General features: G+C 50.5%; 23 protein-coding genes across 23 annotated transcripts in view; 10 read left to right on the top strand and 13 right to left on the bottom strand.

Moving 5' to 3' along the window:
* The window catches only part of BDW70DRAFT_91038 (exocyst subunit EXO84), a 2,462-nt gene extending 310 nt beyond the window's left edge, over positions 1 to 2,152 (bottom strand). The window contains exons 1-3 of the mRNA XM_073745176.1: positions 1,724 to 2,152; positions 362 to 1,649; positions 1 to 302 (exon numbers count right to left, since the gene is read on the bottom strand). The exon at positions 1 to 302 is cut by the window's left edge and continues 310 nt beyond it. Coding sequence (XP_073593487.1) covers positions 1 to 302; positions 362 to 1,649; positions 1,724 to 2,111 — 1,978 coding nt within the window. The 5' untranslated portion in view covers positions 2,112 to 2,152. The remainder of the gene's footprint in view (positions 303 to 361; positions 1,650 to 1,723) is intronic.
* Positions 2,153 to 2,297: 145 nt separating this feature from the next.
* BDW70DRAFT_141219 (TOM complex receptor protein TOM20) lies at positions 2,298 to 3,519 on the top strand. Its single transcript, XM_073737735.1, has 3 exons — positions 2,298 to 2,490; positions 2,557 to 2,802; positions 2,862 to 3,519. The coding sequence occupies exons 1-3, from the start codon at positions 2,433 to 2,435 to the stop codon at positions 3,065 to 3,067; spliced, it is 510 nt and encodes a 169-aa protein (XP_073593486.1). The 5' UTR covers positions 2,298 to 2,432; the 3' UTR covers positions 3,068 to 3,519.
* Positions 3,520 to 3,676: 157 nt separating this feature from the next.
* gel2 (1,3-beta-glucanosyltransferase gel2) lies at positions 3,677 to 5,983 on the top strand. Its single transcript, XM_073737734.1, has 4 exons — positions 3,677 to 4,211; positions 4,273 to 4,403; positions 4,500 to 4,884; positions 4,942 to 5,983. Exons 1-4 carry the CDS (start codon positions 4,203 to 4,205, stop codon positions 5,845 to 5,847), a joined length of 1,431 nt encoding a protein of 476 aa, XP_073593485.1. The 5' UTR covers positions 3,677 to 4,202; the 3' UTR covers positions 5,848 to 5,983.
* A 128-nt stretch (positions 5,984 to 6,111) lies between these two features.
* On the bottom strand, positions 6,112 to 10,062 carry BDW70DRAFT_141216 (F-box and WD domain protein). Its single transcript, XM_073737733.1, has 2 exons — positions 9,543 to 10,062; positions 6,112 to 9,484 (listed from the first exon to the last, which is right to left on the bottom strand). Exons 1-2 carry the CDS (start codon positions 9,847 to 9,849, stop codon positions 6,444 to 6,446), a joined length of 3,348 nt encoding a protein of 1,115 aa, XP_073593484.1. The 5' UTR covers positions 9,850 to 10,062; the 3' UTR covers positions 6,112 to 6,443.
* Positions 10,063 to 10,384: 322 nt separating this feature from the next.
* On the top strand, positions 10,385 to 12,829 carry BDW70DRAFT_162345 (MRX complex nuclease subunit; the record flags this gene model as incomplete). The annotated part of the gene is made up of 2 exons (XM_073741124.1): positions 10,385 to 10,400; positions 10,449 to 12,829. The coding sequence occupies 2 exons, from the start codon at positions 10,385 to 10,387 to the stop codon at positions 12,827 to 12,829; spliced, it is 2,397 nt and encodes a 798-aa protein (XP_073593483.1).
* Positions 12,830 to 13,123: 294 nt separating this feature from the next.
* Positions 13,124 to 16,556, bottom strand: BDW70DRAFT_169967 (uncharacterized protein; the record flags this gene model as incomplete). The annotated part of the gene is made up of 4 exons (XM_073742817.1): positions 13,124 to 14,919; positions 14,969 to 15,321; positions 15,759 to 16,101; positions 16,164 to 16,556. The coding sequence occupies 4 exons, from the start codon at positions 16,554 to 16,556 to the stop codon at positions 13,321 to 13,323; spliced, it is 2,688 nt and encodes an 895-aa protein (XP_073593482.1). The 3' UTR covers positions 13,124 to 13,320.
* Positions 16,557 to 17,941: 1,385 nt separating this feature from the next.
* BDW70DRAFT_141210 (aldehyde dehydrogenase) lies at positions 17,942 to 19,839 on the top strand. The gene is made up of 3 exons (XM_073737732.1): positions 17,942 to 18,163; positions 18,232 to 19,433; positions 19,490 to 19,839. The coding sequence occupies exons 1-3, from the start codon at positions 18,102 to 18,104 to the stop codon at positions 19,717 to 19,719; spliced, it is 1,494 nt and encodes a 497-aa protein (XP_073593481.1). The 5' UTR covers positions 17,942 to 18,101; the 3' UTR covers positions 19,720 to 19,839.
* Positions 19,840 to 22,443: 2,604 nt separating this feature from the next.
* Positions 22,444 to 23,946, bottom strand: BDW70DRAFT_162341 (uncharacterized protein; the record flags this gene model as incomplete). The annotated part of the gene is made up of 2 exons (XM_073741123.1): positions 22,444 to 23,895; positions 23,941 to 23,946. 2 exons carry the CDS (start codon positions 23,944 to 23,946, stop codon positions 22,444 to 22,446), a joined length of 1,458 nt encoding a protein of 485 aa, XP_073593480.1.
* Positions 23,947 to 25,897: 1,951 nt separating this feature from the next.
* On the bottom strand, positions 25,898 to 26,577 carry BDW70DRAFT_162340 (tryptophan dimethylallyltransferase-domain-containing protein; the record flags this gene model as incomplete). The annotated part of the gene is made up of 2 exons (XM_073741122.1): positions 25,898 to 26,250; positions 26,370 to 26,577. 2 exons carry the CDS (start codon positions 26,575 to 26,577, stop codon positions 25,898 to 25,900), a joined length of 561 nt encoding a protein of 186 aa, XP_073593479.1.
* A 970-nt stretch (positions 26,578 to 27,547) lies between these two features.
* Positions 27,548 to 28,234, top strand: BDW70DRAFT_162339 (beta-ketoacyl [acyl carrier protein] synthase domain-containing protein; the record flags this gene model as incomplete). Its single annotated transcript, XM_073741121.1, has 1 exon — positions 27,548 to 28,234. One exon carries the CDS (start codon positions 27,548 to 27,550, stop codon positions 28,232 to 28,234), a length of 687 nt encoding a protein of 228 aa, XP_073593478.1.
* A 150-nt stretch (positions 28,235 to 28,384) lies between these two features.
* Positions 28,385 to 31,918, top strand: BDW70DRAFT_162338 (acyl transferase domain-containing protein; the record flags this gene model as incomplete). The annotated part of the gene is made up of 1 exon (XM_073741120.1): positions 28,385 to 31,918. One exon carries the CDS (start codon positions 28,385 to 28,387, stop codon positions 31,916 to 31,918), a length of 3,534 nt encoding a protein of 1,177 aa, XP_073593477.1.
* A 223-nt stretch (positions 31,919 to 32,141) lies between these two features.
* On the bottom strand, positions 32,142 to 33,394 carry BDW70DRAFT_141208 (uncharacterized protein). The gene has a single exon (XM_073737731.1). It carries the CDS (start codon positions 33,112 to 33,114, stop codon positions 32,830 to 32,832), a length of 285 nt encoding a protein of 94 aa, XP_073593476.1. The 5' UTR covers positions 33,115 to 33,394; the 3' UTR covers positions 32,142 to 32,829.
* BDW70DRAFT_90946 (uncharacterized protein) lies at positions 33,373 to 34,600 on the bottom strand. The gene is made up of 2 exons (XM_073745175.1): positions 34,272 to 34,600; positions 33,373 to 34,090 (listed from the first exon to the last, which is right to left on the bottom strand). The coding sequence occupies exons 1-2, from the start codon at positions 34,496 to 34,498 to the stop codon at positions 33,631 to 33,633; spliced, it is 687 nt and encodes a 228-aa protein (XP_073593475.1). The 5' UTR covers positions 34,499 to 34,600; the 3' UTR covers positions 33,373 to 33,630.
* An 820-nt stretch (positions 34,601 to 35,420) lies between these two features.
* On the bottom strand, positions 35,421 to 37,381 carry BDW70DRAFT_152239 (uncharacterized protein; the record flags this gene model as incomplete). Its single annotated transcript, XM_073739407.1, has 4 exons — positions 35,421 to 35,559; positions 35,613 to 36,196; positions 36,248 to 36,457; positions 36,515 to 37,381. The coding sequence occupies 4 exons, from the start codon at positions 37,379 to 37,381 to the stop codon at positions 35,421 to 35,423; spliced, it is 1,800 nt and encodes a 599-aa protein (XP_073593474.1).
* A 3,588-nt stretch (positions 37,382 to 40,969) lies between these two features.
* Positions 40,970 to 42,640, bottom strand: BDW70DRAFT_90922 (uncharacterized protein). Its single transcript, XM_073745174.1, has 3 exons — positions 42,262 to 42,640; positions 41,699 to 42,206; positions 40,970 to 41,633 (listed from the first exon to the last, which is right to left on the bottom strand). Exons 1-3 carry the CDS (start codon positions 42,426 to 42,428, stop codon positions 41,070 to 41,072), a joined length of 1,239 nt encoding a protein of 412 aa, XP_073593473.1. The 5' UTR covers positions 42,429 to 42,640; the 3' UTR covers positions 40,970 to 41,069.
* Positions 42,641 to 43,438: 798 nt separating this feature from the next.
* Positions 43,439 to 45,918, top strand: BDW70DRAFT_152236 (MFS transporter; the record flags this gene model as incomplete). Its single annotated transcript, XM_073739406.1, has 3 exons — positions 43,439 to 43,679; positions 44,377 to 45,220; positions 45,276 to 45,918. 3 exons carry the CDS (start codon positions 43,439 to 43,441, stop codon positions 45,916 to 45,918), a joined length of 1,728 nt encoding a protein of 575 aa, XP_073593472.1.
* Positions 45,919 to 46,785: 867 nt separating this feature from the next.
* On the bottom strand, positions 46,786 to 47,727 carry BDW70DRAFT_169943 (uncharacterized protein; the record flags this gene model as incomplete). Its single annotated transcript, XM_073742816.1, has 1 exon — positions 46,786 to 47,727. One exon carries the CDS (start codon positions 47,725 to 47,727, stop codon positions 46,786 to 46,788), a length of 942 nt encoding a protein of 313 aa, XP_073593471.1.
* A 436-nt stretch (positions 47,728 to 48,163) lies between these two features.
* Positions 48,164 to 50,871, top strand: BDW70DRAFT_169942 (tetratricopeptide repeat protein; the record flags this gene model as incomplete). The annotated part of the gene is made up of 2 exons (XM_073742815.1): positions 48,164 to 48,168; positions 49,179 to 50,871. The coding sequence occupies 2 exons, from the start codon at positions 48,164 to 48,166 to the stop codon at positions 50,869 to 50,871; spliced, it is 1,698 nt and encodes a 565-aa protein (XP_073593470.1).
* Positions 50,872 to 51,264: 393 nt separating this feature from the next.
* Positions 51,265 to 52,156, bottom strand: BDW70DRAFT_162331 (LysM peptidoglycan-binding domain-containing protein; the record flags this gene model as incomplete). The annotated part of the gene is made up of 2 exons (XM_073741119.1): positions 51,265 to 51,894; positions 51,965 to 52,156. The coding sequence occupies 2 exons, from the start codon at positions 52,154 to 52,156 to the stop codon at positions 51,265 to 51,267; spliced, it is 822 nt and encodes a 273-aa protein (XP_073593469.1).
* Positions 52,157 to 52,563: 407 nt separating this feature from the next.
* On the top strand, positions 52,564 to 54,018 carry BDW70DRAFT_162330 (ankyrin repeat-containing domain protein; the record flags this gene model as incomplete). Its single annotated transcript, XM_073741118.1, has 1 exon — positions 52,564 to 54,018. The coding sequence occupies one exon, from the start codon at positions 52,564 to 52,566 to the stop codon at positions 54,016 to 54,018; it is 1,455 nt and encodes a 484-aa protein (XP_073593468.1).
* A 90-nt stretch (positions 54,019 to 54,108) lies between these two features.
* On the bottom strand, positions 54,109 to 55,424 carry BDW70DRAFT_162329 (uncharacterized protein; the record flags this gene model as incomplete). Its single annotated transcript, XM_073741117.1, has 3 exons — positions 54,109 to 54,281; positions 54,354 to 54,998; positions 55,082 to 55,424. 3 exons carry the CDS (start codon positions 55,422 to 55,424, stop codon positions 54,109 to 54,111), a joined length of 1,161 nt encoding a protein of 386 aa, XP_073593467.1.
* A 513-nt stretch (positions 55,425 to 55,937) lies between these two features.
* BDW70DRAFT_162328 (uncharacterized protein) lies at positions 55,938 to 60,335 on the top strand (the record flags this gene model as incomplete). Its single annotated transcript, XM_073741116.1, has 4 exons — positions 55,938 to 58,908; positions 58,972 to 59,086; positions 59,140 to 59,441; positions 59,518 to 60,335. 4 exons carry the CDS (start codon positions 55,938 to 55,940, stop codon positions 60,333 to 60,335), a joined length of 4,206 nt encoding a protein of 1,401 aa, XP_073593466.1.
* Positions 60,336 to 62,244: 1,909 nt separating this feature from the next.
* Positions 62,245 to 63,015, bottom strand: BDW70DRAFT_162327 (uncharacterized protein; the record flags this gene model as incomplete). Its single annotated transcript, XM_073741115.1, has 1 exon — positions 62,245 to 63,015. The coding sequence occupies one exon, from the start codon at positions 63,013 to 63,015 to the stop codon at positions 62,245 to 62,247; it is 771 nt and encodes a 256-aa protein (XP_073593465.1).
* Positions 63,016 to 64,156: the final 1,141 nt, after the last annotated feature.

Here is a 64,156-nt window from a genome sequence, read left to right as displayed (position 1 = left end):
CCAGCTCCTTCGCGACCAAGTCCGTGAAATCGACGCCAACTTCAGCCAGAATGCCAGCCTGTTCGTGGACGATATTGATGCATTTTTGCCACACAGTTGCACCGCGTTGGACGCTACTTAGTTGGCGCGTCAGGAGGGCGTTGAAAGCGTCGAGGTGATGCTTAGCCCATTTTATGCAGGCGCTTGTCATGACGGAGGGGAAGCATTGTTGGTAGGTGCTGATTGTGTTTTTAATGAGAGTGAAGTAGACGAAGGATATTTGAAATATATAGAGGGGGAGGTCGCCTTCGAATATACATGCGCTGTTTGGAAGTGGTTAGCGATCGCGGGGGTGTGGTTGGCGGAGAGAGTGTTTGCTTACCGGATTCGTTTGGAGATGACATCGGAGCGAGCTTTGAGGTAGGATTCTCGAGCTTGGTCCTCAAAACCGAGCCGGGTGAGCCAGACGACGTTAGTTTTCGTCGCTACTGGGAACCCGTGAGTATCAACCAGAGACCGTGAAAGTATGCCTGCCAGTTTCGCAGCTCGTTCATCGACCTTGGTGTTGATTACATCCTGCGCGACGGCATTTCCTTTGAGGCCACGAGCCATTTTTCGCAGTCGGTCAATGCTTGAGACAGCTTCTTCGAATCTCTGAAGCGCAATATCAATGTCGAGTTCATCCACCTGGCTGTCGACCCAGCGCAAGTTCTGTTGTTTTCCATCAACGTCAATGCGGACTTCAGGCCTGTCGCGGGGATTGTCTGTATTCTCATTCAGGTCCAATTTTGGCGAATATAACAACGAGTTTCTGGAGTTCATAGCGCTCATAAATCCAAGAGACTCGCCGTTCTTCCCAGCTGCCTCGGTTTCTGAGCGTAAAGTCCGCCGCAGGTCCTCTACAGTTTTCCTGAATGTAGCCAAAAGTTCACTCTTGGCGGTGCTATTTCGTTTGTCATGACGATATGTAAAGGGCTTCGAGCCGACGCGAACGCAGACAGCATTCGTAATACCACGATCTTCGGCCTCATCGCGAGCAGATCCAGTCAAGTTGGCGCCCAGGTCAATCATATCAATATCCTGCAGCGGCCAACATTCTTCCGCAACCAGTTTAGTGGGGACTGGACCACGGTGGTTCGGGTTACTCTGGTCGACTCTTTTTCGCTTCTTGGCTGCGACCAAAAGGTGGTCGTTTAGAAGCACGAGATGAACCGGGCGTCTAGGCTTCCAAGTAGCAGAGTCAAGTTCCGCCCAGTTTCCAGTTTCTAGCACAATATGCCGACCAGGAACCATAGGCAGGAACTTCTGTGAGCCTTCAACAGTTTTCCATAACGTCTGGAGCTGAACATTCCACATGCTCTCCAGGTTGGCGACGGAGCTGCGATTGCTGCGCTTTGATGCTCGCTCATCCGAGGTAGGAGACATGGGATTCGGCGAATCCCCAATAGCTGTTTGTCCCAAGGCAGTAGTGAGTTCGGCCATCAAAGAGCGAAGAGTCTTCATCTCCCCTTTGAGCTTGTCCGCCTCCTGACTGATACGGATGAATTGAGTACGGTTTTGATACACATTTTGTTGAAGATCGGTCGACGTCCGGTTCTTGACCTTTTTGAGGGCCTGTTGGTATTCTCTAATATCATCTTCGGAGGCATTTGCGAGCAGGTTGGTCACATCTAGATATCGAAGAACGAAGGGTCAGTTCTGAGGCTGCGGATAATGCTAGGAGCTCTGATTGAGGATAACTCACATCGATCAACTGGTAAACTTGGATCCCGTAGGGCAGTTAGATCAACTTCGGGAGGCCCTGAGGGTTCAGCCGACTGTTTTCTGCTAGGCTGCGGGGGCCCAAGCCCTGCATATGCGGAGGGAACTTGCGGTACACTCGGAACCGGAGGGGCGCCGTCAAAATCAGGAACTTGATTGAAGCGTGTGGAATATCTCCGCTTGACTAGATCCGACGTCGCATGGTTTGACGGCGCATAGTCGCGCGAACCGGAGCCTGAGGAAGCAGTGCCAGAGCCAGAAGCGGCGGGCTGGTGATTCTGGGGTAGCGGGCCCGAGATGGGTTTCGGCGCACTAATCTGGGGACGGGGGCGGCGATTTTTGCTGCGAAGAGTGAGTCCCCGGCCATCCATCGTAGATTATGACGCAAAAGACGAGAAACCGAGGACAAAGCGAGAGACTAAGTAGAGCCCTCGAGTGGGATAGGTGTCGTAGTGCAGCTGAAGGCGGAGAGAAACGCCGATGCGGAACAAAGATGATCCCGAGGCTCAGTCAAGTCAAAATTGTCCCATCGCAGCTTCCGTCAAGGTGCCGACGAGCTTCGAAGTCCGCATCCAACGCAGCGCGATACAAAGGGGTTTTATCTTCAGAAAATTATCGTTTTAATCTACATCTTCAATCCGCCCGTTTCCCTTCAAGCCGCTCCGTTCGGTCGCTACTACATACTTCTTACCATGAAGACCTCAACGTTGGCCGTCGCCTCTGCCGGCACCATCATCACCGGCCTTCTGGGTAAGGATCAAACCGAAATTGCCCATTGAGTTGTATTCTTCTCTAACATCTGCTCTCGTCGCACAGCCTACGCCGTGTATTTTGACCACAAGAGACAGACCGACCCCGAATTTCGAAAAGCATTGAAGCGCAATAACCGACGACTGGCACGCGCTGTCAAGGAGGAGGCCGAAGCTCAAGGAGCCCAGCAACGCGAGAACATCAAGAAGGCTCTGCAGCAGGCGAAGGAAGAGGGATTCCCCACGGATCTTGAGGAGAAGGAGGCGTACTTCATGGGTCAAGTCGCCAAGGGCGAGGGCCTCTGCTCTGATGGTATGTCTATCAGATCTCTGATAATAAGTTGTATCAACAATTAACTTGAAACGATCTAGGCGCAAACAAAATTGATGCTGCATTGGCCTTCTACAAGGCACTCAAGGTCTATCCTCAGCCCAAGGACTTGATCTCCATATATGACAAGACCGTCCCCAAGGAGGTGCTCGAAATTCTGGCCGAAATGGTCGCCATGGATCCTGCCCTGAAGCTCGGCACTTTCACCGGCGAAAGTGGCGGTGCTGACCACCACGGTGTCGAATAGACTCCACGCGTTTGCCCTTGTCCGCCCACATCTACTCGGCAGAAAAATCCTTGGCCCGCCGACGCCTTCCTCAGTATATTGTGTTTTTGACTCACGCTGGGCCGTTTAATGGTCATTTCTATCAATCATGGCCTCTTTGACGTTATAATCATGCCGTATTTCTGGGTATGGACGACCTCTCCACTTATGTTTGTTTCGTTCTCGCTCCTCTGTATAGCTGCATCGCCCTGCCTCCGACGTGGCGAACCGCTTGGTATTTTCTCGGCGCCATGACTTTGTCTCGTCCAATTTCTTTACCCCTTTCTTTGTCGGTTTCGTCCATCTTCGATGGTTTGTGGGTTACTGGAACTGGCAGTCTGTGTTATTTCAATTTTTTCCGGATGCCCCTATGAGGGAGCCGGGCTGTATTCTAGAGACTTTGTAGTTGCAGGGAGAAAATCGCATGATAGATTATGTTTATTTTTGAAAATTGTGCATAAACACTGTTGTTCTCACGTGGTTGCACGACTAAGCGAAAGTCTAGGTTCCATCCGTATCAACAGTTACACTGAGACCTCAGTCCTTCCTTTTTTTGGTGCTCCCATGATCCCAATTGGACTGCGAATATCACTGGATTCTGCTCAGCGCTGGTTTCACAATGGCTATCATGATCCATGAAGGTGATGCCGCCAAGCGCCAATTGACCCGTCTCCTTTCAGGGGTCTTAATAGGAGTGGATCGCTGGACCCTCCTATTCCCCCCCGCCCAGCACCCTAGTTTTGGCCCTCGTTTAATCAATGGCTACGTGCTGACGGCTGAGTTTCCTGCCCAGCGTTTCGGGCTTGTCGCTTTCTTGGTTTGAGTCGACGGCCGATCAGACGCGCTCTATTAATTTGCGGTTGGGTCGTCGTCCGGCGATTCTCTCTTTAACTTCTCCTCATTGCTTCTTCAACGTCTTTTTCTTCTTTCTGACGATCGTTTGTTTACCATCTGTTGATATACCACGCTCGTTCATTTTCGGTCATCAGCACCGCCGTCACTCCTTCCATATTGAAATTCAGGGTCTTCCGGGGGAAAGCCCTATACAGTCTCTTACCGAATCCACGTTGATAATTGTTACGGAAGCGTTGCGTCGAATCGCTCATCTACATACAAAATGATCCCCGTTCGTTCTCTCTACTGACCCTGGTTGGGCGATGTGGAACTTGAACTGACAACAGTGGTAGACATACGGTCGCATCCTCGCCGCAGCCTGCGCGCTCGCAACCACCGCAAGCGCAGTGACTCCTATTGAGGTCAAGGGAAAAGACTTTGTCAACAGCAAGACCGGTGATCGGTTCCAGATTCTCGGTGTTGAGTAAGGAATTACCTACCTAAGATCTCCTCGAGGATATTCGATCTCGTTACCTGGTTGAGAAAGCGGTGGTGCTGATCGTCCTTTGCCATCCAACAGCTACCAGCCCGGTGGTACCAACGCCGTTGACGGCAAATCCGATCCTCTGTCTGATCGCGATGCGTGTCTGCGTGATGCCGCCCTTATGCAGCAACTGGGTGTGAACACCATCCGTATTTACAACTTGTCGCCGAAACTCAACCACGACGAGTGTGTTTCCATCTTCAATGCCGCCGGTATCTACATGATTCTTGATGTCAACTCGCCTCTGTACCCTGGCTACATCGACCGTACGGCTCCCTGGACAACCTACACCAAGGACTACTACACTCAAGTCTTTGGTATCATCGAGGCGTTCAAGGACTATCCCAACACTCTTGCGTTCTTTGCTGGTAACGAGGTTATCAACGAGGACAGTGTTGAGCAGGTCCCTCAGTATATCCGCGTATGTGGCACGACAAGTGCTTCCCGTCCAGACATACTGAAGCTAACTCGACACTAGGCTGTCCAGCGTGACATGAAAGAATACATCTCGAAGCACCTTGACCGCGAAATCCCTGTCGGTTACTCTGCTGCCGATGTCCGTCCCATCCTTGAGGACACCCTGAACTATTTCATGTGCGAGGACGAGGACTACCCCAACTCCTCCTCTGACTTCTTTGGTCTGAACTCCTACTCGTGGTGCGGAGATGCGAGCTACAAGAGCGCTGGCTACGACGTTCTCACAGAGATGATGTCCGATGCCACTATCCCTGTCTTCTTCTCCGAGTACGGCTGCAACGAAGTCCAGCCCCGTAAGTTCACCGAGGTTCAGGCCATCTACGGCGAAGAAATGACCCAGACTTTCTCCGGTGGTCTTGTCTACGAGTACACCCAGGAGGAAAACGACTACGGTCTCGTCAAGATTAATGACAACGACACCGTCACCCTCCTCGTCGACTTCGACAACTTGCAGACTCAGTACGCTAAGCTCGACATGGACCGCATCTCCGCCTCCAACGCCAGCCAGACCAGCGTCAAGCCCATTAAGTGCAGCGCCGACCTCATCAAGAACGGTACCTTCAGCTCCAACTTCACCCTCCCCGCCAAGCCCCCTGGTGTCCAGGACTTGATCGACAACGGCTACACCAAGGTCGACGCCGGTAAGCTCGTTGACATTGAGTCTGAGGAGGTTTCCACTACCATCTACGACCACAACGGCAAGGAAATTACCGGCCTCAAGCTGACTGTTCTTGCCGACGGTGAGTCTAACCAGCCCGGCTCCAGCTCTATCGGCTCCAGCAGCTCCAGCTCCAATTCTAGCAGCGACTCGGACTCCGGCGATGATGACAACGCCGCCGGCATTGTCGCTGTTCCCGTCGGCCTGGCTACCGTTGCCGCTACCCTTTTTGGTTTGGTCATGCTGTAGATAACCAACTTACCTCAATTTCGTACATAAGACTTCTTCAGGTTCTTCTCCGTTCCTCTCCATCACCTCTTTGACCTGTATCTATTTCATTCTTAGATAACGTCTCGCTTGACTTATATTATATTTCTCAAATGTATTCTTCTCTTCATGAATAGGCAAACCTATCTCCCACTTTTCGGGAGAGCTTTTTAAACCCTATATTTGCAGAGACCAGTACTGTACTAGGATCGGAACTGTACTTCTAAGGTAGGAAGGTGCAAGCTAGGGTTAAGTTACCTAATTGGGTATTCAGTAACTTGAAGCAAGAGCGACCGTACGACAAACAGTGCTGGATACAGGAGTAACATGTGGTTACTTGCCTGAGCCATCGGTCTTGTTCTCGTTTCGATATCACAACATGTTCGAGGAAGGTATGGCTTATGTAAGATAATCTACTCCGTGTGACCTCTTTACTTACCAACTTGAATATATTCATGGCTGTACTGGAAGCCCTTAAGTCCTGACCTTATATTGCAACTAAAGTGAATCAATATATGTAGAATCAATTAAAAGCAAACAAGCCTGCAAAGAATCCATTATTAGAGGTCAAAGGGTGATCACCACACCATCCGAGACTTGCCCTTACTTTTCGAAGAAGCTGGGAATGGCCCTGCAGGAAGCGAAGGGAACTCTTCATCTTGATGGGTGGTGAGCTCATCATGTTCACTATTGCCGTGAGTCTCCATGAGACTCAGCTGGATAGCCAAATCGAGATCATCAATTTCCTGTTGTCGGCTGCTTTCTGCAATCGAGGGCTTGGAAGGAGATGATGCGCTCTTACCCGATGGGGAGCCAATCGAGTACTTGACGGAGAAGGGCGAGGGTGACTCGAACGGCCCATGACTGGAGGATTCTTCGAGACTTAGACGGATCGCTTCCGCGATTTCTGGGTCCAAATCATCTTCAACAGGATCATCACATGGTGAAGAGGCGGATGAAAGCTCATCGAAAGCAAAGGAACTGTCGTTCGGCCCCACGGTGTCACTAGAAGATGTACTTGTGACAGAATCTCCCACCGAGTCACCGCGTTTCATCGCTTCACTGCTGTAAGCTTCCTGACTCAGTAACTGTGCGTAGGCGAGAAGTTCCTCCTCGCTGACATCCGGCCCTAGGAGATCGATGCCAAAGCGGTTGCTCAGATGGGCTCTCTCTTTTTCGTCAGCCCGCGCCTGTCGCTCCATTTCCCGTTTCTCATCCTCGATGTAATCGTTGATGGCTCCACGTCCGCTGTTATTGAATCGCTGGCCGCCAGCGGCTGCATTGCCGCCCCGTTGGCCATAGCGAAGCCGGCGTTTGTTACTCTTATACTGATCGGCCGCGGTGGAGCTGTAGGACCAATAACGAAGGTGCGTGCCCAGAGCCACCATGCCTCTTAGACGAGTGGGATCAGGATCGAGACATATAGCGCCAGTTGCATAAAAGTTGTTCCCAACGCCATGAAGGGAGGCTTCGGCTTGGATTAAGCGTCGACGTGCGCGTGTAGAAAACCGCGAGTTGATGGTTCGAATGGGACGGGTAGTAGAAGCGAGAGGATCCCAGGCCTGCACTAGTCCGTCGTTTCCACCATGAACCAGATACAACGATGTTAGCGCGACACAAGACACTCGTGGAGACTCCGTGAATATAACCCGAATCGGAGCAATAGAATTAATGATCTCGGAATTCCTCGAAGTGGGAGATCGAATATCCCATACAAAAACGGATCCAGTAGCAGTACCAACAGCCATGTATCGCCCACGCTGCCCCGGAATCCCCGAATCGGACGGTCGTTGCATATGCGGCAGCGGGGATGACACGGCCGAGGATGCACCAGAGTCGCCTGACATTAAGAGATCCTCATCAGGGGTTAACACGGCGTAGGTTGAAAGGTCCAATGCGCTTGTCGTGACTTGCACAGATTTACGATCCTCGAAGTGGAAGTCTGTGATGTACCATTCCGTATTTGAGGGAGAGCAAACAGGTTCATCAATTTGGCCAGACGCCCGAGATGATGGAAAACTGCTTGTGGCTGATGAAACTTCCGGAGAGACAACAGGCCCTCCGAAGATGGAGGGTGAAGCAGCGCGCGGTGCAGGAGTATCAGGCTGAGAGAGGGATGTTGATAAATGAAGTGGCCGAAGCTTGCGAGTATACCTGCGAATGGAGGCTTTCTGATTTTCACCGTCACCACGTTGGATCACGATGAAGGATTCACCGGCACCACGGCCGTCGCCTCCGGCGAAATCAACTCGGAGATCACGCCTCATGTCCCAACCTTCGCACACCTTTCGGAAGTGTTTCGGTTTGAACGACATGAATTGTTCAATTTCCTTCGTTTCCGCTGCTATCTGTTCCTCGCTGAGCTTCATTGAGTCTGAAGACGATCGTGGACTGTAGCTGCCGTCGACGAGCTCCCGGTTGAACGGATCAGGTCGAGCATTGCGTCTGCTGATTTCCACCAATTCCCAGCGGACTGTCCGACCAGTCTTCCAAGCCATTTGATCAGCAACTTCAGGCGTTATGTTGGCAGACATGGGTTCGGATTGCTGAGGTATATCAGAAAGATAGAACACCTCGCCCAGAGCATTAAGCACAGCTATCCAAACACGTCCACGCTGGCGACGTTTCGGAGAATAATTATCGTCAACAGATATCCCGACGATAGGAACACCAGGGCTAAGAACCCATCGAGCTGTGACCTGGCCTCGTTCAAACCGCTTCTGGTAGGTCGGATGAGGTCCCAGAGCATAAGCTGTCAATATTCCCGAGGAAGAGCCAGATAACATGCCGATCAAACCACCAGTCATTTTCAATATCTCGGCTGACTTCGCGATCCATACTGCCGTGATGGCAGTTGTGATGCGGTTGATGGCTGGAATTCCAAGCTTGGGAAGTGAGCTTCCATCGCTGATGTCTAAAAATCTTCCCCTTTGCTCAGCCGTGGACAGATAGTAAGTACGTCCTTGCGGGCATCCTTCGCCATAGATCATCCCGAAGGGCTGACTGACATCCATAGAGTTCGGCACTCCGACGATATTACCGGACCCAAGCCCATATTCGGATTCTCCAGGAAATAAATCCGCAAAGTGACGGGAAAAATTGTGGTCAGCCAATCCCCAAGTCCCAACTTTGACAGTCGACGGGTCGCTCGCAGTCACGGCGCACTGTTCCGAGGCTCCATGGATAAAAAGAGGCTCTTTCTTGGCAGAGTCACGGCCGAAAGTTCCATTCAGATGGCTGACAGGATACAAGAGCTGGGAAGTATACGTCGCGATCGCGCTTCCATTGCGGACCGATGCGGCTCGAACTGTGCCATTCTTTTTCGACACCTCGAGCTGCCCAGGTTTGCCTCGCGAGAGCGAGCGCAGTAGACGAGTGCGCAGAATATATTCACTCCTCCAAGACGCGAGTGCAGTGAGCCTCGAGAAATATCGTTTGTCTGACGTCAGTCGATCGGAGGCTTCCGGATTTTCCAGAACTGAGGGGCCGGGAAAGTAGCGGGAGAAGGCTATTCTCCAAGCGTGAGGGGTAGTGACGAGGCCGTGGAATCGACGAGAGACTAGCGCAATAGATGACAAAGACGGTGGAGGCAAGTGGGATAAAATATGGGTTAAAACCTCTGGATTCATATGTTAGGCACATGACTTCTTTAGCACTTGTGATTGGACGACACGCACCATTCGGAAATGTATCAAGAGACAAGCTCGATTGCTTCGTCGAGGGTATCACTATGAATCCACAGTCCGACTGACTCCTTGAACTGTGCGCGTACTCATTTACTCCATCAGCCGCTGGTGAGGCCTTGGTGCTTAGGAACGGGGTTTCGCCTGGCGATGAGTCAAAGCCTCCGGCGTCTTCATAACGACGGCCGGAGCCTTGGGAGTCGCCGAAAGAACCATGTCCATGCTGGATAGACTGAAAGTTTTCTGGAGGCGAATTTATTGTATATGGACGGTTTAAAACGTCAGAAGGCCCTGATTGCATATAAGGTGTTCGTGGGGTAAGAGATAAAAGCGATGACGACTGAGCCAGGTACTAGGTCTGGTTCAGTCGGATGGGCGAGGGCGGAAGAAAGAGGTGAGCGTGGTGAGCGTGCGGGCGATCAGTAATGTCGGGACGAACGTGAGATGTTCAGAAAAAGGGATAGAAGGGAGAGAAGTGAAAGGGAGAGATTGAAAAAGACTAGGTGAAGTTCGGGGATTGACGGATCTCGCCTCCATTCAAGTTTCGCGTTCCATCACGTGATATCGCGCCGTGGCGGGATAAGCGTGTCGCAGCAAAGCTGCCTTTGATTGTGATTTCCACCAAATTGGTCTGCTTCCTCTATTGACATTGAGTGAGCAGGATTCTCAGAGTCCGAATTTTAGGCATAAATATTGTCTATTATAAAAAGGTCAGATCAGGCAGCAGCATCTGCTGAAACCAATGGTTGGCTACCTACCGCCGTTGCAGACTATATTGAGAACCTTTGGATCGGATCTCCATTGTTTCTTTTGCTGCCTAATCAAAAGGCGCTAGCATGTCCAGTCTTGGAGGTAAATGTTCTTACTACAGTTCTCAAAGCTCAAGCTTATGCCACCCAGACCCAGAAACGATCCGCATCCTTGTCTCAACAGACAACCATGTCGGCTACAATGAGCGAGACCCTATCAGGGGCGATGATAGCTGGAAAAGCTTCCACGAAGTGATGTGCCTGGCGAAGCAACATGATGTGGATATGGTGCTTCTGGCGGGTGATCTTTTCCATGAGAACAAGCCTTCCCGGAAATCCATGTACCAAGTGATGCGCTCAATCCGAATGAACTGTCTTGGTGATAAGCCTTGTGAGCTACAACTGCTTAGTGATGCAAGCGAAAATTTCCAAGGTGCCTTCAACCATGTTAACTATGAAGACCTGGACATCAACGTCGGTATTCCCATATTCTCTATTCACGGGAACCATGACGATCCGTCCGGTGAGGGCCACCTTGCGGCTTTGGATATCCTACAGGTCTCTGGCCTATTAAATTACTATGGACGAACGCCGGAGTCGGATAACATCCAGCTAAAACCAGTGCTATTACAAAAGGGTCGAACCAAGCTGGCGCTCTATGGAATGAGCAATGTGCGAGATGAGCGATTATTCCGGACTTTTCGAGATGGGAAAGTCAAATTCTTCAGACCCTCTGTCCAGAAGGAGGACTGGTATAACTTGATATGCGTTCATCAAAACCACCATGCGTATACGGAGACCGGGTATCTACCTGAAAACTTCCTCCCAGAATTTCTTGACCTTGTCATCTGGGGTCATGAACATGAATGTTTGATCAACCCTCGTATTAACCCAGAAATGAAGTTTCGCGTGATGCAACCGGGCTCTTCCGTCGCGACCTCCCTAGTTCCCGGTGAGGCAGTACCGAAACATGTTGCCATATTGAGCATCAAGGGCAAAGAGATGAAATGTGAGCCAATCAGACTCAAGTCAGTACGTCCATTTGCGATGCGGGAGATAGTGCTTTCTGAAGAGAAAGGAGCCCAGAAATTGGCTCGCAAAGAGAACAACCGCACAGAAGTAACCCGCTTCCTCATGACGATCGTAGAGGAACTGATCGAAGAGGCCAAAGCGGAGTGGCTGGAGCTACACCGTCCCCTGAGAAGAGAGGGCGAAGAGGACGAAGAAGACGACGAAGAGCTGAAGGTTCCCCTGCCGCTCGTAAGACTCCGTGTGGAGACCTCCACCCCCGAGGGTGGCAGCTATGACTGCGAAAATCCCCAGCGGTTCTCGAACCGATTTGTCGGCAAAGTCGCAAACGTGAACGATGTCGTGCAGTTCTACCGGAAGAAGAAAACCGCTACATCACGGAAGAAAGAAAATGAGCTCGATGAAGAAGCACTTTCGCGCCTCTCCACCCTAGACACAGTGCAAGTCGAACAACTCGTGCGTGAGTTCCTCTCTCAGCAATCCCTCTCCATCCTTCCGCAAAACTCTTTCGGCGACGCCGTTTCCCAGTTCATAGACAAGGATGACAAACACGCCATGGAGATGTTTGTGAATGAGTCTCTTGAGGGCCAAATAAAGCACCTTCTCTCGCTTGACCGCGACAGTGACGCTGAAGATGATGATACTGAAAGTTCTTTGCAAAAGGCTATGGAGAGATACCGCACCCAGATGGAAGAAATGTTCTCAAAGGGCGTTAAGAAGCGCACCCGTGGCAGGCGACGGTTTAAGCCGAAGCCAGACGGCTGGGTCACAGAGATCGACGGCGTCTGGGAAGATCAGCCCGGTGCGCTGATCCATTCTGATAACGAGGGTGGCGACCCCAACGAAGAAGAAGCCGGCGAGGATGGCACTGAGCCACCAGTGGGACGAATATCTACGCGTGGCCGTGGCAAGGGAGGCAGAGCCGCAGCGTCCACCACGACCCGCAAAACAGCAACTACAAAAGTGGCCGCAGCCAGGAAACCCGCGAAATCGAAAATAACTACTTCTCGAGCGCGCGGCCCCCGCGCCGTATCTGAAGATGAAAACAAAGACGAAGACAACGATCAAGACGATGTCATAATGCTCAATGACGACGACGACGAGCCCCAAACCCTAAAGCCAGGAGAAGAGGACGAAGACTCCGACTCTCAAGCCCTATTCGTCAAACAGCCAGCCTCCAAATCCCGCAAAGCAACTACGACAAGCACAACGCAGCGCTCGCGCCAAACAAAGCGTACCGCTCCTTCCCCCGCTCCATCTTCGAACACCATCAGTCAAACCACTACAACCGCACGTCGCAGAAGAGAAGGCAAGCAAACACAGCTAACGCTGGACTTTGTTGGTTCGCAGTCGAGTCAGCATGCTAGGGGGTCAGTGGCGAGTAGCAACACAAGGTCCATGAGACCGAATCGTACCACGAGGGAAGTCAGTATTCTTAGTGAAGATATCGATGATAGTGACGGGTTTGAGCCGATGCCTAGTAGTAATCGGCGGAGGAGGTAGGGTTGTGTACTTTTCACTTATTTGTTGATGTGCAGAGGTATGTGCGTGTGACGTTGCAATCATAATACCCCCCTCAAATTGAAGTAGGTCAAGTGTATTATATCTTACCTCGTTCAGCCAATCTCTTTATCAATGAAGGGTCCAAAGACGACCTACTGCTAGAATGACAATATGTGCCAAGATCACTTGATATACCATATAATGAATGATTGATGACCTACCACCTTCCCCATTAACATGGCTTCGCTAGTAAATACATACTAATATTACCTCAATCCTACCTATCTTTCTACCCACCTATTACCTGCTCGCGTCTACGCGGTCTACGACTCTAAACCAAAGCATAGCCCATACCATCCACTTAGAGGAGCAGGAGGTAGACTACAAACAGAGCCTCTAGAGCTTTAGCCTTGCCAAACTCCCTAAAAAGATTTACACTAGACTGAACCCTGGTATAGGAAAAAGCACCCCCAGTCACAGCCCATTTGTCATCACAACCTCCCCCTGTTCAAAAACCTCACAGGGAGATCCACCCACCTAGCCCTGAGATACTCCGCAACGTTCTTCCCCAAAAAGTCCACCGTTGTCGTACTCGAGACCCCGCGATCCAATAAATTGCGGAAGAGAAAGTGCACTGCGCGGAGATTTTCCAGCTGAAAGCGCTCGATGGACAAGTTTCGGCTGGGGTCCAGTTTTGCGAACTCGTCGCCGAGGAGATCGACGATGTTTTCGAGAGAGAGCAGCCCGCAGAGCCACGTGTATTCGTCGTTGTGCCGCACCCAGAAACCGCAATTTGCATCGGGCCCTTTGTCGCCCGAGCGGGCGTGGACAAGGCAGCCGAGTGGGCCGCGGATGGTGGGGCCAAATGCCTCATTTTTCACAGGTTGACGGGATTGACCGCTGTCAACGCCGATAACGGGTGAGGAGAGGCGGGACAAAGAAAGGGGCGGGATGGATCTGGTTGTTGGGATTACGGATTCGCATGGTTGGCGGTCCGGGTAGGCTTTTGTTTCAGGCGGAGGCGGGATGGTGAGGACCTTGTTGTCATTGAAAGGAAGGTGGACGCGGTGGTCAATGTCTTCTTGAGGGAGGAGGGTGACGTAGTACTCAAAAATGGGTTTTGGGAAGCCCTGACGGAGATCGAGGTGGAAGGTTGCGCCTGGGTAGCCCTGCATGATGTTGTCGGTGATATGCCGGAGGAAGGCGTTGGGGGCTATGTCTTCGGCATTGCGTGCTTGTGCTATGACCCGGAAGGTGACGGTGGCGCTGTCTTGGTTTTTTGGGTTATCGGGAGAGGAGCCGAGGGTGGAGAATTTGAGAGATGTGTATTTAAAGCTGTAGGGTAGCAGGAGGCGTCTGATCTGGGCTTCTAGCATGCGGGCTTTGGCGTCGATGTCAAGACCGACGAGGAACCAGGACGCCTCTGCTTGGAAGCCTCCGCGAGCAGTGATGCCGACTTTGGTGGTTGGAGGAGGTGGAGCGGAGCGGACGCCGTGAAAGGTCACGCGGTTGGTGCCGATTTGTTCGAAGTGGATATCTGTTAGGATAGCTGTAACGTCGGAATTGAAATACCACGGGCCCTGAATCTCGTATAGGAGCTGAGACGTGCAGGTGTCTACCGTAACAGCGCCTCCGGTGGCAGATGACTGCATCGTAATGACGACCTTTCCTTCTGCTGATATCTCGGCAATAGGGTAGCCGATGTTCGACCAGCCGTCCTTGCCGACGTGCTCTAGATCCTTGAAACCCGTGAAATTGCCCCCACAAACATAGTTGCTGCATTCGATGAGATGGCCAGCAACGAAGGCATTTGCGAGCTGATCAAGGTCGTGTCTCTGCCATTTGTGCCACCAATAAGCCGCTCCAATAACCGGAGATGCATCAGACACTCGGCCACAAAGCACGATGTCGGCTCCTTCAGTAAGGGCAGCCGCGATTCCCAAACCCCCCAGGTAGCATTGCGCAAAGATGGGCTCGAATGACCAGTCTGACAGCACCTCGTTGGTGTAGATGTTCTTGAAGGACGATTTTCCGGATGCCAGTGCTGTTTTTAATGTGGATATGACTTCGTCACCGGACACCCAAGCCACCTATTATCAAATAAGGGTTATATACAAAAGAACAGGAGAGCTGGCCAACCTTTAGATCCAGCTCTTTGGCGCGAATCATATCAGTTACCACCTCGTAGAGCCCCTGGGTGTCCGCATTACCCGCATTAACCGCCAGCTTGATACCGTGCTTTGCCAGATCTTCCAAGGCCGGCTGCAGCGCTAAAAGGAAGGACGATTCGTACCCTGGCGGGTTATCATAGCCATCTCCTGATGCATCGAACCTGCCGGTAGCTTTGTCCAGATCGACTCGGCGTCCAGCCGCGACTACCATGTTGGCTTCACTCATGAAATCGGCGATTATAACGTCCACAGGGTCCAGGGGGTAGTTGCGGCCAAATTCTGCGATGGCATGGCGACGGTCTGATGCGGAGCCGGAGGCACCTGGAGACAGTCATTAAAGATGGATTGTTTAGCTGGATAATTGACATACCTGCGATTCGAACCGGGCGAGAGCTCATGGTGATGATAGATAGGTATCTAGGACGAGCATGCGATGGCAGGCTTCTGAGATAGAATGGTCAGCGGCGGAATCGTAGAATTGCTGTGAACATAAACACCGTCCATGCTCAATAAAGAGATGCGCAAGGGAAATCTGGAATGATTAAAGAAACACTGGATGGTTGTCAGAATACGAAGCGCCTCGGCTCTCGGTGTGAGAGTAATGCGGGGTCGAAAGTTGTTCTCAAGGACGGAAGACTCATGGCTGAGAGGACTAACAGATAGAAGCCTAGACAAATCGAATTTTGAGAGGAACTCTGGGATGCTCATAAAGCTCGTAAATGATAGAGAGTCAGGATGCTAATGGGTCGAATAAAAACTAACATATCCAGCCCACTGGAGAATAGCCATTGCAACAAACAGCAGCAGAGCAGATGTTTTCACCAATTCAATCTCATCCCGATAATAGCGAGTCCAATTGCTCAACTTGGCTAGATGCATACTCTGGCCCTTGTCCTGCAACGCTGTTCGCAGGCCAGGCAGTCCGTCCAAACTGTGGCTGTTCCATTCTTTCTGATAGGCACGCAATTCATCACCTTCCACTTTCTTTCTTGCCCAGTTGCCCAAAGTATCTCGATCTTTGAAATATGGCTTTGGCTCTTTTGTTTCCTCATCGAAAGCTAATGATAGCTGGGGAACACCATATCCACATGAGGTTTGTACCTGTTTTGAATCCCGGTGTTAATGGTCTCTCATCTCTAGAAATGGACTTAAATGAAGACAACCTTGAAAACGTCCAGTCGAATGATGGCACGCGCTCCCACCAACTTCTTCCCTCCCATACGCTCAAGATATGGCCCAAAGTCAGAATCGCTCCATTCAATCACAGAGCCAGTACAGAAGAAGCGCAAAATGCGGGGAGCTGCATCGAAAGAGCAGAAGAGGATTGTGATCCGACCATTTTCGCGGACGTGACTGATAGTCTCACTACCAGAGCCCGTGGCATCCACGTATGCCGCCTCGTTCGGTCCCAGTATGGCAAATGATGCGTCCGGTAGGCCTTTGGGTGAGATGTTGATATGGCGGCCACGGAGAGGAGCAGATGCCGTGAAGAACACCTTCTGGCTCAAGGCCCAGTCGCGAAGTTCTGGTGAGATCGATGGGTAGAATTTGGGCATTCTGAATGCATTGGGAGAATAGGGAAGAATGAAAAACATAAGATGAGGTACGACGGAAGTTCCCTCGTATCACAGCAGAAGCGGAGGCGGTCGCCGACTCCGGTGAGCTGAGATGAGTCTAGGAAACGGTCTGCAGGTGATTTCATGAGTCACCGTGCCGCCCAAGTCCGAAGCCATGTCGCTATACATTATCATAGGGAAAAAAAAGTCATCCTGTCCATACTCCTCAAGGCTTATTCCAAGGGAACCCCGAGAGCCCAGGCAGTGTTCAATATAGATCGACCAGTCATACACCATTCGCATGATCCTGGAATCATCTTGCATACTTCTCCGTAGGACATCGTCCTGGGGCAGTACTAGTGGGAAGGGGTGTTCCGTAGGTTCGGCCTATGTCGGGATGCCCCTGAAGTCTGTTATGCAGCCGAATAATATGGTCCCCATCAACATTGTAGAACCGCTCCGCATGGTTTGCGGTTCCGCGATTCATCCGCAGCGGGGTTTGAGCTTGTCGATGTCTTGTAACTCTTGCTTACCCATACAGAGAAGAGTCTAACCGCACAAGGCCAAGGTTTAGAGGGGATTATCCGGGGATAAGGTATCTATGCCTCGTGGGGTTGAGGGGGAGTCAGCAATGTTAAGTAATCCGTCTGGGCCAATTGAGGACGAGGACCGCACAAAGACAATGTGCAATGAAACCTTGGTGGTACACCAGCATACCTGAGTACCCGCGGGCGGCGAACATTCCGTCCAGATTCTCGAGACGAACCGATACAGCGGATCATTTTCCAGCATATCGACCAAACTGCAAATACAAGTGTACGGAGGACGGCGTATAGTAACGGAAGGACTCCGAAGCCAAGCAACCGATAATGACGTCTCAGACTCTGCGAGTCAGGGCGGGCTCCAATCAGGGAACTTCTGCATGGTCATCAACCCCGCATGATCTTCTCATTACGCCTCTTGATGCTCGTAAGTTTCATTCTCCATTACGGTCTCGGTTATCATCGCAGGCTTCACCACATAGTCTCAAGATAGGCCCAGAAACAGTCCGCTCTAGGGCGGTGAATCGTAAACTTCAATCTGCATTACGGTCTTGGTTATTGATCGCGGGGATCCTCAACGGTGTTTCAGAATCAGGGTGCTCTAGGCTGTAGATCGTAAGTTTCATCCTGCATTACCGCCTCGGTTATTATCGTGACCTCTTCAACGTGTTTTCAAAATCATCTAGGCTGTGGAGGCTGTGGACACCGAGGCGAAGGGGGCGGAATGCAGTTCACCTGGACTGGCTCCTGAAGACCAGTGGGGCACCTCGGCGGTTGCTAGCTTGCTACATGTAATTTCCATGGGTAACAGCTATCCTCAACAAGAGCGGCTCCGCTTGACCTGTTCCCCTCCTTTCCCCTCTTTTGCTGCCACCACTGGCTCAGTGCTACCAAAGCCAGGGCGGTATTATTAAAGCTCCTTCGTCCTCCCACCGAGCCGGGATTTCTCCCTACTTCAACACTCCTCTCCCAAGATACCCATATTTCACACTCTCCGCTCATCATGTCTGACTTGTTCACTACCATCGAGACTCCGGTCGTCAAATACGAGCAGCCTCTCGGCCTGTATGACGTTTTCTCGCCTCCTTGTGGTTTTTCGTGTTTTGTGTTTTCTAACGATCATTGGGTTGTAGGTTCATCAACAACGAGTTCGTGAAGGGCGTTGAGGGCAAGACCTTCCAGGTCATCAACCCCTCCAACGAGAAGGTCATCACCTCCGTCCACGAAGCCACCGAGAAGGATGTTGACGTCGCCGTCGCTGCTGCTCGTGCTGCCTTTGAGGGGCCATGGCGCCAGGTCACCCCCTCTGAGCGTGGCGTTTTGATCAACAAGCTGGCGGATCTGATGGAGCGCGATATCGACACCCTCGCCGCTATCGAGTCTCTCGACAACGGCAAGGCTTTCACCATGGCCAAGGTCGACCTTGCCAACTCCATCGGTTGCTTGCGCTACTACGCTGGCTGGGCGGACAAGATTCACGGTCAGACCATTGACACCAATCCCGAGACTCTTACCTACACCCGCCACGAGCCCGTTGGTGTTTGCGGTCAGATCATCCCCTGGAACTTCCCCCTTCTGATGTGGTCCTGGAAGATTGGACCCGCTGTTGCCGCCGGTAACACCGTTGTCCTCAAGACCGCCGAGCAGACTCCTCTCTCCGCCCTTTACGCTGCTAAGCTGATCAAGGAGGCTGGATTCCCCGCTGGTGTGATCAACGTCATCTCTGGCTTTGGCCGTACCGCCGGTGCTGCCATCTCCAGCCACATGGACATTGACAAGGTTGCATTCACTGGCTCTACTCTTGTTGGACGTACCATCCTCCAGGCCGCTGCTAAGAGCAACCTGAAGAAGGTCACTCTTGAGCTCGGTGGCAAGTCTCCCAACATCGTCTTTGATGATGCTGACATTGACAACGCCATTTCTTGGGCCAACTTTGGTATCTTCTTCAACCACGGCCAGTGCTGCTGTGCTGGATCCCGTATCCTGGTCCAGGAGGGCATCTACGACAAGTTCGTCGCCCGCTTCAAGGAGCGTGCCCAGAAGAACAAGGTCGGAAACCCCTTCGAGCAGGACACCTTCCAGGGTCCCCAGGTCTCCCAGCTCCAGTTCGACCGTATCATGGAGTACATCAACCACGGCAAGAAGGCTGGCGCTACCGTCGCCACCGGTGGTGACCGCCACGGCCAGGAGGGTTACTTCATCCAGCCTACTGTCTTCACAGACGTCACTTCCGACATGAAGATTGCCCAGGAGGAGATCTTCGGTCCTGTCGTCACTATCCAGAAGTTCAAGGATGAGGCTGAGGCTATCAAGATCGGCAACTCGACCGACTACGGTACGTCTATCTTTACTTAGTCTTTGCCGATGTTTTTGTTGCTAACATACGCACAGGTCTTGCTGCCGCCGTGCACACAAAGAACGTCAACACCGCCATTCGCGTGTCCAACGCTCTGAAGGCTGGTACCGTCTGGATCAACAACTACAACATGATCTCTTACCAGGCTCCCTTCGGCGGCTTCAAGCAGTCCGGTCTCGGCCGTGAGCTTGGCTCTTACGCTCTTGAGAATTACACACAGGTCAAGACGGTGCACTACCGCCTGGGTGATGCTCTCTTCGCTTAAAGCTAATTGTATGACTTGACGAAATTGCGAATACAAGTTGGATATATCCTGTGTGCTACGGCACTGGTTCAAATTGCTTCTTGTGCAGCAACCATGTGATTTATGTAAAACATATCAGATAGCCCCGGATACGATTTACGATTTTTAAATTTGCTTTGTCGTAGTGTCCACATATCATTGTCCGGCCAAGCACAAAGCCTGTGGCTATCTTGAGCACGCCGCGATCCTGAATCGTAGCTGGATTGGAAATTCGAAATCAATTGCCCCGCAGCCACCGACACTCGGGCTCCGGGCAAGTACCCCGCGAAATCCCTCACCCCTCCTCGGGGTATCTTGCTCACCCCTCCTCGGGCCAAGATACCCCGAGACAGACAGGATCGTACTGCAACGACAGGAGCATTAATATTCTTCCACGGTTGCTGAACACTAGTCTGATCCATGTAACTGAAAAGTACGATTAATTCGAGTAAGGTAAAGTCTAATTAAAATACTACTGCCCGTCATGTATTGTTGCTGGCCATGGCCGGTTTGACTCAAGTATGAAACTGATTTATTTATATCTTTATGTATTCAGAGAGTATATGATTCGAACATACGTGCTTGAATTTCTACGTGGGTCAATGGCCTTCTGATGCCCACGGCCTTTCCCGAGTAGGACTCTGCTGTAGTTGATCGCGCCGTACCAACACGGCAAAAGGTTTTTGGTGGGCTTTCTCGGTCGAAAGACAGCACAAGCTCAGATGTCCATGGGAGCGGGTCTGGGTATCCCAAGAGTCCAGGGTCCCCAGAACGCCAAACAGCGCTAGGCTATAAACACATTTTATAGCTTTCAATTTTGATAAGCTAAATGGTAGGATGATATGCTAATGTTTCCCCGCCGTCAAAGCACGTAATGCTGAAGATCGACATCCCCAAGTAAATAGACCATGCTCCAAAGCTAGGACGTAGCGTTGAAGTAGTATGCGCGGATGCAATATTACATTCTGCTTCTGCCATCTAGCAACTTCGTCAGGTCATACGAAGGAGGTGTCTCCTCGCCATTAACCAATATAGACTTTGCCTCGATCCAGTCCGTCTCCTGAAGAAGATTATCTCGCCATGTAGTATGATTATCTCGACCTTCAAGTATCATTGGTTCGCGGTTGGCAAAATCGCTCTTTCGCTAGCTTCATTATCCGTTCTTGTTCTCGCCCAGCACGGTCCGTTTAAGAGGTCGACGTAGGCGGATCTTGAAGTGCAGTCAAACGTCCTTGGAGTCGGTTAATCTGGTCTTGCAATCGTCGTATCAAGTCATTTGTTGTCTGGAAATCCAGAATCGATTTTTTGTTGCTGTCTAGTGGATTGGGGGTATGCTCCAGCTCGAACGGCTGAAGTTGTTCAGCCAGATCCAAATGGTCGTCTGCTGATTGCGGTGTTTGGAGATCTTGATATGATCGGGTTCGAGTCGACATCTCGACGGTAGTGCGGATCCTTCGCCTCTTGTTGATTTGTTTTTTGGCACAAATGTCCTTGCCTGTTTGTTCGGGCCTTATTCAGGGGCTCGATTGTTGTGCTTCTCCCCCTTCGAATCTGGGACAGCGTGTGTCAAGCATCCTTGGAATCTAACTAAGATGGGTTCACTCAACGAAGGGAGTTGCACTAGCCCCTTACACATAGATAAACATATGCACACCCACAGCTTCCATACCAGAGACTGGTCCTTGCGACAGCCGTAGTTACCGACCAAACTGATGCTGGGTCTGACACATGAGCTCGTCACTACATAAACTCACTACATAAACTAATGAGCTAGGGGTTAAATTGGCTAGTGATAACCCAGATGAATCTTCCTTACGTATTGTATTAGGAGTACGTAGTCCGGTTTGCTTACGCGTTGCTCAATCCACAAATGCAGCTTAGGTAGCTCACTGATTGCTGGATGATATGACCATCAAAAGTTTAACTTACGACCCGAGACGAAAGACAGCCGCTCAATTTGTGGGAATATTCGTTACTTTCCTGGCCCTAGGTTTGAATATGCTTGGGGAACTGGTCAATATTCAACTCATAGGCCTTGTTTAGGTACGCGAATAGTAGCGCGTATGAGTGCATGCACTATGGAGACGGTTGACTTTGTGCGTATCATGAGATTGCGCAGAGGATCAGTACGAGGGTTGTGGTCCTGGCTAAAACGGGGATCAAGAACCCTAGGCACACTTTCCCGTACATAAGAACTCCTCGATATAGACGACCTGGGAGCTCTCTCATCCGTCTTCCACCCACCTCTCTATAGCGTCAGTCTGGCGGACTAAAAATCTGAAAAATCTCTGCATGTCTATCACCGCCGAACCTACGTACACCACTGCAAAGGCCAACTACGCCACCTCTGCAACCAATTACCCTTATTTTCATACTCCTTGTCCCCCCCTTCCACCGGCGGCCAAACAGAATTAAAAATGGCCTCCAACTGCACATCCCCCTCAGACACCCAACAGCGGTCAATCTGTTTCTGTATATGCTTTACGGCCTTTACACCGGCCAGAAGATCCGTCTGAACCGTCCAAGGCGGCGCCAGCGCTTTGAAGATATTGCTATTCGACGCTATTGATATGCTTGTTGCAGCCACTGCAGGTGCACTATACAGTGGACAGATCTTTAACTTCGCGAGGCGCCGATCCCCCACCTGGAGAGCGCAGATGTGTGTAAAGATAGTCTTGGCCAGATCTTCGTCAATGGCGGAGTTGATCATCGTGTCTCTGATGACCAGTTAGGCACGTCGAGGCCGGTAGAAGGCGGGGTTTGAGCCTTCTCGAATTCCCTTAGGTCGCGCGGTGGGTTTGGGGAGAGGCATTCGGTTTCGTTAGGGTCCACAAGCGGCGGGCAGTTCAGGTAGAGCTCGAGAGTTGTTAGGGTTGAGAACAGGGCGAGTGCGGTGTAGGCGGGTGTTTCGAGGCCGCGATTGCGTTGGATGGCGATGCACAGGGTCTGGAGAGAGGGGCAATGGGCTGCAAGGGTGTGGATTTCTTCGACGGGGCATAAGGAGCCTGTTACACTCTGGCCTTTTGCGCGGAGTCGGCGGACGGTCTGATGGTTCCAGTCTTGGGGGCCGACGTTGAGCTTTAGTTCGAGTAGTGTTGGGCCGTGCTTGCGGAGGGCAGTAGGGAGGAGGGTTGGTTTGTAGCTACCCAGGAGGCAGACGTATGTGAGCGGGGGAATGGAGTCGAACATTGCTTCTGCAGCTGTGTAGAAGGATAGCTCGTCTACTTGCGGTGGGAAGAGAGCAAGGGTGAGTCTATTTAGCTGCTGGAAGGGACGAAGATTGGCAATAGCGCGCAGTACTTGGGTCTCTTCGATGCAGCCAACGGTCCACGATTTTAAGCAGCTGTAATCTACTAGCTGATCCCACTTGAGGAACTGCCCAGCCGGCATTAGGGTATTCAGCGGCCACGCTAGCTGTTCAAGCTTTGCACGCAGTGGTTCCCTCCCACTCCTTTCCTCAACAACCACGGTCTCGTTGAAGTCTTCGTTCGGGCCAGCTTGGCCACCCGTGATGATCTGCAATGCAAGCCTCTTGACATGCGGTGCACGAACAACTACATCTTCAAGAACTCTATCTGGGTGCTCCCTGAAGTTCCTGCGCTCCGGATACTCGAAAAGAGTAACATGTGCGGTGTGCAGCTGCGGCGACAGAACCCAACCGTTCGCCTTCCGATACATGTCTCCGAGTTGAGGACTCAAGTAAACAGATAACCGACAACCTGGATGATACTGCCTGATGGCCTCGTGAAGCTCGACAGGGCCGCCGTTGGACACAAGAAGATCAATATCCCGTAGTTGAGGAACCTTATGAATGAGGTCAATTACCCCGGCGCTGCGGTCCGTTGAACAACATTTAACTTTGGGGATTCTTCGATCTCCCAAGTTCTCAGCTTGAAGCGTAGCTCGGAGGCCACTGTAGGCACGAAGCACTGGTGCGCGCGGTGGGCCGCTAATTGGATACCATGGGACGATGATACTGAGTCGTTTTACGTGAACGAGCACACGGCTGGCTTCTGGCTGCCAGATAAACTTATGAGAGGCATCGTCTTTGAGTATACGGATGATGATATGCTCGTACAAGAGCGGCCTGGCAATTCTGTTCCATTCTTGGTCCACCAGGGAGAGTGCAGACAGGCTCTCTATACATTCATCGCGTGTCTGCAGATACGGTCAGATATAACGCCACTGAAAAAAATGGTTGACGTGCATATCTCGCAATCAGACATTTGATTTCTGATGGCAGTCGGTCCATGTTTTGGTAGAGGGGTTGGATGTTGTACAGAGAGTAAAAAAAAAAAAGCTAGCTTGGGAAACATGGCTTTCTTTTATAATCCTTCTACCCAAGGCTTACCTAACAGCACAGCGTTGCCTACTTCCTGCCTAGCGGAAAACATGTCTAGGCCTAGATAAAACTCCTGCTCTGCTCCTCCTTCCTCCACCCGCACCTCAACCCACCAACACCCTAAACATCAATCTTCCGATACTCATTCTTGTAGAAATTGACAATATCGATGCTTTCCCCTTTCCCACATCGTACGATGTGAGCCCGTAAGCTTGTCAGTTCTTCTCACTGCAGAATGGCTTCCTCGAGTTTGGCAGGTAGTTCTTGAGGCAGCTCAACCTCCCGAAATAGACTGTATCTTTGAAAGTATTTATGTGTAAGTCTGTTCTTCCTTGCCCAAAGCATTATCAACAGTATTAATCAATGAACAGTGTGCTTGGTAGTATGTTAGATATATTTCCTCACTTCTATAGCTGCAGATCTGGGATACAGGTACAGAACTATGTCTTGCTACGCAGGTTCAGCTATACTTTACTAAAAATGCCAGTGTTATAACTTACATTCAATTTTCTTGCCAAGAAACAGACAGATATTGTATATCATGGCGTGTTTTATATATCCAGCCATAGTAAGGATGTTACAGAGGAAGGTATAAATTGCTGCTTGTCAAGCACCACCTCTTGAGGGCTTTCTACAGTAACATTTCCAAAAACAGGCTAATCCAAGGCAGTATCTTCCCAATAAGAGCAAATCTCTGTGTATTGCCTGTTATAAAGTTTGTATTAGCCAAATCCTCTATTAACTGAATACCAAACAGAGCTCTGTTATAAAGAGTAATCATGAGATAAAGGATACCTGTCACAGGCTATGGCCTGGATTTTGGTTGTCGGCCATGCCTTCAACCAGGAATGATTCCAGAGATCTAAATAAGGTTTCCGCATCAGTATACAACCTCAGAATTGCAGCGCGCAGCTTCGGTAAAGAGATCCGTCGGCATACAGATCCGAAGAGTCTTGACGTACAACTGGAAAAGGTTGATAAAAGGGAGGAGGATATTGGCGCCTCTATCTTTTGTTTCCTTTTCTAAGCTTGTGATATTCGTGAATACAGGACAGCTAGTTGAAAACAATACTACCTACGCCCGTTACAATACCTGTCACAGATTATAGGTAAATATGGCCTTGAATCCTAATTCCAAACCTGATAACTCATTAGTTACTTCATGTAAACTGGAAAAGCTTGACCTGAAGATTCATTATACTATAGAGTTAGAGTCATAATTAACCTTCATCTACTTTTAATTTACCCACTATCCTATCTTGTAGGGTGCATCTGCAGAGCAGAGCAAGACCAGCTTAATACGCTGTGAAATTAGGTCGGCAAAAGGCCGGAAAACGTCAGAATATCACAACATCGCCTTGTATCAAAGGCCCCTCACTTTCTTGTATTTTGCACCTAGTATAAGAGCCCTAATCCTTGCTCCAGTAAAGAAGAATACTTGCAGTATAAAGATAATAAAGACTTGAAGTAGGCCATGAAGGAAGACAGGACTGTCCCGTTCCTATATAGAGGAGATAATATATTGATTATTATCTCAATAGCCTTTAACATATGCAAGGAAGGCGAAGCCTATGTTGCTTTCAAGTTTTCTGGTAATATCATACATGGACTGTAGTATTAAGGCTAAGTTATAATCCTGGCAGATAGTGGTGGAGGATATATGCTACCCCGTAATAGGTACAAGGCGTGTCACGTTAACACCTCTTACAAACCTGTCACTTCGGCCAAATCCACTCTCCATCCGTTTCTTGCGCCGTTGCAGCTTAAAGAGGATGTTGGCTGCACGCAGCACTGTCTTTCTATACCTGACCATTGCGTTTATCTCTGTTCAAGGGTTGCCAAGGGAGTGGCAAGTTTACCACCCTTGTCGATGGCCTTGATTGCGTCAAACATGAGCGTCTCTTTCGAAGTCCCCGTTGCGATCGACTTGATGCGGGGGTAGATGTAGGTCTTCAAGACAATATCACCGGATGGTCCCAGATCGGCTGCCAGTTTGTTCTGTGTCTTGAGGACGGGAATTTCAGTATTTGCATCCCGCAGAGTCTGGATTTCCTTGTCCGAGACAACCAGTTCCTTGGTGAATTGGTCGAACCATTTCAAGTCAAGCCCTGGAACCATGGCCTTCATGTCCTGGAGAACAGGCCTGATGGCTTGGGTGTTGAATGGATCATCTTGTGTCCCCGTCAACGGACTCAGAGGCTGGAGTAATTAAAGCTCAGCTCAAAAGGAAGTCCAAAGCGCGTTAGATGACTCTTCCAGTTCATGGGTCGACCTTTCTCAGGGTACGGACCCAACGCCGGGATAATGATCTCGCGGTGGATGCAGAGGAACTTGTACTGTGTGTGAATGCCATATCCAGCACCCGCCATCATGGTGGCAAACATCGGAGCGGTGCTATGCCACCATTTTGCGTGGTCCCTGTTCGAGAGGTTCAGGGCTTGACTCAACACGTAAAATGGCTTTGGCAGCTGTGCTGCTGGTTTCTTGGAGATGTCCATTGTTGAGCATTCGGGTTCCTGGTTTGTTGGATGAGTCCAGATTGAAAAGGACGAGGGGAACCCAAGGAATACTACCGTGCCCCTTCTGTCTAGGTTATAGAATAGCATGATTTTCATGATGCACGTTGTGGGGGCCTCGGTCTCTCCATGTATTTGTGGCAGCGACTGCATGAGTAGCGCATGCTACGCGAGCCCGTGCCTTTTGTGATGTAACTGCATCTCTTGTCGTCCGCTAAGACAGGAGTTTAAGAGGCTGCCTTGCTGAGGCCTACATTGTTTCCCGTACGTGTTCACGGTGGAGAGTGTTTTCCTGCATCTGCAATGAAGTACGCCCTAGTTTGGCCGCTGTGAGTTAAGACATAGTCAGACCATAATGCATAGCTTGCTATAATTTGCATCGCTCATGCCAAGGAGGTGTGAGGCTCCTGAGTCAAGATTTCTCTCAGTGCCAAGCAGTAATTTGTGATCTCCAACGTCTAGAACCGTACGTACCAGGTGCCATCTGCACGTAAGATGCAGCACCCTGAAATGGCCGTTGCCCAACCAGTTCAGAACAATCGTGAGGTCACGCAAGTACGGAAATTAGACGAGCTGAATAGAACATATCCTTCCTATGACTACTGGAAGGCTGGAAATTGCTTTAGTTGAAGTGGCGGTCACAAAAGGAGTTCTACTACAGGGGACCCCCACTGAGTACCATGCACCCAAAACAAGTTACGGTTAGTAGATTAGGGGTAAGCAATGGCTCAGCGCGTCCAGCCCACTGTTGGTAAAATTCATTGTTGGATGGGACTAAATGGGGTGATAATAGTATAAAGCTAAGGATCCATCATGTACAATACTTACTCTTGCTGTGGTCGTCCGGGCATTTTCATTTGTCCGGGCATTTTCATTGCTAAACCTACCGGCCTTGTTCCATATCTCGGCTGGAAACTTTTGCTTTGTCAATGCTACATTTTACCTCGCTGCCATGAAGACGCCGATTGCTGTTGTTGGGACCGCCTGCCGATTTCCAGGCGACGTAGCCTCACCATCGAAGCTCTGGGAGCTATTGTCCAACCCAAAGGATGTGCTTAGGGATCTATATCCCGAACGATTAAACCTCTCCTGCTTTCATCAGAACGGCAAGCAGCATGGGGCTAAAGATGTCCCGAACAAGTCCTATATATTAGACAGCGATGTTCATCGCTTCGATGCTGGTTTCTTCAATATCAGTGCAGCGGAGGCGGAGGCAATGGATCCACAACAACGGCTCTTACTCGAGACAACTTATGAGGCACTCGAAGCTGCGGGATATACATTGAAACAGATGCGCGGCTCGTCCACATCGGTGTTTATTGGCGCGATGGCATCGGACTACCATGACATTCAGGCTCGGGATCTGGACACAATCAGCCGATGGCATGCAACAGGGACATCGCCGAGTATCCTCTCAAATCGCGTCTCGTACTTCTTTGACCTGAAAGGGCCTTCAATGACTATCAATACTCCATGTTCCAGCTCACTGGTGGCATTGCACCAAGCGGTCCAGAGTCTTCGTGATGGTGATTGCACTACCGCCATTGTAGGTGGCGTCAATCTTTTGCTAGACCCTGAGGTTTTTATCAGTCACTCGAACCTACATTTGCTGTCCCCAACGTCAAGATGTCGCATGTGAGACAGAGATGCTGACGGCTACGCCCGAGGCGAAGGGTGCGCTTCACTTGTGATTAAATCATTGGGTCAGGCTCTGAAGGATGGGGACGATATAGAGTGCATCATTCGGGAGACTGCGGTCAACTCGGACGGCAGATCTGCGGGAATCACAATGCCCAGTCCGGAGGCCCAGGCGGCGTTGATCCGTGACGCTTATGAACGCAGTGGCCTGGATCCTGTTCGGGACAGATGCCAATATTTCGAATGCCATGGAACTGGAACGCAGACGGGAGATCCTGTCGAGGCGCAGGCAATCCAACAGACCTTCTACCCGAAGAGCTGTGTCTTTGCTCCAGACGACATACTCTATGTGGGAAGTACCAAGACTCTCATTGGCCACCTGGAAGGCTGTGCAGGTCTCGCAGGCGAGATGGAGGTTATAGGGTGCCTCAAGAACCGGATAATCACGCCAAACATGCATTTCGACAACCTCAATCCCAATATCTCACCATTCTACGACCACCTCCGGGTACCGACAAGCGCTATACCCTGGCCATCCGATGGCCATGGCTCTCCCTTGAGGGTAAGCGTAAACTCTTTCGGTTTTGGAGGGACTAATGCCCATGCCATCCTCGAGAGTTATGTACCCAGTCAATTGGGAACCCAAGTCACTTACTGTAAAGAGTCCGCAATCAAGGAGCATGCCACGGCTAGCCCATTCGTCTTCTCAGCACACACCCAGGAGTCCCTATATTCAAACATTGAACGAATGGCCCAGTACGTGAGGAACAACACAACGTTAGATTTGTGTAGTTTGGCCTGGACATTGGCCAAAAGAGCCGTCCTGCCGTTCAGGGTCTCTATCACTGCCATAAACAGAGACGAGCTCATCAGCAGTTTGGAAAAGGTCATTGAAGAGTTCAAAGGTAGCAAAATGAGCGAACAAGGCCGGTTTCGATGGAAGCAGTCACCTGAGCCACCAAGGATTATGGGCATTTTCACAGGACAGGGCGCACAATGGACTGGAATGGGGCGTGAACTGCTACGTGCGTCTTCCATTTTCCGCAGGTCTATCGAGCGGTGCGAGCGTGCCCTAGCAACTCTTCCCGACAAACCCTCGTGGTCTCTTCATGAGGAGCTTCTATCCGACAAACCCTCGTCGAGTGTCTCAGACCCTGCAGTAAGTCAACCGGTAACGACTGCAATTGAAATAGCAATCTATGATCTGCTGTGTGCGTCTGGAGTCCACGTCGATCTGGTCGTGGGCCACTCGTCTGGCGAAATAGTGGCTGCCTATGCGCTCAACATTATTTCGACAGAAGACGCCATGAAAATAGCCTATTACCGTGGTTTGCACACCAGGCCTGCTAGACGGGGTGGCATGCTTGCCGTCGGCCTTTCTTTTTCCGACGCCAATGACTTGTGCTCTCAGCCGTACTTTGCTGGGAAAATCGTGGTGGCAGCGAGCAATGGGCCTCTGAGCACCACCCTATCGGGCGATTACGATGCGATCCTCGAAGTCAAGGCACGCCTTGACCGTGAGAAGACATTTGCAAGAACTTTGCAGGTTGATGTTGCGTATCACTCACATAATATGGTGCCCTGTGCTTCTACATATCTCCAAGCATTGAAGGCATGCAACATCCAAGTGAAATCACCCAAGAGTGGTTGTACGTGGATCTCAAGCGTGACTGGAAACAGTGCAACTCTGAACTGGGATCTACAAGCCTTCTCCGCAAGCTACTGGGTCGATAACATGGTCAAGCCCGTCCTCTTTTCCCAGACAGTGGAGAGGTCACTTTGTGTTTGTCGAAGCCTTAGTGCGTGTATCGAGATTGGACCTCACCCAGCTCTCCGCGGTCCAGTGTTAGACATCTTGAAACAAAATGGGTTGTCAAGTGTTCTTTATACTTCGTTACTTCGCCGAGGGCAGAGTGATTTCAAGGCTGCATCATCCGCCGTTGGTTGCCTCTGGGAACGGGTGCCTGAACATTTGGACATTGGGAGGTTCCTCCAGGCCTTTAAAATGCAGCCCTTCCAACTGATAAAGGGATTGCCACCCTATTCTTGGGACCATAGAAGGCGATACTGGAGGGAGTCTCGCGTGTCGCGGAATTACCGTCTCGAAAGTACACCTGTGCACCCGCTATTGGGTCGGCGACTTCCCAGCGAATTCCCGAATGAAATGTGTTGGAGGAATATCCTAAATTTAGAGGCAATGCCCTGGGCTGAAGGTTATAAGGAAGAGGGCCGAGTGGTGCTTTCGGCAGCCTTCTATCTGGCCTCTCTGACTGCAGCTAGCTCTGCAGCTGTATGTCAAAGCCTTCATTTACTTGAGGTCAGCAATTTCGGTGCCATGGAATCCATATCCTTGGAAGAGGATGGCGATGGGGTAGAGTATATCACGAGAAAACGATTCCTTAACGAAACCCACGAGACAGCGTCAAGTACCAAACTGGATGCCGAAGCTTCCTGTCATGCGTGTTATAGCGATAGATCCCTCTTAACTAGGCTATGCACTGCACGTCTAACACTCCATCTCTGCGAAGCAAGCCATCTTGATAGTGACCAGCTACCCCCGAGGGAACACCCTAACCACCTTGTCACGCCTGTATATGTTGCCGATCTCTACGACTCCTTTGAACAGGCTGGCACAAGCTACTCCGGGCCCTTTCGATGCATAACCTCGGTCCAGCAGTCTCTGGGCGAAGCCACCGCGTCTGCAGCTTGGGTAGCTGATACTATCGCCTCGGGATCTGCACTTCTTCCAGCGAAGCTACAAGCTTCATTCCAGGCAAACTTGTGTGCCTTTGCCTCACCATTGAGTGAGGGGCTGTGGGCCCGTTTTCATGCAAAGGAGGTTCGTCGGGCTCTCGTTAGCCCTCACATTTCTCTCGGAAACGTTTCATGTGAGATCGACGCTTTCGTGACTGGACTCGACAGTGACGCAGTAGAAGGCGATGTGTCGATGTACAATCCAGAGGGGAAATCTATAGTGCAAGTCGAAGGCTTGGTTATGAAGAGTGTCCCTCGATCTGATACCTTGAGCGAACGCAACCTGTTCTCACACGTGGTATGGGAGAGCGACCCTTTCGGATATTTATTAATATCTTCGTATCATGCCCCGAAGGATGGGATAGCTTGGGGAAATGCAGCAGATGTGATCGCTTTGTATCATTTCCGAAGAGCACTCGACGAGCTTGATTCACGCGAAGCTGGAGGTTTTATTCCTCACCACCAACTCTTGTACCGTGAGATTAGCCGCATTGTTGCGGATGACAAGGGCTCTGAGAACTACGTTGCCCTCCCAGATCGTGCCCTAACGCAGGAAGAAAGCATAACCTCAATGGTCGATCAATTCGCAGGAGCCGTGGATCTTCAGTCAATCCATTCACTCGGCATGGCCTTGCCAGCCATACTGAGAGGCGAGGTAGACCCTCTTGACATGCCGAACGGAACTGACATCTTCGAGGACCTATCCCAAGCTCCGGGGGTACTTTCTCCGCTGAACGAAGACGTTTGTTTTATCATCAAACGTATTGTGCACAAGCATCCACATATGGACATTTTAGAGCTTGACGCTGGTCGTCCTGTGATATCCCAGCAAATACTGAAAGAGCTTGATGATAGGTATACTTCCTATTGTCTTAGCAGCAAGGCTCCAGCATCACTAGACCAGACAGTGACCAAGCTCTCTGCCATTTAGTAAGTCTTGACTTTATAGGCTTCATCAAGACAAACTTGGATGAATTGAAAATATCTATTGCCAGTTCGAGTCAAAGGATGAGTTGTTCCTTTCCACCTAGACCTATAAAAGTGTGGAATCTCCACGATACTCTTCCACGAGCTTAGCCAGAATGGTTGCCATTCTTGGCTTTTGTTTGGTGCTTTAGCCAAGATAAATTGGCACATTCTCAGCCAGAACGATTCTATTGAAGGAGAGCCAGGTTTCCTTTATCAATCCAGTTTTGAGCAGCTTCGAGGCTCTCGCATACATAATAGTTAAACTCACTCTCTAGCCCATATCAGCCATGACCGGATAGGCGTCTAGTGTAGCGACGGCCTGCAATAGCTCCTTGTGAGTTTCATCCGTATTCATATAAGTCATCTTGCAAAGGAAAGCTGGTCCATCAAGAGACCCAGTTGTCTATAGAGCCGGCCGGCCATAGCTCATGACAGAGTTGACACGGTCTTTCATGGAGCCAGAACTCTTCATCAAGATTACTTATATGCTTCTCACGCAACAAATCTGCTACCTCCTTGCCAATTTCCTCTACACTCAAAGGGAGATGCTCATTACGCCGAGTAATATTGTTTCAAGGGGTCCAGATTCCCTTTGGCTGGGCTAAACCTCGCCGCATTGATCGACCCGATCATCCGCGCCAAGAGTGACCGGGCAAGTCCACTTAGAAGATATGCCTCTGGATGACGAAAGTAAGGAGTTCCAGATGGGGCAAGGCGCAAATTTTGCAGGCGGCATGATGGTTGATTCGACAATATATGATTCCAAACACTGCGAGCGAGCGCCTCATCTATTGCTGCATTGATGAATGCTTCGCAAAGAATATTTTGATCCACATCCTCACCACGAACCCCCCCTCTGAAAGGCGCCCTGGGTCAAAAATGGAGGTCAATGACCAAGGAATGAAGGGATGAGAAGCCACAAAGAGCGTAGTAGAATGTGAGCCTCCCGAGCGCATAAAACTGCAGCCGCAGCTCCTCCAGATCTGGACAGCTTTCTGTCAGCCTGGTAATATCAGAAACATTTAATTCTGAATATTTGTACCCTGTATCCCAACTGCTCCCAATACGCGGGCTTTTGGTGGATTGCAGTATAGGTCCTTGTATTGATCGGTCATGACGTTCCATGATTGTGGTCAAGCTCAAAGCTGCGCAGACCATGGAGACAAGAAATCTTCAATCGGTTGAAAGCTTTAACTTCAGATAAAGATTCTGAGAAATCTGCTCCCATATTTGGTTCACGCCAACCGATGGAATTTACATTAATAAAAAGGCATTCTAGATTTGGGAGTGCCAATGCAAGCTGAGCGAGAGTGGCGGGTTCAGTATACTGATCGACGTCGACTGATTTCAGCTGAGAAATGTCATGTTTTTGTGAGTCTCAGCAAGAGTTGTTATTATCACCATTATTGAGTCAAGGGAAGATGCTTGTATCGGTTTGCATATTGCGGCGAGATTCTGCCACTCTTCGATTAGCATGGTGGTAGGCACACAACGATCTGTATTGATACACTTGATCTGTATTTTCTCGAGGATTTGATAATTTCAGTCCCGATCAAGCACGGCATTTCATCCCTAGCTTATGGTGAGAATAGTGCCGTCAATACCTGCGCCGTCTTATACCTCCGGGCACCCTCATGATTCATAGGATATTGCCTACGAGCGCCATGCGCCCTCTCAACCAGTAAGCCGACCGCACTGCAAACACCGCGCCCAGTCCTGCGCAAAGCCTCGACGAATAAACAGCTCCGTGGGTTGCAAACGCCTCGACTTCTCCTTGTGACACGGAAGACATGGGGCCTTCTTTACCTTCACCTTCACCTTCATCTTCACCTCCACCTTTACCTTGACCCATGCGACGATTATTGTCGCAAGAAAAGGGTAAGGGGAGAGGACCCCACCTTTGCTGCGGCTTCGCATCCCCTCACAGACAGCGACCAATTTATCCCACGATTCCCTCGACGAGGTGTCATACGCCAAAACAAGGCAGACATGCTGCATGATAGTGAGGAGAGCCGAATAAGCAGCCCAAGTCCCCGTGGAGTCCGTCACAAAAACAAAGCGGACATCGTAGCGGAAGTAGTCCGTCTCGGAGTCGCCTGTCAGGTCGAACTCGCTTTCCGTAATTTGTTTCTCGCTAGAGTAGCTATTTAGACTCAAAACTGCGCGCACGGGTGTGAGTGAGCTCAGCTAGGCAAGCGCCAGGTTGGGGTTGTGGTATAATATATATAGTACTTGAATCAACTAGGAGCATGCGTGCATGTATGCATGTTGCAATGCGCTGGGTGGGTATGTAGATAGATGGATAGATAACGTACCCTGTAAAGACGCGAGTAGTCGACGGCGCCTTTGTGTGACGAGCTACGCCCGAAGTCTTGATTCGGGCATTGCCCGAATTGCGATGGACATGATCAACATGATCAACAACATGATCAACAGGATTAACAAGATCAACGTGGTCAACATTATCAACGTGACCAATATGTTTGATACTGATCAACACACTCGGAGTCCTATGACCCGAGCTCGCTACCAAGCTTGCCATTCCGGCAAAGCATATAAGAAGCTCAACGGTCACTGTTTATTAGTTCTTTAACGAATTCTTCTCTAGTCCAATGCTACTTGTTAGTATCAACGACTCTAGCTCGTGACACTTTGGCATTCGCGACCATAATGGCGATAGATTGGATCCCAGAACCGGCCTTGCGGATTGAAGGTAGCGTGGTGGGTGACCGCTTCACCGCGCTAATATGCATGGCGCGAGGAGGAGGGAACTGGTTAACACTTTCGCTCTCTGCTATCGTGGCCGGCGCTCATGGCGCGGGCTCACTGCACGGCTGCTCCGGCTGGCTTTGCCACGGAGCTTGCGGAACACGGAGAGAGATCAAATGGAAGACGGGCGGGTGAGGTATGTGGGTGAAATGAGTGGATACGGGCAAAGCCTGGAATATACCTGCAACCGAGGCACAGCTAACGCCTAACGGATATTTATGTGGAAATTGCCTTGGCCGTGTTTTTGGGGCCGAAAAAAAAAGAAAGAAAAAAAAAAAAGTCGGACCTTGCCTGATCAAGATGCTCTGTGATAGTCGATATTAATAGTTAGAGGATGGAGGTAACAAGGGCGATATGTGTAGACCTTGACAAAACCCGCGACGGGTCGGGTACGGGTCCAGACCATGAACCCGCGCGGGTTTTTCGGTAACCCGTGGGTTGTCAAGCAGAGCAAACATACTGTATAACCCCAGAAACTTGATAAATTAGCAAGTTTACGCAGTGAATACGGCCTAATATAGAAGTTTTATGCAAAATGGGTTCATGGCGGATAACCCGCAGGTTGGCGGGTTTTGGGTAGGGTGCTGACCGTCGATCCAACCCGTGGGTTGGGGTTCTGACCTTGGGCCCGTCACGAGTTTTGTCATGGCTATAATCCACGGCCCGAACGGCCCGGCCCGACCCGACAGAAGCTCTCATAAACGAATAGAGTTACTTGCCCAGTTGACAGAGTCGACGTTCAACCAAGGGACTGAATCAAACCACTCGTCAAGCACATCGCTAGAATCCGGACACATAGGCGAGCCGTCGGAATTATCCGGCCATATCATAGTCCTACTAGGGTTCAGTCACCACAGCATAATAGAGTATATATTACATGGGCTCACCGTAAATGGCTTATGATCGGGTAAGCCTTGGCACAGATGGTGCTTCGTTCTCGAAGCGCCTCGAATCGGACGACTGCAGCATCAATCACGGATTTGTACGCGGATGCATTCAAAGATCCGGGTGCCATAAGTAAACAGGAGGCCATTGCGACCGCACCATGAAAGGCGCAGAAACTTGTCGTGCCATATACATACCAGCGATAACGTCGCAGTCGTGGAAATTCGGCGAATTGTCGGTGGATTTCAAGCAAGGCCACCCCTGAGGTAGTGCACTTTAATTGCGACTCAAATCTGGGTGGCTGGCCCAATCGAGATCGGCAAAACGCCCTGTGAAGAAGAAGATAGAGCTGATGGGCATACTGTTGCAAGATACACCAATGAGCATAGCTCGACAAACCAAGCACACTGGGTTGCCCGTCTATAAGGAACTTGGCATCCCACTTTGCCTGTTCCTGAGATATCAAAGAGTGAAATGAAGTCAGATTGTCTTCGGTCAGCTCGGTATCCCTAGAGAGAAGATCGCAGACGCGGCTGGAAATCTCAAAAAGACGGAGCTTGAACACAACCACGGACATCTGGGTGGGCTAACTAGAGGGCGGAAGAATCATGTCGTCCCGAATATCAGTGTCATTAACATCCGCGGGCAGTGTAACTTCGATTTCCGAGAAAGCTGAGACGTTCACATCGCGGAAAAGGATGGCTTGATAGGTATGCAGCATAATGATGCCCGCCCAGCAGCGACGGCGCTGCTCAAACTCAATGCAGCCCATGGTGGAAGGTTTGGTCTTTATATTGCATCGCAGCGCAATACCGATATTAAGAGCCATGCCTTCGCAAACGTCAATCTTAGTCACGCCAGGAGTCAGAGCGCATACCTAAGAGGACCCAGGTCTGTTCCACACCGCATTATGACTCATCCCATAGATGAGGATCAAAAGCGCTTGGAGAGTATGCAGGGAATGTCGGATAAGAAATCGATCCTGAGACAGGCAAACCATTGCACGATTACGAAACTTTGCTGCGGTGGCTCGAAAGTCCAAAGTCTCGGTCTCTTTGCGCCAGCTGTCTATTGGACTAGGGTCACTATCCTCCATTGTGTTCAAAGTCACAGAGCAGAGGACAAAAAGCAAAGCCATCCAGGAGAGACTGGTCTCGGCTTGGCTATGAAAGAATCGGGTGTACTCTCTCTGAAAGGTAGGCCCATGTAGGATATGATACAACGGCGACAAACGGGAGAAGTATTGGATAATAAGATAGTCGCAGCATTCTTTTGGCGGGAGTAGACTCAAAAGATCCTGCTTTGAAATGTCTGGACCAAGGGAAAACGGGAAATTGAAACCGTTTGGCTGGCAACCTTGCCCGTCTCTGGTATACCAAGGCTGGTCTGTCGGCCGCTGGAATATTTCCTCCCAACGAGCATGGCTATCGCTGGCCGCCAGGTTCTCAGACGGGTGAAGGAGAGAACGGCCATCATGTTCGGGAAGCGGAGCAGGGAGATGGGACGACTTCCGACCGAACCCATTGTCTATAGCCGGTGATTGCCGTAACGTATCATCATTGGTAGGTCCCGAATCATGTCCTTGTGGGAGATTCCGATAGGTGCAAAGACTGACCAGGCCACGCCGAGAGCATGACGTACAAGGAAGGCATCGGTCACAGCGTAACTTAGAACGCCTACACGGTTCGCAGTTGAACGGCTTCCGCGCCCGCCGTATACGGTTCCTTTGTTCGTTCGGAGTGGCTTCTGCGACGGATGGCGATGGAGACATTCGTACCTGGCCTGCAGCTCGGCACTAATCGAGGTGTTTGTAATTAAAAGGCCCAGAATTTGTGAGTGTAGTGCTCAGGTGGGACGCAAAGTCAATACCATGCTTTCACTCGTTCCAGAATAGCCAGATGCGTGGGGCGCTCCACAATAAGTTGACCAAGGCGAGAGGAAAATCTACGGCTGAAGAGTGCCCGATGGTACTCCCTCGTCTCTCGCGGTAAGTTTCACGGAACCAGAACACTTTGATTAGGGACTTACTTGTACCTATAGTCAGCTGCTGCATGATGCGTCCCCGGCTCCAACGATTCATTCGGATAAACAAGACACGAACTTAGATAGCCCGTGCCTTCAGCCAGCCATCCCAGTCCCGTCTTGGGACGGCGACGAACCCCGCAGAGAGCATTCATTACATTGCTTTATTCACTTTCCGTTCGTCCTTAGTGGTTGACAGATAGTGCTCGCGTTTGGCATTTCCCTTTTCCTTGTTCAAGTGAGTGTTCTCCTGTCGTTAACCAGCGTCGGTGCAGAGAATTCAACCAGCTTAGATTGACATCACTTTGCACAGAGCAGAGACGGCTAGCCAGATGCATGCCTTTAGTGGCAGTCTTGATATTGGAGACGGTTGGATACCACGTATATTCAATCCAAATCCCTAAAGCTAATTCTTGACTTGGCATGACCTGACCCTGAGGCTACATCACCAGGAGGTTGAAAATGCGCCAGGATAGCTTCATGGAGGCCCATTTGAGAGCAGAGGAGAGATATAGAGAGACGGCTATTATACGAGTTTACCGGAGGAACAGGCCTGTCCATATTATCTGCGGACTGTAGAGTGCAAGTATACTCGAGTCTATAGTGTAGCCATCTTCGATAATGAAGCCATGGATCCAGAGAGGACGGCCGGCTCACCGGAGGAGCAGTAGGCCAGAAACCCTCCGTCTCCTTTCACACGAAGTATTTGCGACAGAGCGTATAGACATGCATGTTGTCTAGATAGCTGGCCAGATATTTGTGAATCGAATCCCCGGCTTTCTTCTGGAGCCTTAATTCTCCACCGAGCACCTATCCAGTGCGTCAGGCTGCTGCTGCTCTGGGAAGATAAATTATCAGAGAATATCGTTCGGAAATCAGACTAAAAGCTTTGGAAACGCTCCGCTGATAATACACGTAGCCACATCCCCTCGCCATGGCGGGCTTCTGCGATTTTCTTTCTCGTACGAAAACGAATGAACACTTATTTGGCTACGAAAGAAAGTTGTGGGCCTTCGGGTCTGCTAGCCCCACTCGTTTTCGTACAGATATCTACAGCACTATCGTCTCTGAGGCTCTCGATGCAGGAATTACTGACATCAGTTTCTGGGGATTCACCGATAAGCACGCGTACACTTGGGTAAAGGGAGCGAAGCCCTTGATGTTCGACGAGTATTATAATCCTAAGGGTGCGTTCTACGCAACCCACACTGCCTTGGCAAGCTTCGATAATGTGGCACCTGCCAATCAAAGCTGTGTAAAGGGTCTACCTGGGTCTCTGAGGGGGCAATAGGCGGAGAGAGTGACTTTATTACGGCGTCTGCGGAAGGTTCAACACAGCCGAAAGCTCGGCATTTTCAGTATCCCAAAGGCTTTCAACCTCTGGGAGACTTTACCCCCAACCAATATGTATTCTAGAACATCTAATAATCGTTCAATAATGTATGGTTTGAAGTGTCCAGTGGTTAGCCGCATACTAACTTATGCATACGTTTCCGTTTACCCCAGGAGAACTTTCCAATGCAATGACTATCCGAACGCTTCGGCTTCGTGCGCTGGGATAAAGCGTGCAAGCTAGCTTATGTTCGTCGAAGTCCGAGTTCCCGGGCTCGGTGAAATTCTGCGAAATGTAGAGATCAACCTCCCTCGGACAATTTAGGAATCGGCCGAGCTGAAATGTCTTCTTCCTCACCACCGCCACCGGTCTATTCATTTTTGGTGGCTCCGACCTCCAGACTTAAAGACCTTGAACTATCTAGTGATGGAGGTGCCTGCAGCAGTTATCCACTACCATGAGCTCTTACACATCCCGGCTGTTTCTGGACAATGTCAGCGGGGTAAGTCTGCCGAGAAAACATGGTGGCAGGTGACGTACTTGCCCAGATATATCGGTGATCGCCAACATGCTGTCTCCACACAAACACACTTCCCGATACATATGTTGTCAATCTGTTAGCTGCCATCGATAGGACTGACAAAGAAAGAAGAGATTTGCCCAGAGGCGAGGCTACGTTGACACGAGTACTATCCAAATTGGATCCAGCAGTTCTCTGGCTGAAGGCTCCCAAGGGACATCGTCTGTGGGTTACATTGATATTGAGTCGTATATATCTTTTCTGTTACCGGAAGACGAAACATTGCGTCTTGCGTCCTGTGTTATTCGTCATATCTTATATTTTGCACCGCCTCAAGATTCCTCTAATCTGTTAACTGTCGTCGAATTTCGAGACGTGAAATCGAGGCTTGCTGCGTCTACTCCTACACTAGCCCGGACGATAGTAGTTACTGATGATGGGGGCCTTTGTTTGCGACAGGAATCGAGCGGAATTTTCAAAGTTTCAAAAAACCGAGTGGCCCTCTTGGAAGCAAAACGACGGTTTTGGTGCCTTGAAAATGGCCGGCCGATTATTTCGGACGCATGTTTCGCGCAAATGACTTGTGAGGCTCTAGTAGCTAGATTAGCTGATCCGCTTGGTGAACTGGAACACGGCAGGTAACGAAAGAACTTCCTGCTATACCGCACTACGTCATGTCTATTTTCACGCTGGGGCTGACCGTTCATGATAGCGTATTAGTTATAAACGCTACCCAGCATTATATGTGCTTCCTTCATTTTGAAGTCAACTCAACTCCATTGTTCGATCTTCCTTCCAGAAGCGGAAGAGAACAGATTATTTTAAACCTATGTGGTATCATGCGCTGGGCCCGAACTGCATAGTATTTGAGGCTTCGGGGGGTTTCAAGGAGAGCTGCGAGTTTCGTGCTGAACCTTCGGCAACAAAACCGAGCAAGCAAGGAAGAATAACACAGGGAGGAATAGCACTTGGTAAGAATTAGACACAATGTACCGTATTTTTAAAACTAGCATTTTCTTCGCTTTCTCTTAGGGCCACTGAGGGCCGAGGCCGATACCCAAAACGGAAAATTAGGTGTTCCTTTCCCCCGGTGGGTGGAATGGCTTACAATGCTATAATCTCTTGACACGCTTTGTCGACATTTGTATACGAAGATACTAGTATTAGGGACTAAGACGACATGAGCTCGAAATTCCAGCTTGATAAGAGACATGGGCGGGTCGATATATATATTGCAATTGTGAAACAGTCTTTTCCGGGAATCCTCACTGACCAAATCACTTTCTTCGAACCTAACAGCCAATGGCCTCTGTCAAGAGAGCAACTGGTCAACATGCGTCACTATTTGGCCATCCACAGACGAAACGCAGGCCTCCTCATATGATATCGTCTCAAATGAATGGCTGCTGCTCCCGTAATCTCACTACCTCAATCCCAGTTGTCGGAACCTGCAAAGCGCATCCTTATAACCCATTAATCATTTCACCTTCTGAGAAGAGACAAGGCTCAATTAATTGGACTCAGGGCGAAAAGCTCAACGAGGCGCACATGATAGTATCTTATCATTTTGGCTCATCTGACATTTCATACCCAGTCAAATAGAATGCCCGCATCGTATAGAACACTTGAGGATTGAGAAATCCACCCTGTCGGGTCCAGATTATCCCTTAACTTGGACTGCGAAGCCTTTTTCTGAAGTACTTCCGTTCCTGTTCCTGGGGGGCTATTCCACACTTCATCACTATCCGGTAATCCAAAACATAGATCCGCCAGGGTTAGAAGCTCACTTCTGCCCCTGTCGGCATGCACACCCGCTGACTTCACACAACTAGTCATTCGACATACCTTGTATAGCGCTAGCCCAAATCGCTTGGTCTCTTCCACACTTACCCAGAGCAGCGCTGGCGTTATAGCGCTGTGATGCGTGAGCATGTTGGGGTAAGAGAAAATCCCGCCCAGCCGACAGCTTTGGACTAGAGCCACGAGAAGTTCGTACTCGTCTGGCTCAATCAGGTATCTGAAGTTAAGGTCAAACGCTCCTCGTTTTCCGGCACGAAACAATGCGAAAATGGTCTGTAGTAGTATACTTTGGTACGTTGGCAAGGGCCATGTGACCCGCGGTGTCATGTCCGATATTTGCCACCGATCCTGATATATACGAAAATGTTATCATCTGGTTGGTCGGTACTCCGTGATGTCATGCAATATCTTACCATCTGAGAACGGATTGCAGCGCAAAGGCTATTATGAAAATCCATTGCTGCGTCCTGCGATTTTGGACTTCCTTCCATCCACAATCCGATCATGGCGATGGATTGGATTAAAACACAAGGCTCGGTCGACAAGTCGAACGTGCCTCGGTGGAGAAACGGCCATTTCGGGTGAAACTCTTTGAAATAAATATCGACATAGTCATGGGCGATCCAACGGGGCGGTTTGACAGCTGTCGTCTTTGGGTCATCCGACAAGGAAGCTTTTGGACCCGGTTCGAGAATGGCAGGTCTGTGCTTCATCTGGACGTTGTTGTCCTTGACGCAGGCTCCCGGAGGATTTGCGTTCGCTGGATAACAGACTATATCCCGTTTTTGACATGAAGTGCATGGAAAGCCACCAATGCAGCGCTCTTTACGCTCATGGCATGCGCGACAAGCTTTCTGGGCCCGAGATGAAGGGGGCTGTCTGTCTGGGTGATAGGTCCGGACATGTCGGCGCAAGAGGTCACTGGTCATCCATGAGCTAGGACTTTCCTGGACATAAAATCGACACAAAGACAGACCTTCTTGTCAATCTACTCTCGCAATATGGGCACGAAAATGGATCCGTCTGGGAATGATGCGCCGCATGGCGATTCAGATGCTCTTTGCGCCGGTATTCCGCCTTACAGCCGGGATAGTCGCATCGATACGGCGCTCGGGCGATATCGGCCGAGGACTTTGGTGGCATTTTGTTCTCTAGTATGAAAGACTTTTAATTATGGGATATGGGTAACATTGTCGCAAGAAATACATGCAGTGGCGGGGTTTAATGCTTTAGACTTTCCGGCCCTCCCGGCATCCCACTCGTTCCATCCCACTCAGCCATGCGCGATGACAAACTGCCCTTCCCGCGGAAGTGAGCCCCACAAGGCAGATCTAACATCAGAAATGCCTCCTGTCAATGGGCGGTGGCTTGTTTCGCATCGGTGTACTGGGCACCGATATTCGTTGATAAGTGGAACAGAGTATTGCATTTTCCAACATTTATAGTACAACAATGCCAAGCTGCTTAATGTACATCCTAATCTGCTGTTAAGATTTCCCAGTACAATGAGAACCACAAAAACCATGATAATACAGCGCCGATGAGCACCGTGGCCATGAGAAACAGCATTAGTACACCTTCTTTGGAACCCCCGGAACCGTCCACACCACCTTGTCCATGAATTTCTCCTGCATGAACACCTTTGCCAAATCCTCCCGATTCTCGGTGAAGTGGTTCCAGGACTCGAAATGGATCGGGATCATAAAGTCGGCGCCAATATCACGAGTCAGCTGCACCGCCTGTTCTCCATCCATCGTGATCTGCACCGAGCCGTTGGGAAAGTCGAACGTAGCCTTGCCCAAGTTCAGCAGGGCGGCAGTGATATGCCACTTCTTTCCAATCTCCCGCAGCTCATCAATGTAGACCGTGTCGCCAGAGAAGTAGATCGCATTAGGCTTTCCAGAGGAATGAGTCCCAAATGAATCCGTCTCCAGGATAAAGCCGGTGACCTCTCCGACTGGGAAATGCTTGCACGGGGTGCCGGTAATCCGAAAGACCTTTCCGCCGATGCTCGAGGTGACGGTTTCCCAGGGACGCAGACCAACAACGCCAGGACGAGGGCGAAGGTTGGATGCGCCGTCCATTGTTGTGAAGACTCTCCGGCCGTCAAGTAGTTTGCGGCCTTCGGGGTCGAGGTTGTCGAGGTGATCTTCATGGCTCAACAGGACTGCATCAATTGGGGGCAGATCATGGAGGCGCAGGGCTGGTCCTTGTTGGTTAACCAGATGCGGTGGTGGTGGTATCTTGTCCAAGCCAAATATACTCAGGTCCGCATTCTCCCAAACTTCGGTGGAGTCATATTGAGTCCCCTCTATCGAGCCAAAGAATGGGTCCGTCAGGAAATTGATCCCGTCGACGTTCAAAATGGCAGTAGCTGTAGTGATGTGGGTGATTGTAAGACTCGGCTTCGGCATTGTTAGGTTTCAGGCGTGAAATTGCTGGATAGCGTTTGTTTTCTCGTGTTTCGTTTTCCAGGCCACTGAAGGATGTAAGAAGAGGTGAGATGTCTTAATCAGAGATCGATGAAGTACAAGAACGCAATGTGCAACCGTTGGGGGTTTAAGTACCTCGCTCTCAGATGGATGATTAGAAATCTCATTTCAAAGCTGTGGCCTTGGCCCAGCATATCCCACTTAATTGCGTGTGGCAAGCGAACATAGGCCACTATCCTGAGTATGAGTAAGTTGGCATCCCACCTCGTGATGTGGGTGCGCCTGGGAGAGTAGTAGATCTGGGGATATACATGAATGAACGCCCGCCAGGTATTACAATTCGCCACCGGTATCCCACTTATCCCACTTACAGATCTAATCAATACTAATCTGCCCCTGGGAAGCAAAATCACGGACTAGCAGCCCAATGAGGCGGACTGACAAATGGTCGTAGGTTGTCTGATACAACGCTTCATCGGCATCCCACCTGGTTTTTTTTCCTGATGGAAAAAGGGTATAAATAAGTAGTTTGTTGGCCATGTAAGTACGGACCACTTCCCAAAAACACTATAGGGTCCTGCTACCTCCCCCAAATAAAGCTATCATGCTTACTTCCCAAGACGTGGAGGCCTCGCCAGCCGATGGTAAACCATTTCCAGGTTTCACCCCGGCAGCGGAAGGCTATTGTACACAAAACATCGAGCCCGTGATCTCCAAATTACCGAGCATCCTAAATTCTCCTGAGTTCGAAGTCAACTGGGAAGCCAACGACCCTGAAAATCCTCGTTTGTGGCCACTCTGGTATAAAAGTCTGACCGTCGCGGTCATGAGTCTGAGCACGACAGTCGTCAGTCTATCAAGCACCCTATACACATCCGGTATACCTGGGGTGCAAAAAGAATTTGGTGTTTCCAAGCTCGCAGCCCTTGCCGGTGTCACAACTTACATGTTTGGCATGGCTATCGGCGGCGTTGTGTTTGCTCCGCTGAGCGAACTGGTCGGTCGGAGGCCAGTCTATATTGCCGCAATGACGGCCTTTCTCCTATTTCTGCTGCCGCCTGCATTGGCCCATAACATTGAAACCATCCTTGTGAGCAGGTTCTTTGGTGGGCTCTTTGGAAGCGCTCTGATGTCGAACTCACCCGCGTCCGTGAATGATATTATATCGGATGAACACCGGGCGTTGGCATTTGGCTTCTGGTCAATTGGCCCTACCAACGGACCTGTTTACGGCCCGATTATTGGGGGCTTTGTCTACGAATATCTCGGGTGGAGATGGACACATTGGATTGTGCTCATCATCGGAGGTGGCGTCATCGTCGTCTTGGCGTCTATCAAAGAAACCTATGCCCCGGTGATTCTGAGACGGCGTGCAAAGAAGAGGAGAGTAGAAACGCAAAATCCAAAATGGTGGACACGATATGATGGCGGACAAGTCTTCAAGTTATCCCTGCGAGCAAGTATGAGACGGCCATTTGTGATGCTTCTCACAGAGCCAATCTGGTAAGAAACTATCTTCCCTCCCACGCTCCAAGGCTTTGATCTAACCATCTCGCAGTATATTTTGGGACGTCTATGTCGCACTTGTCTACGGCATACTCTATCTATGTTTCGTTGCCTATCCAATCGCCTTCCAGCAGGAGCGCGGATGGTCACCAGGAATCGGCGGCCTTGGGTTCATCGGCATAGGTGTCGGAGTGCTGATAGCCATTGCGTGTGAGCCATTATTCCGCAAAGCCATCAACTCGCATCGAAAGACTTATGATGGCAACGTACCACCAGAGGCTATGGTCAGTATCGTTACTCTTGGTGCAATCCTTCTCGCCGTTGGACAGCTATGGTTTTCCTGGACGTGTACACCAAATGTCCACTGGATCGTCCCCATCCTGGCCGGACTTCCGTTTGGCGCTGGGAATTCATGCGTCTTTATCTACGCCTCTAACTATCTCGCCCGCTCGTACGGCATCTACGCGGCATCAGCTCTGGCGGGCAATATGTTTGTACGCAGTGTCATGGGAGCGTGTCTCCCCCTTGCAGGTCCGTCTATGTACGGAAATCTTGGTCTGAACTGGGCTGGCACTCTTCTTGGTCTGGTGGAGGCTGTGTGTATCGCAATTCCTGTTGTTTTTTACGTCTACGGGCATAAGATTCGCAAGGCCAGTCGTCTTATTACCGAGGTCGAACGATTCGTTGCGGCCTAGCTGTTGTTAGGTTTAACAAATCGGTGGTTACATACAAGGCATAGAAATGGGGAAGTGACATTCATTAACAGTGGGCAGGAGTTCCTTTTTTCTTTTCTTTATGTTTTCTTTGTTTTTAAACTGCCGCCGCGCGAACCTTCTTTCAGCAAGTGAACCAATGAAGTTGGTACCTCGCTAGAATTTCAGCGACGCGATAAGATTCTGGCTGAAGTGGATAGTGGTTTCCTGGAGTTTAGATGCAGAGGCCGTTTATAGACGGCATTTATAAGCAACCCCGCATCCACATTCTCTTGTGACGATAAACGCCGTCCGTAGTTGGAATAGTACACGTAAAGCCCACAGGTCCCGGTATCCCACCCAATAGACCTCCCACTCAGGTTATTAAGATGACACGACCGTCGGCGTAGTAGTCAGGAGAGATGCGTGAGCTTCAAAGGGTCCAGGTTGGATGGTAGCCTGTTCTCGCAGACGCATGGTAACCAGTAGTTGACTTTCTTCCCTGCTCATTGACATGGATGCGTGAGCCAACTACGAGTCATATTAACTAGGAGGGATCAAGGAGTCATTCTCCTGTTCTAGCCACATGCTCTCCCGTAATACAAAACATCAATTTTCACAAATATTTGGGCCTTGTCGGGACGTTTATTTTATAAAATATACAATACTAGGAATAAAAGTTTCTGATGGCTTCTCTTTTTGGGAACAAGAGGGGGAAAACGAGGTAGGTAGTAGTCATAACCCTTCTGTAGCCAAGATCTGTAAAGCCAGCAATACCAAGCGCCCATCTCTCTCGCCCCTGAAGTTGTGCAATCCAATATCTTATCGGTCGAAGCGAGTAATCAAATGACAGAGGGTCATCCATCGCTATCAATTCGCTTTGTCGATACATGCAACCCCGTCGAAGTCTGGACGGACAAAACCAATAAACTTCACAAAATTCAAGTATGCGATTCCCGTGTAGGTGACTGGGACGTAACAGGCTCCGCGACGGATCCACCACATCATAACACCTGCAGCCCACTCCGGGGAAGCAAAAGCTTTTCCCATCGGTGAGTTGAAGGCAGCAGGTACAATATGGCGATAAAGTATTTTTGGATGGTCGTACAGGGCCCGGGCGTAGGGTAAAAAGGCCCGTTTTGAGGCAGAATACCGTTGCATATCCGAAGCTCCAAACGCAGGATGCAGCTCAACCTCGCTGCCTATATACCAGATTTCTGGCATTGTGTTCTTGTATTTTTTTCGGCGAAGTCTTCGATCCATATAAAGCTGAACCAGACGGATCGCTGAGTTGCAATTCGAATCCATAGCATCCTTGCCTTTGGTGCCATGGGCCAAAATAAGGATATCAGCCTTGTCGAAGGCCCGTCCAACATGGCTGAAGTCATGGTGAGTCCAGTGTGTACCAAATTTCAACATATGTATGTTTCTAACCCCTTCAGCTCGTAGCTGCTTTTGGAGTGCAGATCCAAATGCCCCCGAGCCCCCGGTTATGGCAATATTCTTTTTTCGTAGGGAGTACGCGGTCCCTGCAACCCAATCAAATACCTTCACCACCGAGCTCATGTAGCGATCGGGATGAACATGATGTAGTGCGTGGAATTGAGGTCCAACAAGCAGCCAATGGGGGTCTTTCGGGGCGGTCTTATACTCAATATGGTTTGAGTCACGGCCATTCATCCAAATTACAACTAATGTCCGTATGAGGTGCACTGTAAGGATTGTTGCAAATGAAGTGTATTTGACGTCCTTCGCGTTGAAGAATCGGAGGAAGGACCAGCCCAGTAGCCCTCCTATAAACAGGCAGATCATCTCGAGGGGTAGCGCGATCCAGTTATTTTGCAAGAGGAATCGATTGTTGAAGCTCAACGTTCGGTTGTAGTATAGATGGTGGTATTGGTGACATTTAGAAAGCCATCGTAGGGCTTTCCATCTTGAGGTGGACCATTGGTGAAAGAAATAATGAACAACATCGAAGAAAATCGAGCTGGTTATGTATAAGTAAGCAAAGAGAGCACCCGAGAAAAGTAGAGACATAGTAAATAAGCAGGATATTGTCGTTCAAATCACTGTCAGGAACAGGCAATAGGAGAAAGAAGAGTGTTCTCCCCAGTCGAACCGACTGATTATATACCTTAGAGGCAAGTTGCCCATGCATCATGGACACGTATGGAGTTTCTACTAGCAGTAAGAATACGATCCAGCATCTGTGGTCCCCACTCATCATACTCTGCGAGCCACTCGAGCTATGTCGCAGGATCTCTGTATTTAGAAGGTATATATAAAAAATATAGTTTAGTCGAAGCCGTTAGGTTGCATCTGGCACTAACAGTACCCAACTCGGTTCCCTGCTTAGTACTAGGTAAGAAGCTAATCATAGTTGCCCTAGTATCAAAGCTTTGGTGAAGGCTATCACCAAGCGATAGATGAGTTGGAATACATGACTTGGTCGTTTCTCCTGCTTTGTGATACGATCGTCTTAGGACGACGTTTAGATGTCAACTACCCTGAGGCCGAGGTCACTCTTTATGGCATATCTGGGACGTGTTGGCGGCGAGACAAGATGAAACAAGATGAGAGACATGTGGAGATGATATAAGGCGCAGTCTAGTGTTCTAAAAGTTCTCATGCTCACCCCGACTCGAGTAATACTGGCTCTAGGACACCGATACTTTCAAGTAGCGGGGACGCAGATCGCCCACAGTACCATCCTAGATATTGGCGTACTTCTTCCCAGAATATCTCTTGGGAGCTTTAGTCGTAGTCCTAGATGAATTGACAATTGACATGCGAAAAATAACGTCAAAAGTTCCTTCGTAACCACTAGAGATGGATCAGGAATATTGGTGTATATAGATAACGATTCCAGGATCGTCACCGAAAATTGGTGCAACCAGCCACTACGTACGTAATCGCGCTACCTCCAGCGCCGGTATCCCACCGGCCTGATCTGGAGGAATTGGGAAGGTGGCTGACTCAGTCGGTTACGCTATAATGTTGGACATGTAAGACAACCATATAACTACTTGGCCTAGATGATGATAAATGTCCCGCTATCCCGCTCGGCATCCCACCTGCAGTGGTAAGTATACGTCATCATCAAGGCTGGTAGGCCTCACATATATAGAGGATATCTGTAGGCTGTTTTGTTCATCACGAACCATTGACTTGTCCACTCGTGTACTAACTGCTTAACCTGCACCAAGATGCTGAAAGTTCCTTCTATTCTCCAAACTTCGGATATATTTCTGACACCCACTCAGGAAATCAGCCAGTTTTGGCGATGTGGTCTACTTCAACCTTGGCTCTCACCATCGGCCAGTGACCACTAGCTCAAAAGAAGCTCAGCTGTGGTTCGACCGCGGTCTTATATGGTCATATTCGTTCAACCATGGAGAGGCTGAGCGATGCTTTGAGAGAGCTGCTACAAATGATCCGAGTTGTGCGATGGCGTTATGGGGTATTGCATATGCGGCCGGGCCAAATTACAACAAGGCGTGGAGGTTCTTCGATCAAGAGGATCTTCGGGCTTCGATTAAAAGAGCGAATGATGCTTTAGCCCGAGCTGCTGAGTTGGCGACCCAGTCGAGCCCTGTTGAGCAAGCGTTGATTGAGGCAATTACTGCGCGCTTCCCACCCACCGACAGCATTCCTGACGACCTGAGCTCTTTGGATCATGCTTATGCGAATGCAATGCGCCCTGTATATCGTCGCTTTGGTCGTGATCCAGATGTAGCGGCTTTATTTGCCGAGGCGCTTATGTGCATCACACCTCGGGGTCTCTGGGATTTGGATACCGGGAAACCAACTGGCGATCACACAATCGAGGCCCGAGAAGCAATCGAGTTGGCGCTAAAGCGACCCGAAGGTTATGATCATCCGGCTCTGTGTCACCTGTATATTCATATGTTAGAGATGTCTCCTTTCCCGGAGGTGGCACTCCCGGCCGCCGATCGGTTACGTCGCCTGGTTCCAGAAGGTTCTCATATGCTGCACATGCCGACGCACATTGATGCCGCAGTTGGCGACTATCGCCGCTCTGTCGACTCCAACCACGAAGCAATCATTGCGGACGACAAATACTTTGCTCGGGAGGATGCTTCCATCCAGTATGTGGCGTATAGAGTGCACTACATCTGCGCAAAACTGTATGCTGCTATGATGTCCGGCCGCTTTACAGATGCCATGTCTGCTGCAGAGAAGCTCGAGGAGGTAATCGATGCCAAATTGCTATCTGTCAAGACCCCACCAATTGCAGACTACATAGAGAGTTTTCTAGGCAGTAAAGCGCATGTGCTCGTGCGCTTTGGCCGTTGGGAAGAGATCCTTCGTCTTCCGCTACCTTCTAACCGGACCATGTACTGCGTGACTATAGCGAGCATTCTCTATGCGCGGGGGCTTGCCTTTAGTGCACTTGATCGAATCGCAGAGGCTGAGGCTACCCAGAAAGAATTCGAAGCAGCGCGGGCATCCGTGCCGACTTCTCGTCTTAACAGCATACCGTGCAAGGAGGTTGATGTGCTTCAAGTTGCATCCTCAATGCTCACTGGCGAACTGGAATATCGCAAAGGGAATTACGAAACCGCCTTTTCTACTCTCCGGCAAGCTATAGAGCTCGAGGATGGACTTCCGTATTCTGATCCGCCACCTTGGATGCAACCCGTTCGCCATGCCCTGGGCGGCTTGCTGCTCGAACAAAACCGTGTCGATGAAGCAGAAGCGGTATTTCGAGAAGACCTTGGTATGGCGAAGGACTTTCCGCGTCGTCGGGCAAAACTTAACAACGTGTGGGGACTGCATGGACTTTACGAATGTTTGACGCGTTGCGGCAAGATCGAAGAGGCTCTTTTCATCCAACCCTCACGTGATATTGCTTTAGCCTCCGCTGATGTCACCGTTACTGCTTCGTGCTATTGCCGCAGATCCACATTGGGAGAGACCAGATGCTGTACATGAACTGGCCTGGTCCGAGTGACCAGAGCTGTTTCAGGTTATGGAATCCTTCAATTTCCTGGTGTTTCTAGATATCTAAGTCCTTCCGCATTAAGCTAAAATATTACTGTTCGTTGCTTAATATGGAGCGTCAAACTAGACGTAATTACCAGCAATAGCCGTCAAATAATATAAAAGAATAAAGGTCTGATTCTTCCAATCTAGCTCTATAGGTCGGATTAAATACATAAGAATTAATAAGCAACCTAGCCTAATACGGCAGTTGGAAGAGACATAACTTTTGAACGGTGGAAATAGCAGAAGCCTCTGCATAAGCATCGGCGAGCCGGAGCTTGCAGTTCCGATATCCCAAATAGGAAAGTTCCATATATGACTAGCTGTCACATACGGTCGACATTAAACCACACCGACGCAAACATAGTACCCCAACCACAAGCCAGAACAGCCGGCCCCAACCGTCGGATTCCAGGTATAGAAGTCATCAAGCGTAATCCCCGCGTCAGACACAATAGCTGCGCAGGTGTCACCGCTGACTACTAGGTGGAATTCATCGCAGTCGTCTGTGATGCCCGGCTCGTAGGGGGTTGGGGTTGTCAACCCATTCCCGGTTGTGGTAGTGGTAGTAGTAGTAGAAACTGTAGGTGACGAAGACGAGTTCGTCCCTGACACTGCCGCAATACAGACATAGTAGTCCAGCCAGAGGCCCGAGCAGTCCGAACCCACGCCCGGGTTCCAGCTTACAAAGTCCGCGAGCGAGATTCCCGCATCATCCGCAATGTCGGCGCACGTATCCCCGCTAACAACCAGGTGAAAGACTGTGCAGCTGTCTACCATGCCTGGCTCGATCGGCGTTGGGGTTGTGATCGATGATCCGGTTGTCGTTGTAGACGCGTCTATGGAGGAAGAGGTGGTGGTAGGGATTGGATACACTGAGCTCACAGAAATGGTGGTGAAGTTGACCTGCACGCAGTAGTATAGCCCTGGTAAAAGCTCGCAGCCGTCGCCGAGTTCGGTAATGATGGGATTCTGACGGTAGACGAAGATGGTTAGCCCATGAATACTATGAGCCGCCAAGATATATGCATGTTTACGTTACCCATTCCTCGAATTCAGCCTCCGTCATCCCAAAGTACGTTTCCAGCAGCTCGCAGGTTAGCCCAGAAGAGTACTCGACCCATTGCGTGCAATCCTCAGTTGTCCCCGGAGCGGCGGTGCCTGGAGGGGAGACGAGATACGCCCCGGCGCTGGAGATCGCCAGGAGATGCCAGAAAAGGTGAGTGAGCTTCATCATGGAAGCAGTAAATAAAAGCGCATATGAGTTGTGCTCGGTCTGGGAGGCCGCTTTTGAATAATAAACGCACCGATGAGTTTGAGACTACTATGTTAGAATACGAGAGAGGCGCATGGTCTGTAAGTGGCCTCAGTATAACCGCTGGTCACACGCCAAGGTTCCTTTATATTGCGTATCAATTTGGACTGTTCCTGCGTCGCGGTAGTCGCATTCAGATGTAGCGCCGCTCGGGAATTTGCCTTGTTAGGCAGACTATATAATTAATCTATTCGGCTGGGCGCCAAAATAGCTTGACTCGCTTCCCCACGCCTTGTCATAAGCTTGATCCTGACGTCCAATCTCCCACCCCACTTCTCATTCCAGCATCAGACTACAGTTTCCATGTGAATTGATTGACAGCTACCATGTCTCTCATCTCACTCCCAGCAGAGATCCTGCAGCAAGTCGGGAAATATGTTACACCTCTCTCGACCCTGAACGCCTTGTCCCGCGCCAACTGCCGGTTGAACTCAATATTTGACCCGTTACTCTACAGAGAGGATGCCCGGCGCGCGCACAGTCTGCCTGCCAGCGCCGGAGGTGCAGCTGCAGTCCGTTGGGCGGCAAAACATGGCCTGATGCGGACACTGCAAAAATCTCTCGAGGCCGGGTCGGAGGTTCCTCCGCGTGCACCACGGATGAGCGTCGTCCATGAGCCCACGGGACGGACTGTTTATGGTGTGACAGTTGACTGGCGGTTTCAGGACCCGGTACCGCCGCCGCATCCGCTGTGCCTGGCGGTTCAGGGGGGCCATGCGGAGATTGTTGAGTTCTTCCTAGATGAAAAAGGATGTGACGTCGACATGTGTGATCCGCATGGATTGTCGTTGCTCGAGCAAGCTGTGGTCCATGGCCACGTGCAGATTGTTGAGGGGTTGCTTCGCCGGGGTGCGAGTCAGCTAGGGGGACCGCGGTGGGTTGGGGCGCCGCTGGTCGTTGGCTGCCCCATTCAGCTTGCAGTGTCCGTTGGGAGAATGGACATTGTGCACCTTCTCTGGGAATACGGGTCATTTCTACTGTGGCTCAGAGGCTGGGAGCTCGGAGTTGCGCTTGAGTGTGCGATCGCCACGCGGAATATGGATGCTATCCGCACACTCATCAGCTACGGAGTGTCTGTGCATAGAGGATTTATGCAGCGGAACTCGATCACGCCGCTAGAGTGGGCAGTTGAAATGGGAGACATTGAGCTTGTGGAGTTATTCCTTAGTGCAGGAGCGCGGCCTCGCTATCCCCGATCCGCCACGGGATGTGCCCTGGTGCGGGCAGTGAAGAGACGGGACAAGCGGATTGCCAGCTTGCTTGTTGGTGACAGTAGCTGCATGCAGAAAACAATGGCTCTGGCATTCGCCGCAGAGCAGGAGGATGGGCATTTCGCTCGGTTCCTTCTACAGCATGGAACACATCCGGACTTCGATGAGTTGGAGTACGCTGAGGTACATCCTGCTGAGGGCTTCAGAGGGAGCTATTACTTTGCTTCGCCCCTTACGCGCGCGGTCAATGCAGGCCACGCGCATCTGGTACGGTTACTAGTTGAACATGGCGCGGATGTGAATGTTCCCTTCGAGGGATTTGTGGGAAACCAGTCATCGAGAGAAAAAGGTTCAGTCCTTCGGCTAGCGATGGACTTGGAGAGTCAGGATATTGTGTCTTTCCTTCGCGAGCATGGTGCACAAGAGGATGTTGTAGACTACACAACCAGAGTGTCCAGGCTGAGCTTGGAGGAAGCAACCGTCTGGTCGAGTGGGAGGCAGAAAAGAAGAACACGATTGCGGAGACACATGGGAATAAACAGATGCAGTAGTTTTATTCCAAGCTTGTAAAACTGTCTGTAACATTTTATTGCAACTATATCCTGCATTGTGTACCCAGTAACATACGACTTAATAGAATATCATATGGTGACTTTTGAATCATGCCTGTATCCAACCAGGTGGCCCGAAAAATACAGCAGGCTTTGCTGCGGATGGATTATTCTGGAGTATATACGCACCCATGGAGAAAAAGACATAGGGCTCTGGAGCGTTAAGCAGCGCCCTGAGTCTGGAATTCCAACTGAGTTTCATAATATCCTTTGCGAGATAATCTGCAAGCCATGTCAGCTTGTGCAAGAGGTTTAAATCTTCATCGAAGCACATTTTGGGTGGAAACAACGTACAGCCGCTCCCCGGACCATCGCTATCGGTTCCTTGGGCGTCTGTCAGGTGGAACAGCTCATGGTATAAGGTGCAGCTGAGGGACGTGAGAACCGCGGGGTTTGTGTCTGCCCCTACGGTAGGATAGTTGTTGGAGTTGACGACCTCTGCCAGAGTCTCATATCCATGCGGGTTTCCCGGGCTTGCCTCGAAGGCGACATCGCAAAAGTAGACATGCCGGTTGAACGTAGCATAGGTAAAGCCCGCGGGACTGCCAGCCTCAGTGCCGGCGTTATTGTCAGCTCTACTCGTTGCCGCGACACGGTTTACCTTGTCACAGAGTCTGTCCTTCCCCGAAGCGTCGAAGACATATCCTTTCAGCTTGCTCACCAGGAAGGGCGCAATGTTCTTGTTTGTATTTGTCGTGTCAGCATCAAGCTCTCCGTCCAGCTGCAACTGCCTCAAGTTTGGGTAGACTTCTTCAATGGTGTAGTAGGAAGTTGGCTCCCCGTTCTCATCGCGCTCCTTGACCATTTCAGTGCCAGTCCCATCTATCGCAGTTGCCTCCCAACTCTGCTTCTGCGCAAAGCTATCGCCGCAGAACAGGTACGGCTTATCGTTCGATCCACCGGTTAAGCCGCCGCCACTGAGAAACGTAGCGACTCCCTCTAAACGTGCTTTCCCCCTCAAAAAGGTCAGAGCGGAACAACACGAAAATTGGTACATCTGAAGGAGTATTGGGGTCTTGTACTTCCGATTAGGTCCCAGTAACTGTCGTAAAAGTCCGCTATCTCATTGTCGTCCCACATCATGGAGAGCCAGAGGCCGAACATGGTGCGGTATGCCTTGCTGGTGGAATAGCTGTGGTACGCCGTAAGGGCAGCGTTCAGGATGTCGACACACTCCTCGAGCCAATCGTCAATGGTATCTATCTGGTCTGTGCTGCACCGACCGCCAGTAGTTGAGTCGCCTATCTGGAAGAGATCGGATGTGGTGAGTCGCACGGCAACACGGTCCGGCACAACTGCAGTAACAGGATTGGAGCAGAAGCTGAAGACATAAAAGAGCAGCAGTAGCGCTCTCGAAGCGAACATCTTGACGTCGGTGCAAATGATAAAAGCAAGAGGAGTACTGAACGATGCGAGCAAAACCGTACGAAAGAAAAAGGAAAGTCACTAAAGAAAAGCGCAGGGGAAATCACGAAGGCTTCATTACAAGCTGCTCTACAACTCCCAACGTTGAGTCCCAGATGCAACTAGATCACAGGTGGCATTACTCCGGCGGAGAGGACACTAGCCCTAACACCCTGGTATAGATCCAACGCTACGAAGTAGTGCCCGTGCCAGTGCAGACAATTAACTGTACCGGAAATTAGGGACGCGTGTCTCCTTCCTATATCGCTACAATCAATATAGATGTTTAACGAGCCAATAGCAGATGAGCAAAGTGTTGGATAGTCGACAAACCCGGCATCTATATCTCATGTTTGTTCATGCTATACCCTCCGATAACCCTACAACTGCAACGCCCCTCTTCCCTCCCTCGAGGGCAGCTTCTCTTTTGTACGCCAACCTTTCATGACATCAGCATTGGCTCGCACGAGCAAAATGTTTTCGAGCATGGCCTTACATGCCGGCCTCGCTCTCCTACTTCTTTCTCCAGTTTCCGCTCTCGACCCCTCCATTACAAAGGCCATTGATGCGTACCTTGCAGACCACCCCATAGTCACTCGCTCTGCGTCCGCGGCTGCACCCCAGAGTAGCTCAGTAGACACCAAACATGCAACTGCTGCTGAGATTCCAGACTGGACCCCTCCAATCTCAAACGTCAGCCGGAGGCGCTGTCCCTCACCCTGTAGCAATACTGGACTGGATTCGCACGGATGGCCTGTATATCACAGCGTCGACCGGCTCGGCTGGTGCGATCAGCCAATGCTGCTTGATTTTGCTTTGTTCAATCAGTTGGACGACGAGAAGACTCATGTCAGTCTTGCGGCGTGCGCGGCCGATTTGTCTACTGCCTCAGTCACAGGCAATACCGGAAGCACAACGAGTGAACTATGCTTGCCGGATACCAACTTGAACAACACGGAGAAGGTGACCGCGCAGCTTCAGCTGGTGTCATCCTCGAGTACCCAGTCCGGTACCGCCGATAACGTGATAGAAGCTCTGAATGAGCTGAACGCACTTTCCAGCCTCCGACCAAGTGGCTGCAACGAGACGATCCAGTTTGCCATTTCGGGCGAAGTTGCAGTGGGCATCTACGTTGGTTCTGGACTCGGCGCACAGGGGGTTCTGCCATCAGTTCTCAATCAGTTGGTGGACTATATTCAAAACGATGGCTTCCCTGACAGCCTACTTGTGCAGCTTTGTGACGATAGCGGTCGTTCTGCACGCTATGCTCTGGGAGTCGTCGCGGTAACGGAGTCTGATCTGGCTTCGGTGCAAGCGTCGGTGCAGACCTGGAAGAACAGTCGCTGCGTGTCGACCACGTCCGAGCAGATGGCGCGTACATGGCAGAACATTACATTCAGTGTCCCGTCATTGCCAACGTCCTCGAACTCCTCCAATATCACTTCCGCAGTGGACTCTTCGAAGCTGCGCCGTCGGGACGATGAATGCACCACGGTCCAAATTGTGTCTGGCGACAGCTGCACCACACTGGCAGAAGAATGCGGGCTCACCCTCACGGACTTTGAGGGGTATAACGATGCCCTGTGCGATTCGCCGTTGCAGCCAGGCCAGTATGTCTGCTGTTCCGAGGGGACACTCCCCAACTATTCTCCCAAACCAGATGACGATGACAACTGCTACGTGTATTTAGTGGAAACCGGCGACGACTGTAGCACCATCGCGGCTGCGTATGACCTCACTGTAGACGAGATTGAAAGCTATAACAATGACACCTGGGGCTGGATGGGCTGTGATGACTTGCTGGCAAACATGAACATTTGCCTCAGTTCCGGCTGGCCGCCGATGCCAACGGAGATCGAGAACGCAGTCTGCGGACCTCAGGTTCCGGGTACACCAGTTGCATCACACGGCACAAATCTGAGTACACTGAACGAATGTCCCCTCAACGCATGCTGTGATATCTGGGGCCAGTGCGGGACTACTGCCGAGTTCTGCACCATCTCGAAGAGTCCCACGGGGGCTCCAGGGACTGCAGCGGTAGGCGAAAACGGCTGTATCTCTAACTGCGGTACCAATATTATTATTGATGGCTCTCCATCGCAGATCTATTCCATCGCATACTTCGAGGGCTTTGACTGGTCCCGGCCATGCCTGACCATGTCGATCAGCGAAGTCGATACCACCTCCTACACGCACATCCACTTTGCATTCGCTACCATCAACACAGACTATACCCTAAACATCACCGCGATCGAAGGCCAACTCCCGTTCTTCTCTGCGCTCACGGGCGTCAAGCGAATCCTGAGTATCGGCGGCTGGGACTTCTCCACCAGCCCCGACACATACAACATATTCCGTGAAGCAGTGACGTCCGCGAACCGAGACACTTTGATCCAAAGCGTCGCAGATGTGCTGGAAACCTACGAACTGGACGGCGTCGACTGGGACTGGGAATACCCGGACGAGCCCGATATCCCAGGGATCCCCGCGGGCACAGAAGCTGAAAGCACGAACTACTATGTCACGCTGGTGCAGCTGAAGGCCTTGCTGGACGGTACAGGGCGAACAATCTCGCTTACTGCGCCGGCGTCCTTTTGGTATCTCCAGGCCTTCCCCATCAAGGCAATGAGCGCCGTTGTCGACTATATCGTGTACATGACCTATGATTTGCACGGCCAGTGGGACTACAACAATAGCTACGCGGACCCTGGATGTCCCGCGGGCGACTGTCTGCGCTCGCATGTGAATCTTACCGAGACAATCAACTCACTTTCGATGATTACCAAGGCTGGAGTGTCGAACACGCAGCTTGTTGTTGGTGTAGCCAGTTATGGCCGCGCGTTCAAAATGACCACTGCGGGTTGCTGGACCGAGATGTGTACGTATACCGGACCCGATTCTGGGGCACTGGCTGGGGAATGTACGGAGACTGCAGGATACCTGGCAAACGCAGAGATTGAGGCGGTTATTGCAAACAATCCAAGCGCACAGGTTTACTGGGACTCCGACGCGTTCAGCAATGTCCTTGTGTACAACGACACCGAATGGGTCAGCTATATGAACAGCACCAACAAGGCAGTTCGAATACTCCTCTACGAGGTATATGGGTTCCTGGGTTATGCCGATTGGGCAGTCGATCTGCAAGAGGAGGGAGGAAGTGGCTCTGACTCCTCGTCCTCGAACGGAGCTAGTTTGTCCACTGGCTACATCGCGCCCTCGATCTGGAGTGAAGCTACCCCAGTGGTGACAGGATTGCCAGGTCAGACACTTGTTTGGCCGCCGCTGCAGCTCTCGAGCACAACTATCATCAGCTTTGATCCGTGGACAACGCTGCTATCCTACTCGACTCTGAGCACTACCACGTATGTCGGTGTGAACAGTGAAACAACAACTCAGCATATATACGATGTGCTCACAATCGCTACTGTACTTACCATCGAGCCAGGTTCGTATTACCCAATCCATGCGTCTGGGTATAGAGGTGTTCTGATCCGGTTTTGCTTCTTAGTTACGACAACCGAGATCGCTGTTTGGAATGTCATCCTCCCCACAGAGACGACGGATAGTATCATCTATCTGACGAGCTCCATCCAGCCTCCACCCTTCACCATCACTGTTACTCCGTAAGCCCAGTCCATGCTGGTGGCCTGTTGGTTTGGTCCAGCTAACAAGATAGGGTCTGGGAGGGCACAACATCCATCGAGGAGCCCACAACAACCACTGAGAACGCCACCATCGTCGTCTGGTCAGACACCACATGGAGCTTCTCAGCTGTGACGGAAACGGTGGGCTCGAGCACGCTAATCACCGGCGGAATCACGGGGACCCCCGTGCCTATAATTATCACTCCACACCCGCACCCGACCAGCGTTGATGATGACGACAAAGATAAAAAGCTCAACTCGAAGACGACGTCGTGGAGCTCTGGGAGCCCAGTGTCACCACCCTGTGTCACAGGTGACAAGTGCGGTATTCCATGTACGCTTCCTTTACTTTCACTTCCACCTGCCCCCAACTCCAGTAATCATGCCCTAATCAAATCCCGTTTGATTAGGTGGTTCGTGGTGCGACTCGGGCTGTCCATTCTGCCCGCCAGGGCTCATTGGAAGCTCCGGGGGTGGCAGCAGCAGCTCTGATCCGGACGATGATGATGATGACGACGACGACAACGACAACGACGACGACGACGACGACGACGACAATGATAATGATGATGACAATGACTCGTCTACTACAATCACAACCACGACAACCACCACAAGCGCATCGTACACCGCTGCAGGTTTCCACATTGACCCCGGCGACACGCTCCCCACGACTGCGGAACCCTGGTCCGAGATCCAGGCCGTCCTTGCAGAACTCACCACCGACTCCAGCGACGGCGGCAGTGGCAGTAGCACTGGTAGCGACGACAGCTCCAGCACCGGCTCCAATGGCGGGACGACAACAACCACTTCCAAAGCCACGACAACAACCAGCACCGTCTCAACACCATCCGCAACGAGCGGCGCGAGCGAAGTCATCTTCGGCCTGTTTGAGCTGTACAGCGGGTACACCTGGATCTTCGAATGGATGCTGATGGACGCCATCATCGGTGAGGACTTTTATCCATGCGATACAAGCTCCGATATCTCTACCTCTGCAGATACCGTTGCGCCCAACCCGGCGTTCCCGGATAAGGATATCGGGCCGTTTGAGTCACACGGTATTGAAGGGTGCCAGTATACCTCGGGTGACGATGACGATGATGTCGGTAGCATGACTTGTCCCGGTGTTGATAAGATTGTCTGTGAAAAAGATGAGAGTTATGGGTTGGCGTTTTCGTGTGATGGTGGTGGCCTCCTTGTGATTGTTATGCATTGTTACTGGTGATCGTTATCAGTTACATGAGAACTTGCAAATCAAATAAATGGTAGAGTCATTAGTACATTGACTGCCGAGGGAATGAGGGTTCATCCTTCCTTGTAGGACGACAAGAAATGGTTTCCCCGAGAAATGCACTGTCTAGGCTTCATACGGGGACATGCTCTGCCATAATGGGAACCAGTTAGGGCACTCCAATCAAGGGAAAAGTGCGACCAGCACTGGCAGCGGCTGAACTGCGCCAATCGACGATGTCAGTGCCTTGCGTCCCTGCAAAGATAGAGAGAATCAGTAATAACGAGCGTCCTTCTATAACCTTTCGTCCTCTGCGGATCTAGGTTGCGCTGACGCAGATAAGCTGTTTCCCTACGTTGGCGTAGGTGACCTAGTTCGATGCGTCAGGATCATCAGTTTGCTTGAGACTACTAGTAAATCAAGATTTAAACACTGCCACTACAAGTAAACAACATGGCTTATGTTCAAACCCTGTCAACAACACCTAAAGGAGCATCAATGGCTGCAACGATAGGCACATGAGGAAGTAGTGAGGGCTCACTGTACCACAATAGTTGCTTTCCTGTCTCCTGTTTCCAGTCGCCATAATGTTTTTATTCAGTCCTTAACCTGAATATCAGACTGGTACGTACTCCCAACCTGTGCTGCGAGCTCGCTGGCTATTTAGAGGACTGCGATGCCCGGTCCTCCACTTCAACCCTAACCCACGAAGTCCCGAGGACGCGGACCTACTTGAAGAAGTAGAGAGCGCTGGTGATTTCAATACTATCTAGACCATCCTGGCAAGTTCGAATAGTGAAAAGAAATTTTTTGAATCTTTCTTTTACGCCCTCCATTAGTCCATTCAATCCGCCCGTCTTGAAATTTACCTGACAATTTCAGCAGAGGGAAACAACATATGGATGGATGCGGCATTTTTCTGCGCTCGCGCAATCCAAGTAGGTAGGGACAGGTATACTGGCAATCATCCTCCTAGCAGTCAGTGATTGTTGTCTCTCTCCCCTAGAGAGCAAAACAACGAAACCACACCTCGGACCCCGTAACCCAAGTGCAGGCCTTTTCCAACAACAACCACCACCACCACCACCACCATGGCCGCCACCACTGGACCATCACCAAACTACCTCCTCACCCCGAACCTCTCCCGCCCCAATCCAACCATCCTCTCATACAATATGCCCGAAAGACTTTATCGAAAAGCTCAAAATGGCAACAGAAAGAAGGCTGCCACGGATCAGATAATCAAGTCATAGTGACTTGATCCTCGAAGACGGGACGCGGGTGAAGCCGCCTCCTCCAAGTGAGAAACTTGTGCTCTCTCCCGGTTCGTAGCATCGAAAGTGTGGAAGAAGATTCGGAGCACTCTTAGAAGGTCACCACTCCGTCTCGTGAAGATTTCTGCTCCGAGTGGATGGGCTACGAAAAGCTGCTGGAATACTTGGACCGCCCGAATACAGTACCTTTATGAATATTGTCGTCTGTCAGTATGGCACTACATTTCCTGCTCAACGGGGTGAGGCCGAGAAATTAATTCGGAATATAGCTTGGTGATAGCGATGCCGCATCCACCGTTGGTGTTTACCTGGTTGGAAGCTGTTGGCGGATGGTGGGGCTGGCACTTACTTAGCCCTAAGTTCTAGCCGGTCCTCGGTCATCATTCAACATCAGAAGACACTTAGCCTGTGGAACACAAACACGAGAAGTACGAGTGTGGGAATCCATTGATCTCCCCTCCAACGCCTCTGTGCTAATACATGGCTATGGCCCAAGGCTCTCCAATGCTGGCCTGAACCAACTGCGTCCAATCCTCGCCTGCAAATTGACAAGTGTGCCAGTTCACTTCCGTGGCTTCCAAGTCGCTTTTTCTTTCTTTCTTTTTTTTGATTCGTGTATGTGACTCAGATCAGGAGAGACCTTGGTAGCATTCCATCTGCGAACCCCCGTCAAGGTCGGAAACCGCTAGACCTGCTTCTCCAGCATATTGTCTAGCACTCTTGCCCACCACATCTCTTAGGGTAAACAAGCTCTGCCACTTCTGCGGATATGCACGTCTTATATCTTCTATAAGCGCTTGGTCTCCACTACGACAGGCGATCTGTAACATGTCAGCCGTAGAATGCCGGATAACTCGTAGTGAAGGGGGAATCCGAATACGCGATGAAATACCACGAATCTGTTCGTCCAATGCGTGTTCTTCTGTAACGGCGGGGTTCAGGAGATCGTAAACACGGCCGAGGCTTTTCAGAAGATGCATGTCGATTTGGTTGTGAGACGGTGTTGAGGAGAAAGGCTGTGATGGAAGACATCGTTTTGAGACGAGATGTATCAACTGGAAGGCGCTAAATCGTACGACGATCTCCAATAAAGACATTGAAGACTGCCAGCATATTCTCTCCTCCACTTCATAAACGTGATCCTTGCCCAGGAGCGTACAAGCAAAGTCATTCTTCCTTTCGGCGAGGGCTTTTCTAACCGGATTATCGAGTTGGAACGATGGTGCTTTTCCTTCCTCCAGTCTAGTGTTCTCCTCACATCTGTCCTCGTAGCCTTCGAGGTTAGCCTTCTGGTCTACCGACACAACGGCCATTTCAGCTTTAAGAGGGCACGCAACCTCGTCATCAAGCTCCAGTTCACTACTTGAGCTAGAGTCCTTCGTATGCACCTTTTGTGACATCTGTCTTTGGATCGGAATGCATATCGAAAGAATGGTATGCAGCTTCATAGACATCGACTATGGCGCTTTGGATTAAATATAAATCATCTTTATAAATAGAAATAACATGCTTCCTTGGCTAATTCTAATCTATACTAAGCCACATGGCTGGCAAGTACTTAACACTCTGAAGATATAGCTAGCAAAATACAAGGAAAGGCCCAAGGAAAACGGCTGAGTATGTCCGGAGACAGAATATTCGCAGTGATTATGGCTGCGGGTTATAGCGCGCGCTTACCTGGTCCCTCGACCTGGTTGGAGCTTATGATGGTATACAACATTGAAATGGCTCTGCGCATCTTTGTTGGGTAGATATCTCTCCTCTTCCTATACTACTCAACGGGAAATATTTACGTACATCCAGGATATCCACGCAGGCATGCCCTCAAGCCAAACCCCTCAAGCGACAGGTGACCGTACCATACTGTAGGTGATTATGTCAAGGTCGGCTTGGTAGGATTCAACTGAACTCTATCCACTATATAACTATCTGCTTTTGGTGAAAGAGAATACTGACTGAAGTACCTTGTTTATCTCTACCCAACTTGGACTCGCGAGTGCTATATAAATAGAACTTTATAGAGTCCCCTCGGCACTCAAAGAGAAGGCACTGCTGACTTGTGGGGCACACGCAACTCTTTAATCCATCCACTCAACATTCATATCCCAAAAAAAAAAAATCACGAAACGCCGACGCAAACAGCGTATCCCACCCAAAGACTCTCACAGTTTGATCCAATGGCAGGATTCCACTCGTAAAGCTGCGCGAACGTGATGCCGTAGTCGCCCTCGATCTTGGCGCAGGAGTCCCCACTGATGACGGTGTAATACAGTTCTAGCCGTGGCTGCACCCACGTACACCGCCTTGCGTTGTACGTGGTCTTCAGTCAAACGTAAATTTCAGTCATACGAACAATTTATTTTATATTCCTACAGCACCACCTACCACTATGCCCGAGTCTCCTAAAACTAAGGAGGATCGAATCCTACATGCCTGTGAAGTAGCTAAACGCGTCAAAAAACCAAATATCTCTGCGTTGGCGCGTCAGTATGGTGTCTCTCAATCACTGCTTCGAGCTCGACTTAAAGGCCGACCAGCTTT

This window comes from Aspergillus foveolatus (assembly GCF_047715535.1).
Source record: "Aspergillus foveolatus strain CBS 279.81 unplaced genomic scaffold BDW70scaffold_48, whole genome shotgun sequence".
Classification (NCBI taxonomy): Eukaryota; Fungi; Ascomycota; class Eurotiomycetes; order Eurotiales; family Aspergillaceae; genus Aspergillus; species Aspergillus foveolatus.
The sequence above is the reverse complement of the archived record's forward strand: the minus strand, read 5'-3'. Positions and strand labels throughout refer to the sequence as shown.

Bases quoted from the DNA above. Each gene is read 5' to 3' on its own strand.
- BDW70DRAFT_141210 (XM_073737732.1), top strand. From the start codon at position 18,102: ATGTCTGACTTGTTCACTACCATCGAGACTCCGGTCGTCAAATACGAG. The intron at 18,164-18,231 runs GTATGACGTTTT...ATTGGGTTGTAG, and splicing joins TACGAGCAGCCTCTCGGCCT to GTTCATCAACAACGAGTTCG. The intron at 19,434-19,489 runs GTACGTCTATCT...ACATACGCACAG, and splicing joins CGGCAACTCGACCGACTACG to GTCTTGCTGCCGCCGTGCAC.
- BDW70DRAFT_141216 (XM_073737733.1), bottom strand. From the start codon at position 9,849: ATGCAATCAGGGCCTTCTGACGTTTTAAACCGTCCATATACAATAAAT. The intron at 9,485-9,542 runs GTGCGTGTCGTC...ATATGAATCCAG, and splicing joins TCTTGATACATTTCCGAATG to AGGTTTTAACCCATATTTTA.
- BDW70DRAFT_141219 (XM_073737735.1), top strand. From the start codon at position 2,433: ATGAAGACCTCAACGTTGGCCGTCGCCTCTGCCGGCACCATCATCACC. The intron at 2,491-2,556 runs GTAAGGATCAAA...CTCGTCGCACAG, and splicing joins CATCATCACCGGCCTTCTGG to CCTACGCCGTGTATTTTGAC. The intron at 2,803-2,861 runs GTATGTCTATCA...GAAACGATCTAG, and splicing joins CGAGGGCCTCTGCTCTGATG to GCGCAAACAAAATTGATGCT.
- gel2 (XM_073737734.1), top strand. The intron at 4,404-4,499 runs GTAAGGAATTAC...GCCATCCAACAG, and splicing joins TTCCAGATTCTCGGTGTTGA to CTACCAGCCCGGTGGTACCA. The intron at 4,885-4,941 runs GTATGTGGCACG...ACTCGACACTAG, and splicing joins AGGTCCCTCAGTATATCCGC to GCTGTCCAGCGTGACATGAA.
- BDW70DRAFT_90946 (XM_073745175.1), bottom strand. From the start codon at position 34,498: ATGGCAAGCTTGGTAGCGAGCTCGGGTCATAGGACTCCGAGTGTGTTG. The intron at 34,091-34,271 runs GTACGTTATCTA...TAGCTACTCTAG, and splicing joins ACTACTCGCGTCTTTACAGG to CGAGAAACAAATTACGGAAA.
- BDW70DRAFT_141208 (XM_073737731.1), bottom strand. From the start codon at position 33,114: ATGGTCTGCGCAGCTTTGAGCTTGACCACAATCATGGAACGTCATGAC.
- BDW70DRAFT_90922 (XM_073745174.1), bottom strand. From the start codon at position 42,428: ATGCCACCAAAGTCCTCGGCCGATATCGCCCGAGCGCCGTATCGATGC. The intron at 42,207-42,261 runs GTCTGTCTTTGT...ATGGATGACCAG, and splicing joins GAGAGTAGATTGACAAGAAG to TGACCTCTTGCGCCGACATG. The intron at 41,634-41,698 runs GTAAGATATTGC...CGTATATATCAG, and splicing joins CTGCAATCCGTTCTCAGATG to GATCGGTGGCAAATATCGGA.